At 33.8% G+C, this 72,089-nt stretch overlaps 1 long non-coding RNA gene across 1 annotated transcript; it reads right to left on the reverse strand.

The window, feature by feature from the left end:
* Nucleotides 1-4,007: 4,007 nt before the first annotated feature.
* LOC113500374 lies at nt 4,008-26,116 on the reverse strand. The gene is made up of 3 exons (XR_003401190.1): nt 25,734-26,116; nt 25,425-25,519; nt 4,008-4,356 (listed from the first exon to the last, which is right to left on the reverse strand). It is a non-coding gene; the product is annotated as an uncharacterized LOC113500374 (long non-coding RNA).
* Between the last annotated feature and the right edge of the window lie 45,973 nt (nt 26,117-72,089).

Raw genomic sequence — 72,089 nt, forward strand, 5'->3', positions numbered from 1 at the left:
TTTGTATTCCCCATATTATGATGAACAATGTAAATCCTGACATAACAACACCATTGCGTTATCCAATGCTGTTTTAATAACAATTACTTTATTGTAATGTAAATTAATAACGCAATGTAAATTAATATGAAATTTCAATGTTGATTGCAGCGTACGCGTTTTTATGTCATAACCTTGCATATACATTTCCTTTTACGCAATTATATGCCTTATTTCGTTTAATTATAGTGTAAAGTAGCTTGTAGTTTATTAAAGAAATACTTGCACATATACATATTAGAAATCTGATTCGTCTGGTGACAAACGATTCACGTGTCGCGATATTACACTGTCTTATCGTTATAATAATTTGATATTCAAAGAAACTTGCATGTCCGTAGTTATGTAATACCAAAATCCGTGACTTAGATCTAATCTTACGGTAATCGGGTTTAGACAGAAAAAGTTTTTAAGGAAATATATTAATGCTAGCGGAAAGAACATACTTCGACTTGCATGATATATCAAGGGTAAATTAGGATATTTAAAAGAAATTAAATAAAGACAAGGTATATACCTAACAGTTTGCTTATTCTTTATCTTGATTTTTTTTAAGGAATCTAAATTCATAATTCTGCCCAAAACTAGCACAAATCTAGCGTCCCTCCATCCAGTCAGAAAAGAACGATCAATTACATCCAGTTATTTAGAAGGACAGTTTTTTTTGGTCACACGTCGAATTATACAGAATACTGTATGATTGTCTTGTATGTACTGAATTACTAACGTGGTCTGAAAGATTTCGTGATTTTTTTTATTAGAACTTTAATTATATATCAAATTAATTGCAAAAAAGCATTAGTACACAACTCGTAGGTACCTGAAAGTACATTTATTATAGGCACTCGCGACAATAAAAGTCTAAGCTACGAATCACAATATAAAATACACACTCTTTCACCACTTCTAAAGTTCACTTCAATTAGTTATAAGTACATTTACATTCCCTATAAATACAGAAATAACTGTCATAGACTAAATCCTCATTCGCCAAACATAAATATAATAGCCCCACATCCCGTTCCTTTACCCAGAATATATCTACCAGCTGTTCTTATACCGGCGCTATATTCATTTACAAGAAAAATCACTTGAGCATTGACTAACACATGTTAACAATTACTAAGCCATCAATATTTACTAATAGGAGGAAAATGTATCATGGAGCAAAATAAGGAAGGCCATTTTAATGCCCCGGATTTTGTAAGGGATTTTCTCTCTCTTTGCCATCGTATTTTAATGTGAGAGATGGAAGATTATAAGATATTATTCTTCCGTGTCTAGCTTTTACCAAACCACGTGATGCCACATCCAGAACTGAAGAAACTGAATCCCATGTTTTATACGATGTGATTGTAACATGATCTTCAAGACCTAAATAAACCTTAAATTTAACTCTTGGTCTTCCTAGTCAGTAAGGGTCTGGCTCTAACCAGTTATTACAAGGAGGTTTATGTCAATAAAGACTTTTCCGACTTACCAAAAAATTACAACGTCTACTGTAGGGAAAATCATTGTTTTTTAATAATTCGTCATAAAATCAGACATCTTCAAAACATACCCGCGGTCTTCAAAACCCATTCTTAATATCCCTAAGCAACAATTATTTCCGCGATGACGTTCACAACGATTATGACAAACGGAACTGAACTGGTATTAGCTAAATGAGTCATGGCTATCGAGTTTTCCACTGATAAAGCAATATGTACGTATGGGGTGTCGACACGACGATTTATACAAAGAATTAAACGTGATAATTACTAACAGATGCCTAAGATTTTTATTCATGACCTAGTAGATGTACTAGCAATAGCTTCCTCGTGTGTGGAGTTATTATATTGGGTCAGCAAATTAAACTTATCCGAGTGGATCAAGACATTCTTATACCGTGGAGGTCTCAAGGGACTTTCCCCCTCCTGGCAAAAGTGGGAAGTAGGGATGTGGCATAGAGCATACAGAGAAAGGATGGCAAAATTGTATAATTTTTTGCTCCGGCCGAAATAGAGTAGTTCTATCATTGTAAATACGGAGTTATTAAGTTTCCATTAGATATTTCACCATAGCAATTGGAAAAAAGCGTAATAACGAAACAAATGAATCCAACTTAGATATAATCATCACCATTCACAATTCTAATTTAAAGTACAGCCTACAAAAGTGAAAGGAAGTTAACTTTGTTTGAATGGAAGGTAACATTTGAACCGGGATGCTTACTATGAACTCTGAGAGAACTGTTACTAATGTGGAAACGAGACGAAGCGATACGCTGGTTACTGCCTGCTCTCACTTCAACAACGACAGCTGTTTTACTTTTAATTCTCTTAGTGCCGGTACCGTTATTGCGTAGGTAATTGGCGATACTAGACCACCTTCATCTCCAGTAACCTTACACAGGATGTTAGGTGTTACCTAGATCCTAATATCCTGTATCTGGAATGTTCTCGAGATCCTAGCGTTGCTTCCTGTAATCTTATTAAGTGGATTTATGCCGTTGTAAAATAGGATCACGTCGGTAAAACAGATTTTGACTGCCCCTTATTTTAAAGAAGCTTAGTTTGAAAACACGACCATGCAATTTCCATGTAATCGCATTATAAGTCAGAATGCCTAGATGGCCTTTCTATCTCACTCATGCGAAAGAGTTATACAGGATTTAAATTTGGGTACACATGTTTTGTTAATTAAAAGTTAATTTAGTTTCTTTTTTACCCCGATTAAAGAGAGGTTGGCTACTTAGCAAAAGGGAAATCCATAGGGATAAAGTAGTAATAGAAGAGGATGGTTATATGAGGAACAACAACCACACTTATGCATGACTAAAAAGTGTAAAAAAGCCTATCCTTCTGCAATTTCTCCACCAAATACGCAGAGATATCAAAAGATCTTTAGTCAAATCATAACCAGCGAATTTCTCGCTAGATTTAGTTGAAAACATTAGATAATTTTACTTTTAGTTATAAAAGCTAGATAACGAACCTATTTGGCTACACCTGCCTGCAACAGGTTTACAAACGCCACCAGTGTTTCTATAACAAGGTTGTGCAACTGTGCACGTGACATAGGAAATGTACTACACAATGGTGCTGACATGTGCATGACGTCACCCGATATGACCGCTCGAAAGTAGGCTTCAAGTATTGATGTTTTTATAGTTTTAATCTTGTTTTAGTTGTGTAAAACTATTTTTATTACGCCATGTTAGCATATCGTTATGTTTTATTGCGCTGATGGCTGAGCGTCGTTTGTTTTAGTGTATTTTTTTTTATGAACTACATTGCTTTATTATTATTGAATTCTTAAAACGAAATACTGGCATGTTAATTATTTACTTCTCTGTAATAACTTAATCCAATCGAAGAAAGAGCATTAACCAGCAGTTGATTGCCGATTCCTATGTATTTAAAAAGTTTACTACTTACAGTTTCCTCAGAAACAAATGAACATAAAAAGCAGACTTCACTTATCTCAGAGAAGTACATTACAAACGTCCGAATAATCTTTCGATTGAACAGTTGGCGGTCTAAACAGCTGCAAAAGCAAAACATTAAGCAATAGACTTAAAGTTAAAGACTAAACAAGACCTAACTACATAGGAACTGTAACTAAAACGAGTAATTCTCATTTCATTCTCATGTTGATTGCGAAAATATAGGTAAATGTAGAGTAGGTCAACCGATTGTCATCGAGTTTGCGTAATTTGCAATATTCATTGTTACATTGCTTATATGGCTATAAGTAACGATGATCTAAAAATAACGTTTTAAGATTACATTGACACATATATTTTACTAAATTATTGTTTTAAACGACTGCTAAGAAAATAGGCTAATCAATTTTTTTAAAAATGGGTAAATAAAAAAACGTGTAGTTTTTGTTTAAGAAGGATGAAAATATACTATCTGTTTGACAATTATCTCTCGTACACCTATCTATCTACAAGTGTATGATTTGATAGCAATTTATTTTTATTAACTCAGTACAAGCATTCGTAGATCCAACAAACGCTTGTCATACGCGTCATAAAGATTCCATCACCACCTTACACAGGTGATTGAATGATTTAATTTACAACCAACATATAACAGGTTTCTCTAGTATGCCATTATACTTTAACTTAATAGATTATCGAACCACAAAACTGACTCTAAACAAAACAGGTTTTTAATATTTTTTTCTAACATTTTAGTCACCGGACGTCACATAATACGACGGATGCGGTTGAGATCCTTGAGAACACGGAAGTATTAGACATTACACATTGATAGACCATTTACCTTATTCGATGATAATATTGTATTGTTCGAAGCAGGATATTACCTGAAAACAAGTAAAGAAATCATTAGTCGAAGGTCTGTTAATAATTTTATTGTTGATTGATTTCTTATCATTCATTAAGATGGTTGGTATTGTGATAACGTTTGAAAACCTTTTTCCTTTGCAAAAGTGTAATTTAAGTTCCCAAAAGCAGCCACCACAATTGAAATAATATTCATTTCTAATGTTCCTCTGAAAGGAAGATTTCTACAATGATCTAGAAATTAGTTTCAAAGATTATAGATCGATCTAGCTTGCATCTTTTCTAGTAAGAAGAAAAAGATAGAAAGACAAAAGAAAAATACACGTAAGAAGCATTATAACACGCAAGATGACTGCGTAAGAAAAGCCAAAAACGATTAAATCAAACAATCAAGTCAAATCACTAAGAAAAGAAACACTTCGATTTTAATCTGGTCACAGTAGCCCACATAGCCAGACAAAAACAGAGCAAACACCAGGCAGACCTCACACAGGTCCCGCATTTCGTCACAAGAACAAAAACCGTGATCACTAAGATTAACAAGTCAGTGGAGGGCCTAAACACACAGCCCTTTACGAACCTACCGCCGAGATAGAGGCCCTTAAACCAGCGAGTTGTGTTACACAACTATGAAAAACAGACAAGCAGGGTAGGGAAATCTATTTGGTCACCCATGCAATTGATGATCGTAATAATCTTAATATTCGTAACTTAACCATAACATGTTGTTATTTTATGTAAAGAAATTAATTGGTGCAAACGAACAGACAGCGCGGCAGCGTAAAACTTCACTGTCCGTTTGTTTGCAATATGGTTATATCTATTGTAATAGGGTTCCGTTCTCGCACGGACGTAAACTCGAAGAGAACCCTAAAAAAATGTATAAGCAAAAACGAAGCCTTAACACATATTTCTTTTACAGAGACAAATGAGACAACAAATAGAGATACAATTGTACTAAGTAATTAATTATGAAGACCATAAATTATTTTCTTAGCATCTTAATAGCGCTTAGTCAGAAATACTCAAAACAAGGGTTATTCTCTAGCTATTCAATTGTAGTCTTGGCACAGGTCCCATATTCAGTTATGAACGTTTTCGGTGCAATATATTGTGAGATGGCTTCATTTAGATATGATATATTTTACTTGTTTGAATTTAAATGATAAGTAAATTTTGTGGTTAACTGGCGCATGTATGTTAAAGGTTTTTTTGTTATATTGTATAGCCGACTGCATGATACCCGAGTAGTATACCACGCCCAAACCCACTGTGGGCGACGTGTTGAGGTTTCAAACCCCGCGTAGCATAGTACAAGCATTATCTGTGTAAGATTGCGCATGTGGCTTGAAGGTTAGTGAATCAAAAGGCGACACTTTCTTTTTTAACAAAAAAAATATGTCAAAAGGCCACCGAATTCAACGTTATCACATATACAGCCTATACCTATCTATACCTGTGCACACAGCCCCTAGACATTTTATAATACCTTGTCAAAGTTACAGTTAACACCAACAAATCGGGACGGAACTTTTTCATAAAAAAATGAGAATTTAAGCGCATGTTTTATCTTTGCAGCAAACCCAAATGATTCCCTTCAACTGTCCGCTGGTTTCAAAGCCCGATCTCCGTAATCCTCTGCTCATACTGTAAGCACACTATGTTTATGTTTTAGTATAAGAAATTCGACCAAAGCGGTCGTACGGCGGCTTACGAGGAAGATATAACACGTCGCTATAGGATTATCGCACGGCACCTCCACCTTATTTTTATAAGGATTTATAGAGATTGTCAGGTCACTACATAAACTTAGGTACCTATTTTGGTTTCTATGTAGAGTTTTGAACGATTTCTGACATTATCCTTTGACGGCTTGCTGTCAAACAAAACTTGGCTGTGCGAGTGTCTTGGTTGGTAACTGTTCTACCGAGAGTAGGACTTAAAAAGCAGCGGGTAAAAAAAATGCTTAAAAAACTACTTTTATCATTACTGTATTGCTTGTATCACAAAGTGATATTCAAAGACAGACACATCTGATTGTGCAATGCGTGGATTTGAATTATAGAGGCTTTTTATTCTTCATTTAATTAAATAAAAATCTATAGGTCACACAATTTTTATCCAAAAATAATCATGCAACGTAAATGTTTACTAACTCCAAGTATAAGATGCCTCTTTGGTCATAATTCCTGAGCCCCTACACGGGATGTCAAGCCCCTGTTTAATGGAATCACATAGCCCAACGAAATTCGTTTACACGTTCATTGTCATGTACAGCGAATATCCAAGAAGGGAAATGATTAATTACTTTACAAGAATTCCATTATACATACACGACGGTAGTACGGAAATTGAGAAGCTTACATCGGTAATTTCGGAAGTCTTTGAACTAGAAATCGTTTATTTATAGCATTAAATTTGTCTTATTAATGAAGATATATTACAAATTTATGAAGATTTGTTGTAGTAAAAAAAATATTGTAAGACTATAGATGGCTATACCAATACCAGGCATATGCCTCCTCTCTTATAGAGCAAGATTATACCAAAATAATTCAAAAATTCAAAATACGCTCACTATACTAATAACACAAGGAATATAAAAAGGTTTTTACATGCTCTCTCTAGAAAAATGCTCTTATTATAACAACAAGAGTCGAGGATGTTAAAATGCAATGCACGCATGTAATCTGCCTTCGTTAAGTCATGGCATTTTAAGGCAAGTTAAACAGTACAGTGACTCTGTTCATATGAAACCACAAAAACAAGTAAACATCGGCCGTTTATTAGAATGTGTGACGCAGTTTGTAACTCAATACTCTTAACACCAACGAACCCTTTTAACTACACTAAATATACCCCGTAATTAATTAACGAGCGAGTCAAAATCATCGATACACGCCGTTTCCCATCCCTAATTTTACCATAACAAAGAACAGAGCTGGTTGTCATCCGCCATTGTTTGTAGCAGACGATATTTAAATATTCCGGCGCAGACTAAGCCGTCTGGCTCCAGAATTATTTTTTTCTGCTACTTTTTTTTCTTTTTGTTCGAAATCTGACACGGCATGTTTCTGAACAGGCATTATGTGAAAACTTTTATTGCTTGAATGTGTTAATTTTCAAGTTGAATTCCGTTTTATGAAATGCTATTTAATTAATTGTGTATTTGATAATTGCGATATCTATTCTGTTTATTAATTTAAACTGTTCTGTTTAACTTTCACAATGTTTTGTTTAGGTCGCTATGCATATTTAGTGGTAATGTTTAATAGCTCTTGCATAATTGGTGCTGTACATTCTAAAATGGGTTAAGGCTTAATTTAATTGTGATTACGATCAATGAAATAGAAATGGTGTTGATTAAAATAATTAATATGAGAACTGCTTTATACATTGTTTTGGGTAACTATAAACTACAAACGAACTGAAAATATCTAGTGAAATAGAAAATAAATTGAAGAAACGCTACCAAAATAAATGTAAGTATGTGAAACAGGAGTCGTTTAATCCAAGAAAATATAATTAACAGACTTATCGAGGCGACATTCCACATCACTAATTGCAATAAAAGCAAATAGTAATCGTCAACTCGACTGCATTTCACACAAACCTAAAAATCACAGATATTAAAGCCCTTTCACTCTTACTCCAAAGACATAGAGTTCACTTTCGATTTCTTAGAACGCAACAACAACTTGGCAGCCCCTACCATTGTTTCGAGATTGTGTATTTTGACAGAAGTTGACACGTGCAGTTTATTTTTTGCAGGAATTATTAATAACCCCGTTGTATAAACTTTTAATTAATAATTCTGTAAGCTGTGTTATCAAACACTTGTAAAGACAAAGGACTGGCGTAAAATATGTGTTTATACTGAAGCAGTGAATAATGAGAATACAGCGCGTTGAATTCACGATCTTAGAGCAAGACTTTCTGTAGTAGAAGCGAGATAGTGATACCTACATGGTAATACGCTGTCTTGCTTCCTCGACTGGAAGAGCACCGGAGCAGGTTAATAATACAAGCTCAATTTTCAGTTAACAAAATATATTATATAATGAATTTGGTAGTTTCCTGGTGCAATATTCGTGTCGGTGATAATTTAAGCTACAATGGCGATAACTGGCCCTCATATTAAGGTGAACCAGTTATTTTACAAAGTGTATTTTGTGCAGTCAAACTATGAATAATTATACGCTCGTATTCTAGGAACGCTGAACAACGAAGCATAGTTTGCTAATTTCTAAATAGAATTAATTAATAAAAATTTGGTAGCAGACTTAGCAAAATTTTTGTAGAAATAAACATCAACTTTTCCAGTAGGTACTTAAAATTATTGTTCACCCAGTTAATGCAAAATACACTTTATCATTAATCTTGTTAAGATTAAAAAGAACGAAAAATAATCCGAACTAAAAACCACAAACAGTTATTATTCCTAATTCTCATCGATAGAACTCATTTTCGAATGACACCAGTTCCAAATATATATCTCGAACACGACTTATATGTTTTCTTTTGAGTAAGATTGCCTACATTAATATTAAGACGGTATAACGAGACAAAAGGAGCATAAATAGAGTACCTATATTTACTATCTTACTTCGGAGAAAGTAATTTTCTTTCATCTTTTCAATGCTCAATAAAGTGATGTAATGAAGATATTTTTTTCCTTTACTTAGTATATAATAAGAATTATTGATTATCATTAGCGTCCTTTCAAAAGAAATAATGAGAGCTGATACTCAGCTCTGAGCTCTTAAAGTAGAAATCCAGTTCCTCCAATTCCTCGAGGAAACGGAACAGAGCTATACACTGCGAGTTGCGCCCTCTCGCTTTCATAACGGATTTAAGACATTTGAGAATCTAAAGAGGTATTTTCTCAAATAAATCTGTATAAAAAGAAGTAATCCTAAGTTTAACTTTAGCCACTTAGCAGCTTAGCTAAGTTCCATTAAAGTACTCTAAAGATTAAGAGCTGATAATACCAAACTAATAAAATAGCGTTGTAACGTGCGACGTTCAATGTCGAACAGACAAAAGGTCACAAATTCGACCCCAAATCGCAAAACAATTTTATAACAACTTGTCACTGTCTATTTGCAAGGTAAGGCTAAATTAATGTTTTACGTCTAATAATAATATCGTGTCTCTAAATCTTTGGCGATCTCCAGCATTGTTATGAACCTTGTACAAAGGTAAAACTTCATTCTTAGAGTCTTTGGACCTCTAGGGAGCAATAACAGATACGACAAGAGAGATAAACAAAAAGGGAAAAACGCATCAGAAAGGAAACTTGTGGAAAAAATAATTTAAGTAAATAAAATTTAAAAATGTAATTATTAAGTTTAGTATTGTAGTAAATAAAGTATATTCAGCATATTTTAAATTAAACTATTAATTTAAATTTTAATTCTAATGTCTTTTCAAGCCGGGTCTCAATCAATCTTTTTATTAAGTCTATGGAAACAATAAAACCACTAAAATGCTGCATCACAAAAGAACGCCTACAAAATCGATGCGACGGTTTTTTCATGCCGTTGCAGGTAAGAAACGGAGCATATTATGCCGCTAATGTATTTCAAAGATCGATGTCTTGCGACCGGTGTGTCGGCAACCAATCATAATCCATATTTAGCTCCCTAGTGTGTTTGCCGTGCTTTCGAAGAGGTTTCATGATATTCTGTTAGACTAAATGTATGATGTATCTTAATGTAGAAGAATTATGCGAGATATTATGTATTTATAAATCAGGACTTAGTACGTTAGCCTTTAATCAGAGTAGACAAAAAAGACGTAAGTATACTTGATTTACTATTGCGGTCACAAACAGACGACCTTGACATGCCTAGGATCATATGAAGTATGGATAGTCAAATTAAAAGATCAAGTACCGAAACACTTCATACCAAAATGTGACCGACACCATCTTATTAAACTTTATTTTCTGCAGTTAGAGTTGAAAACCCATTGGCAAAGTATCATGCGTACATCGGAGCAAAACTTATCTCGCAAATGCAGATCATGTATCATCACAAATATAATCCAATCTTTCTTTGTATTAATAAATATTCTGTTCCCGAGTTGTATCACAACATCCATCTATAGTAATTGGATATTTCCGTTCTAGAACCCGTAAAAGACGGCTGCATCAGAATGCTGGTAACGTGCAAAGGTTATTACCGATATTAAAATATTACCTGCATTTTATAATAAAAATATAGGTTCATTTTGTGCTTAATAGAGTTTCAGGAACTTTTTTCTTGACGTGAAAAGAATTCTGATGTTTCAACGCATTTACATACTAATAGGACTGCACGTCAAGGGAAAAAGAACCTTATTGCGTGAAAATTTTAACATTGTATTTTCTATAAATACTTACGCTGTAAACATAAGGAATAAGGTCTAATTTTCGAAAAATATCTAAAATGCATTCACATTTAGTTGTAAAAATCAATAAAATAACCTTTGTTATAACATGATCGTTGTAAACATGCTGCCCTTAACCCCAGACGAAGCTGGTTAACGGAAACTGTGGCTATTTTAGTAGTTAAAATAAATTGAACGCCCGTAGTTTACTCACCCACACATTTTATTACCCCTTCCGTTTTGGTGCGACGTTTTAGTCGCCCCTTTGATCGAAATTATAGGATTCAGAATCTTCGAGAAAGAAGACGATTAAATGAATTAGGTATGGAAAGAATACTTGCAATTGCCCTGCTATTGGAGACGCGATTAAAGTAACTTTTACTACCTTATATCTCTTATTTTATTCTTGATATACGGTAAGTAGTTAGAAGTTTAGGTAACCAGGTTGTCCTGGTAACCAGGAACTGCAATAAAAATGAATCCACTGAGACACTTATGCTGGTTGTGTCCTGGGGACACGATTGACTCCTTTAGAACCCACCACGAGATAAATCAGAAATATTAAAAAGAAAGAAGGAAAAAAGATTTTGCACTTCCCTCAAAAAGACAAAAGAAAAAGCTAGAATACCACACGCAACCGACCACCAATGGCAAAGCCAACTACAAACAACTTAAATCTAAACTCTAAATTACAAGAAAGCTATCGCAGCGAAACTTTAAAATACTTTCCGGACAAACTTAAGTGCATGCTGTTTGATTTAGAACCCGGGTAAAATGTACCGGGTATAATGTACGTATACCCGGGTATATTCGGACACCTGCTAAGCGAATAAATTGCCGGAACAACCCGATATTATGTTACGTTAAAATAATATTGCGAAATATGAGATAATTTTCAATTTAATTTTGGTAAACTGTTTTTGGTCTAGATAGATATATTGTTTGGTTGGCTGTACACGTGTTTTTGTTAATTTATTGAAAGATTGTTTACTGATTTCTATTACATAGGGTGGATAGGCAGTGTTTATCACTTGATAAGTGTTATGATGTTTTGCATTCACAATATTCGTATTTACCACTTAAGATACCAAAGTTTATACCTTCAAATTTGAACCGGAAAATTATCAGCATCTGTAACTCGAAAAAATGGAGGCTTCTTTGAATGTGTTTAAGTTTACTGGCTTTTAAGAACAATTAAAGGGCTTTACATGAACGTACCTGTTTCACCCTTTTCTAGCATTTTTTGTCGAATACATAACCACGATTAGCTTACGTAGGAATCGAATCCGCGAAAAATCTTGCAGTGGTTTTGGATTCAGATGTATGCCAATTGGCTATCCGTGCAGTCTCAAAGTACCGTCTTACATTTCACCGATTCCTTCACCGTCGTTTTATACCGGCAAGTTAACGACCTTCGCACACACAAACAATACAATCACGGAAAAATACCAGCTGATTAATACACGAACGGTCACACAAGCCTAATCGTTTCGGGGTAGGTATCGAGATTATTCCTCGGTCGATAACCCATGTACCTGGTCCTTATGTTTTTAGTTTTATTTTGTTTTTAGCGAACGTTTCGCATATGTATATCGATACCGCATAATTTATCCGTCCAACCACCGTGAGAGGTCAAAACACCCACATTTAGCATTACCTTAATAATGTACAATCGTGATCTAAAGTTTATTTATGTGAATAAGTTGTTTTTTTTTTAAAGAAAACACTGAACGACTAGCGTCACACAATATACGATCTATTTCTAAATTCATGTTAGGTTTTCATTATTTTAGTCCTATATACGAATTGTAACTTATCTCACTTCTCTAAACTAAAAAATAAACAAACGAACGGATTTTAAATAAAATTTTGCATAACAAAAAAAACAGTGTTATAACTAGCATTCTATAATATTAAATACAAAACAACATTACATTCCAACTTATGTATAATAAGGTACATAAAACTCTGTAACTACAAAATTTTATCAAAGTATCGCCGCAAAAGTCAATCGTACTTCAACGGTTTTTAGAATAAACTGAGTAAAATTTTGAATTAGGAAATTAGTTGGCAACAGAGGCCATTGACATTACAAAAAATAGTGTGAAGTGTCAAGCGACCAATAGCGATCGCAGAAAATGTGTCCTTAAACCAAGGTCGAAAGAAAATGGCTCGCGAAGGTCTACATTCGCCTATATTTACAAAGCTGTTGCTTATTACGAGTACGTTTTTACTGCCGTCACACTTCGTGTGTTATAATTTTTTCCGTAATTGTGACATTGAACTTGAAGTTACCAGCCAGTAAACATGACTTGGCACAAATCTTAGAGCCGATCTTCAAAGGAGTAAAACCCTTTGTCGAGCCAACAAAACATAGATTCCGACAATAACTTACCTGTTGAATATAATAAATTCGTAGCACTTGCGTTCTCGACTGTACCGTACAACCACACCACAATGACTCACCCCGACCACAGGGATGCTACGCAGGTAGGAAGACCATAAAAAAGAACAGGTAGTGACAGAGATAGAGGATGTTTGCTATCTCGCTTGCACCCTCCTTGTAAATTAGGATGTAACGTAACCAGCCGTAGTCTATGTATAAAATATAATAGGCCAAGTTTTTCTTTGTTTCAGTTCAGAAAATGCGTTGCAATAACATTGCGTACGTGATTGCTTCTGCGTTTATACAAAGTAATGAAACATATTTATATTTATGCACTGAATTCGCTATTGCGTCATGTTTAAGTTCGTTAAGAAATAGCAGCAAAAAACTAATATCACGAAGGAAAATCTTGTAAAGAGTTTGGTTTAATCAACGGTAGGTAGCAACGATTTTATTGACCTTGAATTAGAGGCATTTATAACCCTATGTTAAAAAAAACAGCCATAATAAGTCAGTTATAATTTTGAAAATAGATCGTTACAATAATACCCCTTCTAACAACGTTTATATTCGAAATTTAAATGAACAACACTTCAAAATAGATCATACCAAAGAGGATTGTCTATTATTTTAGTCGGAAGCTGACCCATACCGGCCTGATGACGTCATTTTTCACAACTCAATAATTTAGCAGAAGAATTACGTAACGAGTACTAGTATGATGGGTTTCCATAAACAATATCCGCGCTAAAACGGTGTGAACGACCTATGTAGCCCCCAACTGCGCCTCTTTGTACTACAAGACGCAGTTTATTGACCGTTTTCAACCTGACTGTTTACTTCAAGTGTGAATTATTGACACATGATGACCGACCGTGAAATTGTGCATTAGGCGTCGTTGCCAGTTCTTAACTTAATAAATTATGGAGTAACAACGATGAGTCGTGATGAATATAAATGTAGTTCGGCCTGTAAACATAAATGGAATAGTAATGTTCTATTTTTTTTTCGTAATGTTGCAGTGGTTGTGCGAAATTGGGTGACGTTATTTTTGACTAGTTTAGAACTTTTATATTGAGACATTTATTTATTTTTTATTGCTTCTTATTACATTAACATTATTTTTGTCAATTTTCTTTAAAACACAGTTATAACCACGTATACATACCGTATAGAGACAACCAAACAATATAAGAATCGTTAGAAAATAACGAATTTCGACAACCTAAGATCGGGGAAAGACTCCCGGGCGTCCAATCATGACTCTCATTCAATTTATCCGCAAAAAATGTATTTTTTTCTCCAAGTACCCACACACGCCTTTATCAAATTAAATAGAATTTCGGCTTTTTGTGTATTAGCATAAATTGCACAATAATTTGATAAAGTCCGGAGAAAATATTACTAAGATGTAGTGAGAGGGTATGGAAGTATTTCATAATGTTTATTATCTTGTGTAATACTAGTTTCGAATCAGATATCTTTAGTGTTTATATTTTTTTAATCTTTGTAAGTAAATACTGTCATCCAATTTCTCTAATCGTTCAAAAGTTCTCGTGATAGTTTTTGATTTATGACAACTGATATTGCCATGGGTTTTCTTTCGCCACAAAACAACAAATACTAAACTATGATAAAAAATATTTAGGAGGCTCATAGAACAGACATTATATTTTGTAGATACCGAACTCTTTACGCGCGAATCTAAGTCACACTTGTTGGGTTTTTTTCAGACTTTGCCTCATAGCCTAAATCAAGATAATTATGTCTGTGTTCATTTCACAAAAACGAACTACTGTTAATAGTTTTAAAACATCTTTTTAAAGATAACTACGGTTACTGGCAAGCGAGTCAAACTAAAAATGACCTTGCGATTAAATAATACCTATTTACCGTTAAACTTTTACCATAATTTGAGTGAATGAAACCTTGAAAATACCTTATAAAAGAACCTTGAGAAAACTTTTACTGCACCATAAATATTTTGTCGACTAATCTTAAATGCAGTCTAAATAGAAAAAAAAGTTAGACTCAAAGCGACGTCGGAATAACTAGATTTGAACGAGTTTACTACGACGACCTTTTAGAAAAATGTTTCATGATATTAAATAAAAAAAACAAAAGGCGACCTCTTTTCTCAGAACTACATCTCAATCTTGGCATTTTCTGGAATCGGTCTATTTACTTTTTGCTCATCATTTTTTACACGTACCGCATATAAGTCTAAGTAAGACATTAACATAAAATGCACCTTTATTCAAAAGAAGATAAGATAAAATTTTGCATGTAACTGTGTTGACAATCATTTATTAAACAGCACGTTTAGTGAATCACAACGGAACTGATTACTATTTTTTCCAATTGTGCAATATCGTTATTTTGATTAACAGGTAATCTGATATAAATACTTTATTAATATCGCCTGAACAAAGTTTTTATCAAAACATTACAGGTTAATTAATAATATACCAACAATACAAAACGCATAACACGTGTTTGTTTAAATAATATCTGAAAAAGCTGTACTAATTTAAATAACACTTTTCTCGGGAGGTAGGTGGGGTTATGATCACACATGACATATGCAGTAGTACGTGACACATTCCGGACCTATTTTAATAATAATAACAGCCTTAAAATATGGACTGCTGGCACACAGAGAAGGTTTGAATACCGAACACTACTAATACATATTTGGAATAATATTCTCATCACAGAATAAAAAATAAAAATCTCGGAAAGCATGAAAAATGACGTAAATGTAATACATACGGGTAACGTTGCGGGAGGCAGCTAGTACGTAATAAAAATCTGCGCATATTGCACAAACGATCACAATAACAAACCCACGCGGTTTCAAATGACCGACTTAAATTTAAATTTAAAAATGAAACATACTGTTCCGAATGTAAATATTACGATTGATAACCAATGATAAGAGCGGATAACTGGAATCGATTTATCAAAAAAAAAACCGGAAAAATGTGTCTGCGTGTAAAGAGAAGGTATTATTAGGTTCACACATAAATTTGTGACGCTAAAGCAAAAATATGAGACAAAAACACATATTTGTCTCGTAACAAAAACAATGTAGAATTATGTCAGCGAGGACAAGGGAACTAGAGGAAAATGTTAGAAATATTTCTCGCTTTTTTTTTGCGGAAATCTTGCAAAAGGTCACGATTTTATCATTGTATGCAACACGCGATTAGGGTCACGTACCCACTTAGTAGTGCGTGATGTTTTCTAATGGTTCCTTGTAATTATTTACATTACTATTGCCCTTTGTAAATTGCAGCGTTTATCAGCTGTTTTAAAATATGTTATCAACTATTTAGGTAATAGATTACTATTAACTGGTAATATAGAAATTATTACTTATTTTATTTCACATCTATTTCGGTCATATCTATCCACGATAATAGCTTTTTTCCTTAATATTGAGTAAGTGTGAGATTGTGAAGAAATCTTAACTAATCAAATTTAATGGTCGATAAGACTCTTGAAATTAAGTCTGAAAGTTTAGTTTAATTATTTTGTCCATAATGATAAGTTTGATTCTCGCTAACGTCCTCGTCTTAAAGGCCCTTTGCATCCGAACCTACGGAGAAATTCAGATATATCGTAACTCGTGAGATCTATGAAGGTCTTTTATCAAGGACGTGACCTTTGTTGGTAATGATCAACACCATGTAAACGTAAGAATAAGAAGCATTTCTTTGTGTTGTATTAAGACTAGCTTTTACCGCGACTGCCTTTGCATGGATGTCGGTTATAGCCGCTAAACAAAGTCTTTGTTAATTTACGCATTCGGAAAAAATATCTTTGTTAATTAGCTAATTCCACATCAAAATTGGTGAAGCCTTTTCGCGTGAAGCGGTAGCAAATATACATACTAGCACACTTTTGCCTCGCTTTTCATAAGATTAGATCAGATCGTAATTTGTGTGCGAATAGAAATCGACAAATTAAAATTGTAAAAATATGAATACATAACAACATTCGGAATACGGTTTTTCTTGTTCAGCCTGAACACTATCTACCCGTTAAATTCCGAGTAAATTAAAACTAAACTACGTTTTCCGTTAATTGTCACTGGCATATATTAAAATAAATACAGGTAAAGTATAAAACACTTTATTCAATAAATATTTAACACCTATTAGGAAAATTTCAACTTTAAAGGTAAGCAAGATCAATAAATGTGCTTTAAAAGGATTTCCCTATATTAATAAGTCGTTACTATGCGTATAACAAAGATTTCTCAACTAGTATTGTAACGAGGTTTTGCCTGATAAGCGTTTGCGTTACATTGTTATTGTGATGTTAACAATTAATTGTTATCTTTATTACGGAGCAATACGATTTAATTTGTTTTTTTACTGTTGATATATATTTTTAATTTACTTTTGTCATGGGGTCCTGACCGATCAATCCAAAGAAATTTAACGTAAATAATTTATGGAACAGAATACAGAACCTCCCTTTCCGACGTCGGTAAATAATATTTGAATCATAGTCGACTTATCTATAACTAAAGCGTAAATTATTTTCAAAGTTATCAACGGACGTACATGCCGATTGCTTTAATCTTCCATAGCAGTAATTAAATTAAAACAATAACTCGTGTTATTAAATAAAACAGTGTAATACCTAGACAAGGAGACATTATTGAATAAATTACAATTGTTTATACTACCACACGGTGGGTAAACGCGTTGCGTCGTGAACAAAATAAACAATTGCTTTATATGCGCATAAAAACTAACATACTAACATCCCGCGCCTCCCGCTTAGAAAGAATGAATTATTATTAAATGCCCACGTTTCTAAGTAAAACGCTGGATACATAAAAAAAAACTTTTTCTAAGAGCCCGCAATCAAGACACCCCATCTTACAACGATACACGAAAAAAACATAAAAAGGAGAAACATTTAATACCACCTCTTTATATCCGTGATAAAACATTGGCCTCTCTAAATTGAGACATTTTATTATTAGAAATACGATTTTGACAGTCGTAAAGCAACGTCGATCCAAAATTATTATATCAGTTTACGAGTCGAAATATCACAATACGGGCCAGGAATAAAGGGAAAATTTAAAATTATGACCCAACTGAAACTCGATTCTGAAATATTTAAAATTTTATGCCCTCAAAGAGAGTGATTTGTGCCACTGGGCGCCTTCCGTTTTCCGCGTTGACTGCGAGCCAATGTCATTGCCATTCTCTTCGCAAGGTTATCGCTGCGGCGCGTATTCTAAATCCGTCAATTGCGAAAACGTCTAATTACATTATACGGAGTGGCGACCGTCGTTGTCCGCTCGCGAGATGGCAGCACATGTTAATTAGGTACTAAGTGTTGTGAGTCACATTTTTTGTGTGTGACGCAGTTTTTCCTGTCGCTCGAGTACGACCGTGACATTTGGTTGTCTGACCGATTGCACGGCCTTCGCTCGCGGTCATCAACTCCGCGTGGACTCGGTACCTTACCTTACGCTGCGTTTTCACTAGGCAAGCATCTTGCCTCTCGCTCGCACTCATGTGTACGGCCATCGAGATAAAGAACGATTCGTTTGTTCGTGTGTATGGAACGTGGCTCGTAGCATGTAAAATAGTTTTAAAATATTAATGTTAGTTGCCATGTGCTTTAATGTAAGTTATACTTAAGAATCGTTTGTGAATAATTCGGTTGGTTTGTCAGCTGGAATGGAATTTTAAGACAGGAAACGCCAGTACTTGGTCAGATCTACGATAACAAAAAAACCTTTTAGTTTTTGAAACAATGGGTGTAATTAGTTTAACAAAAAAATGGTACATAATGTAATGTACGTATAAATTTTTAATATTAAAATGCGTAACGCCAACGAAACTAAGACATACATGAATGAAAAAAAATAAGTGATTGTATGTAGGTATAAGATTATGATTGTGACCTCAAAGAAGTCGGCAAATTTACTGTTTTACTCCCACATCTTACCGATGACCATAATTATAAAGCCCATATAAAGAAAAGTTACTCCTAATTGTACACATAAAAACTTTAATGATTAAGCAAAGAAAAGATTAACTTAAAATGGAGTTTTAATACACGACTCTTATAATATCATTTCTCTTATTGAAGAGAATCAAGTTTATGACGTAACACACGCTTTGAGGGATTATATTTTGGATAGTGCTCATATTTGTTTATCTTAAGACCCCAGTGAGGTACAAGGTTTGAATAGAATATAAAGAATGTGGGTATACATCTGTGTCATAAAATCTTTACGGTCCCTAAAAGATTGCCAGAGAATAAGGGGCATTACTTCAATTTCTTTTTAACTTCACTACGTAGTAAAAGAGTGGTGAAATAGGAATCTTCCTAAGTGCGCAATTTTACTTAAAATTTAAATTCATTACGTAAAAACTTTGTATAAAAGACTCGCAATTTCCATTTTCCAACATTTATATTTCAGCACATAAAAAGCACTTTCCCGATACCGAACTTTCGTCAACAAAATTTAAATTAATCACACATAGTTGATCTATGTTCGTTACATTATTATTAATGACTCCAGTAAACTTCGACCACACACAAATAACATTAACTGCTGGTTCGAATAGACCATTAGCAACGGAATTAACTACAAAGTGTACAGCAGTTGCAAATCGTCTGAGACCAACAATATGGGTTATAGATACCAAGAAAGGCTACAAAATGTTTGCGGAACTATTTACAAGGAAACGTAAAGTGCTATACATACTAGTATATCAACAAGGCTGGCAGTGAAGGTGGTTTAGATAGTTGAGAAATATTTCTCGGCGCCAAGACCCGTTTACAATGTTTAAAAGATAAAGTACAGTCTTAGTGTTTAGTCGCTTGAATAACGTGTGATTTATAAGACGTGACGTGACATTATGAGTCGACGAAAATCCGTCACGCTAGGCCCAAAAACAATTGTTTCGTGCGGTCACAAACGGAGTCAACGCTCTTTAAGATTGTATCTCATGGAAGATTCTAGAAAGAAATGCGTACGTGGCTGGAATTTGTATATAAAATGATCATCACGTCAGCGGAGAAGTGTATCGCGTTTAAACTAAAAAGTACATATACACTGTTTACGCACTTGGCCGGCCAAAAAATTGGCATCGTTATCTGAATAAAATACTTCATACGAATAACACGATATTTCATTCACGTTTCCAAGCAAACTTATTTATGGATACAAATTAATTTTGGAAACAATCTCACCGACCGCTGTACCTTTGTTTATCTACAACACACAAGTCATGTGTTCCTGGTAACATTATCAATTTTACCCAAATATGAAACGGACAGGCGGCAGAAATGTAATCATTTAAAATTGAACTTTAAGGTAAGACCGTAAATTACAAAACAATTTACAGGAAACATGGTATACAAGAGACCAACGGAATCAACAAAGAGACGTATGACTAATTTTACTCACTACATATGACTCAACGGGTTAGTACTAAATCAGCACGAACGAGGCTCGGGCCTGAGAACTAACTTGCGTGGCGTTACGCTTCTTGAACAAAGAAAAAGGGGATGTTAAAACACGGCCAATAAGTATACTATCAACTCTGAGAATTCGTGTCTGCCCAGTATAATCTGACACGCCCTTCCTCCTTTGTGACACTAATAGGTAGCTGGAGGATAGGTAACGAGACGGCTTCCCGCAGGTCTTCCTTCTTTGGATGGTGTTAACAAATCAAAAGGGTAAGGTGTGTTAGAAAAAGAGCTGCGTCGGTGACTGATGACTTCGATTCCCATGTCTGTTAAAAGCGATTAGTTCGTAATTGCCAGCCGGTTGAACCGGAGTGATCGCACTGTTTTTATCCACTTTTTTCGGGAGCGGAGGAAATAAATCGTTGAGAACCAAGTACTTTTTCAAGTAGCCAATTTTAAGGACTGTTGGTTTCTATCAGTAAAAAGGTGAGATTTCCACAGAAGTCAACGATGTTTTTAATCATGTATAATGGAAATCAGACTTCTGTAGATCGTCACTTGTTTTTGTGATGTTTATTGCGACTTTGGTCGCGGTGTAAGGTGAGATTTTAATATTAAATGGAAACGTCATTGAGAGTCAGCTAGTCGCACGTCACGATTTTTTTAACGTCTCAAAGTTTAAAGCGTGCGTCATATCTTCATTGATTTGCTAAAAATTGTTAGGTAAGTTTTATAGCAATCGCTACACGCGGTTGTTATGTGACGAATTGAAACAAAAGAAATGAAAAAAAATACGTAAATTACCAATGCATTTTCTAACATTCGCATACGTCAATAATTACACAACCTAATAAAGTACGTACTAAAGAAAACCGATAAGATAACCACTTTTAAAATAAAATAAAAAATTAAATTACGTTACTCCTTTCCTTCGGCCATCGTAACAAGCATTGCATATTGCATAGCGACTTTACACCAAGTTAGTAAAAAAGGCCAGTTGCCATGAAAACAACAATAAAGTCGCCCTAACGTAATGGCTAATTGAATGATTGCCTTTAATTATCCGTCCAAGCCCTTTTGTTAAATTACCGACACTGCGGTCTAACGGTCACATGGGTTATTCAAAGAAAATAATGTAACTGAAGCGTTGGGATTCGTTGGAAGTACTTGAAAGAGTGGCGGGGAGCGTTGTGTCGTCTGAGAGAAACATTGGGATAGGTCAGTAACATTAGAGGTTGCAGGCAATGTCGTAGTTTTTACCGATGCGTCATCCAATATGTCTGGACGATGATGGGATAAATGGAGTAATTTGTTGTTTTGGCAGTAGATGGCCAGACGGCCATAGATTACACGATTATATAGACAGACTTTGATACCATTTCTCCCAACTTTAATATAACCCAAGATGAATTCTTTTCAGCAATAAAAATAATTTGTAAAGAATGTTATAACGCAATAAATTGACCCTTAACAAAACAATAACCAACGCAGTTTAATTTTATCGCCAATAATATAAATAAGAGCTCAACGATAATTATTAGATGACTGACATTTAATGGCTAAATAAAACTTAGACAGATATAAATTTAATTACTAGTTGCGTTCCACTTGGTCGACAAACATTTAATATAAACCAAGTACTTTTCCGCTTAATTGTTTATTACCTTTTGCCCGCAACTATGCTTGGCGTGGAAGTAGGTTATAGAAGGCAAATTTACCTTATATCCTTTCTTAGGATCAAAGTTGCTGCATTATGTTTTATCGAATTCGGTTAAGCAATTTAGTATTAAAAGTGTAATAGAAATACAAAATTAGTTTTATATTATGTTAGGGTGAATTGATACCTACAAATATAATTGTGTTTGTTACAGGATTATCGTAGAAAAGCAATCTATATTATTTATAGCTCATCTCATATCAATTGTTCTACTGACAGCTGTATCCAAAGTTTCGTGTTCAGAATATGCGGGCGAAGCCACGTGTAAAACTAGAGAAACCCGGAACCCTCATAATTTTAATTTTCAAGGTAAACACTGAACGATTTCTTGTGTTGGACTTAAAACATGCGTTTCTTTGTTTCACAGACAAAGGATTTCCATATACGAATAGAAAAACCTTTTTATTTGTACTATGACTACTGAGTTATTTACTTGTATGCATTTTATACGGTTCATTTAAATTCCAACTCTATTTTGAAGAAAGTAAGGTGTTATTTACTTGCTTTAAATGAAAACTAATGAGTATTATGCTACTTTTAGAGCACATAATAACCAGCATTTTATACTAGTACCATACGAAGTATGTAAGTATTTTTAAATCTTCGCATATTTTTGATATTTTTTTTTTCCTTATTTATATTTTAGGTTAGGTTTACGCAGGAAAATATTATTATTGAATAAGACAGATTATTATTTACTAATACTAGTTTCTACCTTCAACATAATTTATAAATCCAAAATTATTCAAAACCTTTAAAGTATTGAATTATTAATCCGTTAACATGACAAATAGGATGAAAGTTATTTGAGTTATGGAAGTAAAGGAGTCCCCTTTGAACTTTGGATATAAGAGATCCCCTTTTATGAAGTAAGAGACAATCAATCAACGTTACTGGCAGAGGTTTGCATTTCATTAAGAGAGCCATGAATACCAAACGAGGCGTCTATACTATTTGGTAGTCTGTGGTGTTGAGGCGGTAGGTACTAGGCAGTCAGTAGTCGATATACGGGTCTTATACTACGCACGACTTCTGAAATTTTGTGTAAAACTTAACGTATGTTTTATGTTCTCTACTTCTTTTTTGGTTTTTAACAGAAGTAAGTATTGTTTTACTGATTTTTTTTGAATAATTTTTGTTGGTTACTTTCTGACTTTAATTCAATACTGATTCCCTTTAATAATTAAATGGGTCGAAAATCTTTGAGTGTGCTTTGAGTAAAACGGAATTCCAATACTAAGACTGTTTTTTTTTAAATGGTAGACGTTGTTACGATTATAAATTGGATCGGTGACCTTTTTTCAATTTCCCATTAGATACATGACCTTACGTACGATTTCCCCTATGTTAGGTGACGACTCACGCTTGACAGACGACTTTTTTTTAGTATTTCTTAAGTGGGAGATATTCTTTAAATAGGTATAATATTGTCGTATGTCGTTCAAGGTTAGGACTGGATGTCGGACGATCGAAACTTTCGCTTTTCTTTTATTTGCTCTGATACTGGTTTTTGGTTGTCTTTTGAGTTTCGTATTATGATTTGAGGTTCTAAATAGGAAGATGAGTTACTAAACAAGCATGTTTAATATAAATATATTATATTCATAAAAAAAACTCATTCCGAGTAATATTTTTTAGTTTTTTCAGCCTTTCCTTTTTCTTTGAGTGTACATACTTTTTTAATTAATACCAATTCATTTACAATAATAGTCATCTTCATTAAAATTGCTGCACATTCTGGTTTAATCGTGAGTTACCAGTTTTGGTATGAAAATGATAATGAAAGTCAAGTGCATCAGCTGCTTTCTTTGTGTCAAGGGAATCTGGTTATACAGCCAATGGCTGAATGGCATTACGGTGAGTGAAAAATTTTGAACGTAACGTTTCATAATAAGAACGTGTACGACGAAAAAACTGAATTAAAAAAAAGACTGTTTACGTTTTCTAGTCTTGAATTAAAACAATATGTTTCTATATTGTGTATTTATCTATGAAATTTCGTTTTCACTGGTTGCCTGAAGTGAGTTTTGTATACTTATAACTTACTTAATCAATAAATTATACAGAAATAGATTGGATATGTACATTTATCGAGATTTTATGTATTTTCGTATCCGATAAAACATGATTTGACATTTTATAAAATCTATACTATGCCATAATTGCCTTTGTCGGTTAAATTGTCGTTAGGCATAAAACATCGACATGTCACGCGTGGGTGACACTTACGTGGGCCGAACCATGGTCTAAAGGAACCATGGCTTATGACCACAAAAAGTTACAGACAAATAAAAAAATAATCTCCTCCAGAAGGGACTCAAATTATATGTTATAGTCATTTAATTAGTAACTCTCGCCTTTTAAAACGTTACAATTTCAAAAGGACAAAATAATTAACACAACATTACAATAAATCATTTTAGTGCGGAGATAAAAAAACAGTGGATTATCAACGTCGTGATATAACCTTGAACGGTCGACCACTGGGCCATTCACCCTAATTTATCAACAAACAACCTACTGGAACGTCTGACGGATTATTTCTGATCTATGAACTACAGCGTACCTAAAATAGTTTGTTTGAAAACAGACCGACGAAAATATACTATAACAACACAAGCCACGAAAAGGAGCAACAAGTAACCGATTTATTCAGCAGATTTGAAAGGCGACATCAAATGTCATACAAAAGGTTATACATTATATAAGGTGAGCAAAGCCTCCGTTCCAAGCTCAGACATGCAACACAATAGTTTAATTACATACGAGAACACGAATTGTTACGTAAGGTACACGCAATTTGCGCAAAAAATAGCTTCTTACCTACTTAAGCATAGACAATGAGGTCAATGACACAAAAACGGATTACGCTTCGTTTCCGTGCGACAGATACCTACGTTGTAGGCATTTCAAATTGTAATTAGTCATGCGGACGCCGGTGTAGTCTATGGCTAGGACGACGTCCGACCATTATACAACATTATAAAACCTGACTCGTACTCACGCTGGCCGACAGTGCCCGAGCACCGATCACGACGGAACATTTCAAATTTTGAACGTTTGTAGCAACACGTGTATTCTAATGAATTCGAAAATTTCAAAAAGTATGACCCGTAGGCGTGAGAGTACCTATGAATGAATTTCTTGTTCAAACATACCTGTAGCGAGTCGAATGAAGATCGTTCACCTTCCGACAATGTAAACCTTTGTTTCAACACAAGTCAACGGCTCCCAATCAATCCCAACAGTTTATCTGGAAATAGAAACGACTTATTCAATGTGGGTACTCCGCTTTATGATTCATCCAACGCGTTGAACCACCCGTTTATTAATAAAATCCTTACATTACGAGGGATAGTAGAAAAAAACGAAACACATGCCTATAACTACAGATGTAAACAATGAACATGTGTAGACAAGACGGGCGGCTACAATAAAAAATCCCAACTTGAATAAGGGATACCAACCGTTCACGTTAGATAAAAAATCACGATCACAGAATGTCCACAAACACGTAAAATTTAACAGCGCACAGGAGGCGGTATGTCGTACCGGAACAAAACTAGTTTATTTTTCCGATCGCATCACACAGAGCGACAGACGTCCGACCGTAGCGGTGGCCGGCGCGAGACTGGGCGACGGTAGCGCCCCCGCAGTCGCCCTGCGTCGCGCTCGTGTGAGTGCGTGCCGCTGTGGGGGTGCCGCCCTCTGCGCCCCGTGTCGCTCCGACCGTTTATTTATTTTCGAGTGTGGGGTGTACAAAAATGGTGCATTCATCATACAAGTACTAACGCACCGAAGATCCAGCTCGGCCAATTACAAGCGTACAAGGATAAAAGAGTTTTTAAAACATAAACGTCTTTTTTTAAACGGCCGTGAACCGAGCATCAGCCGCGGTCATTGCCACAGGCGTCAATATAAAAATGTTCACGTCACAATAACGCCGTGTTTTTATTGTTTTATAATTCTTTATACCTAGCTTTGTACCTGATTGTCATAAATATGTTGCACGTGATGTAAATCCTTTAGTCTGAAGGTGTTGGGTTCTAGGTAAACCAAATGCCGAACAAATATAATAATTAATATTACAATTATCCTCTAAGTAAAATAAAGCGCTTGTCACAATATTGACATCTTTATTGCCCTGTATATTTATTACATCGCACTTTAATGCTAAATTGGTTTGTTTAAATCACTTTTATTTTTAACGCTACCTCTAAAATTGTAAAAGGACAAAGAGTTGTTTTTTGACCTCTCCGATGTTAATATTATTTAGATAAATAGAATTAGAGTACGTACGCATGGGACTGAAATGACGAAATGTTTGTCAAATGGCGCCTAATTAAATATTTTGAGAAGCAATTGTTTTGTAAATTAAAGGTGTTGAATATTTAAAAGGTTATTTAACTGTTTTGTTTTTGACAATTATTAGATATTCGGTCATTCTCGTAGATATTGCGAATATCATACAATCTTAAAGGTAGTGTTCTTAGTTTGTAAAGCTCCCTTTGCCAACACAATATTATGTTTCAATTGCATATATCTGGAATCTAGGTAGACTTAAATATACCTGAGGAATATATTCTTTTGAGATTATTTACGTTATATTTATTTTGATTCACAGCATTACAATGTTTTTTTCTATACATCCCTTTATTAAGAACAAATACACCTACAGGCCAAGGAAACAAAATCATTCAGCCAACAAAATATTTCCTTGTTTATCTATTTTCAATCTACTTGAGTACTTTTTTATGAACATTATTTTTACAAAATTCAAGTTTTAGCGTAAGCATGACTTAGTATAATTTAAAAACAATGAAATTGATTTGAAGATTATATTGATGACTGAAACTTATCGATTATGAAAACATATCGATAGGTAGTTGAAAGTTATCGATTATCTGATGTCTTGTTGAAAATGTTATTTATTTATTTATCACATCTTATAAAGAACGACAAGTTAAATACGCAACGTAGTACCTTAGATACTTTTTCAAGATGGAAGTTTAACTTCTGTAAAGAGTGTTACAATAACTTAAATAAAATATTTTATAGTATTTTGACAATTTCCATTTAAAATCGAAAGGTTTTATTTCAAATACGCCGTAAAATAAAAAGAACCGAAACTAAAAATGCAAAATTATAGAATAATTTTGCATGTTTATAATATAAAAATATTTCTTCTCCGTATTAAACATTTCACGACAAATTTCAACGAATTATTTTCATACAAAAATATTGGTTTCCAATCAATCAGAATGAAACGCTCATACTACTGGTTTCGTTTGTAAACTTTGATTAGTTGAAGGGGAACTCAAATAAACATCGAAATACACTCAGCTTTTAAACCTAGTACCACTACTACCGAGAAACGAAGTCTTGAAGTTTTTAAAGCGAGATGGCGTGATGGGCGTATAGCTTCATCTCTCTTCCACAACGGCGATGGCTTTCCTTTGAGTGATGGTGGTTTTTTCGTTGAGAAATTTTACTCTTAAAGGGCATCCCGTTCGAATGAGTTTTTGTTATGTGTTTTAATTCACGTTTGAGGTTTGTTTTGGTTGTGTATTATTTATGTAACGGCTGAATGAGTTTCTTATACTTTTGTTTCTTAATAGACCCATTTTTCGTGTTTATTTTGATATATTATATGTGGGCGTAGATAGGGAAAAATTCTGTAATTTTACAAATATTTTTAGAAATAAATTAACTGCACCAAATTCAACAATAGACAGTCCAAGACGAGTAACTTAATATCTATTAATTACTTTACTAAAAGACTATATACACAGATTATTTATATACAAATATACCAAATTCCATAACGGAGGGGAAAGCATTATGAATAAATCCCAATCCCATTAGTGACAAATTAAAAGTGCAACATTCCCTATCCCTACATTAAACAGTCATATACAAACATACAAATTACCTCATACACAGCCCAAGTAAAGTCATTACGAATCCTTACATATTTGCTTTCATAAACATTCATTGTCTAAAAGGTACTAACTCTAATGGAATTATCATGTTTAATCGGGCCGTAGCAAAAGTTACTTTTTAAAATTGTCTGTAATAAGTTTTAATCACCTCTTTGCTGGCTGATATAAAAATATTAAAGCGTCATCTATGGAAACGATATTTTATGATTAATGACTTTAAGTTTTAAGAAGAAAAAATCGCATTGAGGATTCTTATTTTGAACACAGGTATTCGATACCTATGTTCGTTTTAGAAATAGAATGTGCATTCTTTTTTTTTGCAACTTTTCCTTGCAGAGACGGTTAGTCTACTAACGTTAAATCGATTGTTTTACGAAATCCAAATATTAGAATTAGCAGCATTAGCAACAATTAAAATTATTCCTAGGGACAAGAACAATTACAATGAAATTATTCGTCATTTCGTCATCGTATACGTCATTTTCATGAACTCATTTGTGTAATACTCTTCTATTATGAGAAGATACAAAACTAATTCAAAAGTCATGGACTCCATGTAGCAGACAAACGCAGTGTATTTTCTGGATGTGCATAATACTAAATCCTATGTCACCTTAAAATTGAATTATTCCATTTTATATTAAACTTAAAATAAATATTTAATAAGCAGGTTTTTAAGGTCAAATAAAACTTATTGAAAACAAGAGGGCTGTTGAATAAAAAATGGCGCCTTCAATCAATACCCCGTGGAAAGTAATTAGATTTGCCGAATTCTTAATTAAATTTCTTGGTTAAATTAATTAAAGTTAGAACGTATCTCTTTTAGATTTTTTACGGGTAAAAGGCTGATTTCGATTCGACTTCGAAATTAAGGATTGGCAAAGACTAAAGACACATGTAAAGTTCTTGGATATTCTAATTTAAAAAATAATAGTTTTGTTTTTTTCATTTTACTCGTAGTCTGACAAACGAATTTTGATTTTTTTTTGTGCATTATTTAAGATCAAAATATGTTAGCACGAAAGCGTTAAAGAGTAATCTAGGCACATTTATATATGTACTACTAAAAGGTTTTTTTATTTATCTCACAACTGGGCAAGGCCACATAAATATAGAAAGAAAAAGACAATAACATAAAACTTCCTACAAAATAATGGTAAACAAAACAATGCCGAAAATCTTTGATAAAAGCAAATATACAATAAGACGTAATATAATAACAAATGTATATTTATTTACAACATTCGGGTTTCGTTTATAAGGAAAATCATCAAACCGTGACTTGGTTTCACAGAAAAATCAAATCAATACAAGGTAAAGTATATTTCGGGAAAATATTGTTCAAATTACGTAATTATTCTAAATGTGTATCCTAAATCTATACTTATGTTAGTATGTGCTACTATGTCTTTCCGTTTGTTAAAGTACTGAGCCAATTTTGAAGAAATCAAATGGTACGATTATTTTGTATCATTCGTTTTGAAACCACTATGAAATTAAGAACTAATATGTATATTTTATGATCTTTTGATGTGATTTTATGGTCTTTAATGAGTATAAAATAAAATTGGCTACAAATGCTTTCACGGCAGCATTTTAATCTACATATCTGCCAATTAATCCTAAAACAGTCACAAACATTTTTAAACGACTTCCAGAAAAAAACAAAACACCACACGATTGTACGGAATTCAAAATTTGGCTGTACAATCATGTTTCCGAAGCCCAATCATAGCCATAACAATTGCAACGTGAGTGAACATGTATAACTACAGTATCCATGCCTCCATTTGTACACCCCATCAAAACAGGTATCTAACAATCCATATATCATAAAATCGAATCGATGTTCAAGTGTGGCCACCATTTTGTTTTACTGCAGACTGTGTCTGACAAGCGTAATTACTTTATGATTTTTCCAAAGAGGTTTCGTATTAAAAACCTTATTGATGAATATTTTTTTAAGGATTTTTTAGTGCTAGTATGTGATTACGAATTTGAATTGAGAATGAACGATGTGTGTGACATTTTAATGACAATAAAATATTTTTTTTTTTCGATGAACATTAACTTTCGGAAAAAATTGCAGACTTTAACGGAATAATTACTTTCTTTTTTGAATGGACCCTCCATTATTCCAGTGCAGCTGCTTCATTGTAATGACTGGTTCATTCGATCGTTCATTTGATAATGCCAATACGGCAATCGCACACTGATTGTTTCTTTCCCGAAGTAACATTTAAAACAAAGAGCATTCAAAAGATTTAAATTATCATCTGGTATTTTAACTTTCTGGATTGTTAACTTTATTGCTTTTAGAGAATATTGATGGATTCCATCAAAATATTTGGTCACACGAGGAACAACACACAACGCTTTTTATTATATTATTTGTCCCACAAAAACATTTGGTACATCAGCAAACAGAGGACACACGTACTAAACTCACTAAGTCGATACAAACTTCCAAATTCGTCTAACGAGAATATCCTTCCACAAAAATCGACTAAACTGGAATTTCCTCGACGCGGCTCAAAAATGGCGCCCGAAATTCATTGTCACTATAGTTAGTAGGTACAGTGGTGATTTCATTAAGCGGTTGCACCCCCTGTCTCGACGTCTAGCCGTCTGGCAACATACAGGGGAGGCTAGTTGCTAGGCAATGTACAGATGTATATTGATGTTCGGTGGTCTGTGCACCCCTGCCGATATATAATTTCAATTTCACGTAGTAAATAATTTTGGTACTGTCTGCTAATGAAGTACCTTTGCTCGATGCGTTGCGGTGATTTCGATGACGTAATTCGATTTTGACGATTCGCACAACATGGCGTAGACAACATTTTGTCGTTTAAATGCGTTTGTAACGTCATTTTGGATAACATTTATCTACATTAAATTTGTTAACCTTGTGTTTTAAATCATAGAATAGATAGATTTACAGTCTGCAAAACTTATTTTCAGTGGTGTAAATACATTTTTCAAAAAGTTTTCCTCTGGCTTCTGTCTGACAAATTCTTTAAGTTTTAAACTCAAAGGCCGAGGTCAAAGTCTTTCGAATTTATCTTTTGAAAAGTTTTCATACAAAATATATTTCTATTACTTTCCATAATATCTTGCCAGACGCATAGATCACATGCAATGTGCAAATGTCTGACAAGAAATTTACTGCCTGCACTTGAATGTAGTCTAAGAGCAAAGGTGGGGAGGTCAATATTTCTGTGTTAGGTACTCCTAGACTTAAAGGAAATATACATTTTGTGTAGCATTTTTTTTTGCTTTCTTGAACCCCGACGCAAAGGAGGGGTGCTATAAGTTGGCAACTTGGCATCATAGCATCCGAAAGGATTAAACGATTTTTTTTTAATCATTTAATTTGTTTTTTATGTGTGCGTCCTTAGACACGTTTAATAAAAATACGTCTAATTAAGCTTTGTGGCGGGTGAAAGGTTTTTAAAAGGTTTTTCTGTCGGGGTTTTTATTGTTGTGTTGTTACTCATGAGTTATATAATAATATATCGAATCTCTTATCCAAGTACAAATTATTTTAGACAGTGACTTCATAACCATGTTTGAGCATAGATGTTATTTTTTTATATTTCTATTAATAAAAATATCACATTTATGATGATAATAACAGCCTCAATAACTTGTCTTAATTTGGTTTATCATGCATACCCTGGAAGGGTATCAGGTAGACCAGGTGTGTTCTTGACCATATTGTTTTACTAATGCCACTCATTTACATGTAGACACGCAAGAAATCTGCGATAGATAATGTGACAGGTAGTTGCAGATTTTTTTTGTTAAATTCATCCCACCAAAAACATTAAATGTAAAAAAATGCCAAGTCTCTCGATGCAGTCTTTCCATCGTAAAAAGTTTTGAGATCTCATAGAAGCCAAGTCCTATTCAAAATATTTTGTAGTTATAAATCAACATTTAGTAATTGTATCAATAGTTTTCTTTATATTATAATTATAGTGACTTGGCAATGAGCACAAATTAAAAGCTGCTTGATGCCTGGAATTATGTGCAAATGTTACTGACGAGACCAGTGATCAGATTATTTGTTATGTGTGAATCATGATGGTCACTACCGACTACATGCTCCAATACAATAATTAAGAATACCTTACGGGCCATCGCTTTATGAAAGTAAATGAATCGAGAGTACACTAAGACTGACTGCCGTTGCCGAAATTCGGTTGGGACGACACGGATAAACCAAAAGAAAATTAATTTTGTGATATTAATGTTTACGCATGCGGTGTGTGTAACTTTCAACTCCTACAAATATGCCGTTTTATTTGTTTCTTCTTGTGCTCATTGCCAAGTCACTATAATTATAATATAAAGAAAACTATTGATACAATTACTAAATGTTGATTTATAACTACAAAATATTTTGAATAGGACTTGGCTTCTATGAGATCTCAAAACTTTTTACGATGGAAAGACTGCATCGAGAGACTTGGCATTTTTTTACATTTAATGTTTTTGGTGGGATCTCATTTATTTTTTGTAAGTGTATTTCTTTCTTTTTTTTTAGGTGTCATAATTTCTAGGACTTCAGCTACTGCTTTGCTTAGAACCCATTCTCTATCTCTATCTCTTTTGTTTCTTCTCTGAGACTTCGTTACTTCTAATGTAAACAAGCTTAAACTTATATATATATGCATATATATATCTACTAACTTACAAACTATAGCTAAACTAAACTAAATAACACGTAAAGTTCTCCGAATATCAATTATCACTACAATATTTTTTAGTTTCGAAATGGTTTTTCATAGACAGGTGGCGCTATCAAATGAAAATTATCGAATTATTCTGAAGTACTACTTAGACTGCGCTTTGTAACGAAACCATAGCGCGATTCAGACACGTACAACGCCATCTATCGAGCGCGCATACAATATTTATCGCAATACAATGGAGTTTTAGCTTTATTAATTTAATGAATTATGAATTTTATGTATTAATTTGTATTAATGATAGTCTGTGTATTACATTTATATTATTCTTTTCTATTCTATGTATGTATTCATCCAATTGAATAGGTACTTAAACAACGAACAAAGTTAACAATGCAGTCAAAATCCATACATAATGTTCTTGCCAAACCGCAAATATAAAATTGTTTTCTATGGCATATTATTTTTTAATGTTTTTATAATTTTTCCTTTATATGTGGCTAAGGACCTATCTTGGTGCAAAATTTGAAGTTTCTAAGTCTGCTAGAAGTACCTTAGATTTTTGATGATCTGTCAGTGAGTCAGTGAGTGACAAAATGGTGTAACTTTGATCGACCGTAACTCCTAAACCATTAATTCAATTGGCATGTAATTTCGAACTTAAGCTTGTTCTAATGCCTACTATTATTCCCCGAAAAGCTAAACTCCTAGCTTTGTCCACGTCGAAGATACAGGGGGGGCGAAACAGCCGCGAATCGCTTCGAGAAAAGATGGTACGGCCGTGCCCGTTTTGCTCGAGACTTGGCAGGGGCACTGCCGTGCCCTCAGATGTTTGTTTTTGGCTTTAAAAAGTGTAGAAGGAGCCAGCTACAATAAAAGTGACGATAAAATGCAAAATACACTAACTAACGCGGTCGCATTTTTTTCTGCATGTTAGTAAGTATATTTATGAATTTATACTTTTCATGAAAATAAAATATTTACTCGCATAAAATAACAATTCAAACTTCGACGCTTCTCCTAGACATAAAAGGTGTCTTACAGGAGTCAGTTAGTCCATCAGTTTGTATATTAAGGCAATAATTTTCTCAATGATATTTACGTTGTTACTACGTTTTTTTAAAGCTACTAAGTCAGATATTTTTAACGTAGCTAATCACTGGGGGCAACAAAGGATCATCGAAATAAAAAAGACAAACAGTTTCAGTGACTTCCCATTAATATTTCGATTTGAAACTCTGAGTGTCTTTGTGTGTTTTAAAGTCTTCGCATTTTGAATAATATTGTCTGCAAATTGTACCTGAGGCTAAAGATATACTTTCAAGGAGGTTTATAGCCTCAGGTGTATTTGATACAAAAATTATAAATTGCTTCCAATCTACTAACCTCTACAGGTCACATGATATATTAATATTAAGAAAAACAAAAAAGCAATCAAAATGCAGTTGCTATGAAATCGAAACTCTACTATGAGATCATAAAGTTTTAGTTCCTTTGTGGAAGCGAGACGCCGCTTCGCTCTATTAGATCGCCATCTCGCTCCCACAAAGCAAGAGTCCAGTTTTAAGATTGATAAGAGCTCAGGTAGAAACCGTTAACTAGTCCTTATAGTTAATCTTCTAAGGAATAAATTACAAGTTCAAAGGCTTTAGTCACGGATGCCTGACAAATTCCCGAACGTGTTATTTTAAATAATTTGATTTCTCTGTGTTAAATGTATTCAAGGAATGCATGTGACGGGCTCACACGATCCCTTGTTGTGATTCGAAGATTCTGGAATGCTTATTTGTCAAATCTCGGGATGGAGGGTTGCTGGGTAAGAAATTAATCTATTTGGTTTGTCGATAAATAAAACGGTATAACATGTTTCTTATCGAAGTATTGTGAATTGAAAAATTACATTTAAACACTGGACATCATATTAAGACGTCTTAAATTTTCTCCACAATATGTTCATATTCATATTTTGTATTTTGTTTTTTTTTTCTTGACGTCAAACTGTGACAGCTCCGTCAGTTATCTAGTTTTTGTATTTTTTTCGTTTATCGTCGATATTCTGACAGTTAGGTTAGTATATAAAATGTATAGTAGTCGATACTCACAGTAGCCAACTTAGCATAAAATATTTCATTATGGTTACTTAAATTGTCTTAATTTGCTTTCCTAATTAACCATGAAGTGTTATTTTATGTTAAGATTTAAATATCGGTTATATCTTGAGAATAATCATCTCATGTGCGCTGTTAAGCTCGTGCACGTGCGAGGTTGTGTTGGGTTCCGGTAAGTCCAACATCTTATTAGTGAATAGTGGGTAGTTCTCGGGATTGGGTATTAGTGGTAGTTGTAATTTGAAGTTGTGTGGTGGTTAGTTAATAGGAATCAATTTTAAGATGATTAAAGATGATTTTGTATACTATAATATCGTTATATTATTTAAGGATACGACATTTGGAATAGCAAAAGCGATATGAATTTCTATGGCAGTCTTAAAAAAAGATTCACAGGCTCAAATTAAGCGTTGGATCGATCGGGATCGAACCCTCGACAAGTCTGCTGGGGGTTTTGCGTGCTGACATCAACCTACGTTAGCAATACTACAAACAAATGTTCCACAAAACAAATAGCCAAAATTCGTAAAAAAGCAATCACACAATAAAAAATCCTCTCTCCATTTACAACAACAGAAAGATCATAATTCGTATAACCAACATTAATTCCTAGCACGTTACCATTTATCTCCGCAGCCTAGTTCAGATAATTAACTGTACCTATTTGCCTGCGTTTACCCAATATCGGTGTGTCGGCTCCAGAGTTCGCCACGTCATATTTCAAAGGCCTGTTCCATGCAAACTGGATAGGTTAGTCTGCCACGTCAGTAGGCCTCAGAATGGTGCAATTGGTCTAGTATTTCGAGCTTAATGTACCGTGTTAAGCACGTGAAAGCAGTTTGATGGGAACAAAAGCGATATTTTACATGAATTTCGCTGGATTTTGTACGGTTTGGTTGCTTAAATGGCGCTTATTTTGGGGCTGCCATGTATGAGGGTGATCAATTAAGGATAATTGTGTAAGGTTTGTTTTAATTCAACTTTTTGATTTAATTTAATTTTAAGGTATTACGGCCGATATTGTTTTACTGATGTCTCAGAAATAAATATTACAGTTTGACGTATTTTCTGTCAAAGGGTCAAACATTTTCAAGGATCAAATATTACTTAAAAATGCGGTCGTCCCTAATTTACTGCGTGTCTATTATTTGTCAAATATATTTTGACAAAGAAAAAATGAATTACTCCTCTAACACTAAGTATTAACTTAAACATTCTAATTATTATCCGACAGAATTCCCAAAAAAGTATTTTTTGTTAACAAAAATAATTATAAATGAAGTTAAAATCTCGAGTGACGTCACTTATCAGTAGCTACATCGGTGACAATACTAACTCGGATTACCACACGTTTCACCATTTTTTATACGTTTTCCCTAACATGCCATTGATATTTTTGCCATTTATCCGAGTAATAAGTTTTTTAATGCAATTATTTTTTGTAATCACACAATTATATCTGTACATACTATATATCCACTTCTATAATCCTAAGTAGGTGTCATTGTGAAATGGGACTCTTCAGCAGAACTCCAATTAAATGAGGTAGTTAATTGAAGGGAGGACAGTTTAACTTAATCAATAGGGCCCATTGTCTGTCCAAGTCATTGTGTAGCGTCTTGTAGCCCCCAGTGGTCTACAAGTGGATTAGAACAATATAGTCATTTACTATTTAGTATTATATTATGTAATAGAAACCTATTTATAGCTTTACTGCATATTGTATAAGAGGTTGGCCTGTAAGTTGGTCTAGTGGTTCAAGGCCCTGACTTGTGTACAGGAGGTTGTCGGTTCGATCCTCGCCCAGTGCAAATGTTTGTGTAATGGGTATGATAGTTTGTTCATTGTTTGGGTGTAGTTTATCCAAATTTAATTATGTATGTTTTTAGAAATACAATATAAGTATTTATAAGTGGTTGCTTAGTTTGAGAATGATGTAGTGTGAAAGTTGTACAAAACAAATATTTTGTATGTTGTTCTTAATTCGCACTTTTATTTATTACTAGCCTTTATTACTACTGGTTATAAGAAAACCTTTACCTTCCTTTTACCTACCCCCTGCCTTTTAACAATAAAACATGAACTTATATATTTTAATATCTAGTTACACCGGCAAAATGAATTTATTATTAAACCACTTCTGCACAAAAAAAAATACAAAGTAAATGTAAAGCATGCCAGACAGAATCGTTTCACTAATTAAACCTCAAAGTGCTACTTAATTAATTGCGACTCAACGCACACTATGACAGACTAATTAGAAATAGAGGGTGCACATGTCAATATCAATACAGCCAAGTGAGTTTGTAAACAGGACATCTGTCAAATATCCCAACCCTAATTTACGTCCGCTAAGTGATACCCGTAGTGAGGGGACACTGATAATATCGATACATCAGATTGTATCGATATGCTAACTCATTACAGTAATGGGGAAAGGTATCACGTATAATGCTTTAACAAAAGCTATTAAATTCCTTATTGGTGAGTACCATGGTATCGTTAATATTTTCTCGAATAAATCCTTTATTTGTTTAAATGTGTAAAGTCGTGAGTTTTGTAATAGAACTAAAGATTACAAGTAAACACTCGTTCAGAACGTTTAGGCTCTGATCCTAAAATACTCAGTGAGAACGGTTATTCTTTAGTCCTAACTGCGACTTAGGATAGTGTTAATTATGACATCAAAGAAAAAAAAAGAAAAGTTATTCCAAATTTGTGCCTACACAGCTAATTTTAAGTAGCAAGTAACTGTTCATTTCATTCTTGAAAGGTCTATTACTTTGCATATAAAGAGGTATTCATTAAAGGGCAAGAAAATGGATTGAGGGGAATTAATACTGAGTGGATCGTGTTACGTGAGGGCAAGAAATTTATTACGCTTAAAATGGGATATAATGACTTATTTTATGATTTGTTTTGATGATATTCTTATCTATAACTCGTATACTTTGCACAGATAATAAGCTACCTGTGTTTCATTCTTCGTGTTAAATTTCAAACTAAAATATTATTTTAGATCCTATACGTACATTGATTAACCAAGTAGCAAAAACAAAAATGAGTAATCACGAATTTGTGAATGGGATAGTTTTGTGATCATAGTATGTTGTTTCTTGTTGATCTTTGTTTCTGATCTACCTTAGCTTCTCATTTGGAAAATTACAGGCAAACTCTTACTACACGGATTGACGATTCCATCACTTTTGAGACACTCTGCCTGTACATTGTTAAATAATCCGGGAGATAAAAGAAAAAAAAGCCGGAAGTGAAGCTGAAGCTGAAGCTGAATGCTGAATGAGAAAAAGTGCTAGATGGATGGACAGACAGCGGGACCTCAGTAATAGGCCCCATTTTAAACCGGTAATAATAATAACCTTTTTTAGGTTAAAAAAGTTCAAACTGACATATGTAACAAACGTTTCAAACAAGGTATAAAAAAACCTTTCCTGAATTCTGAATAAGGAACGTCTATTAAAATCATAACAGCCTTTGGGAAGCCCGTAAAAGAATCCATCAGGTGGGTTTTACGTTATGGGCTATAACCTATAATATAAAAGAGTTCAATTGTACCAAACCCGGGTCATTAGGACTAAAAGTTTATGTTGAATGTCGGAATAAAATGTAAGTTAAGTTGGAGATGTTCAATTTGATGTAATCACCAGTTTTGTTCCTTTCCTATTTTTGGTACCAAACTTTTTGGTACGAATTGGCTATCTTTTTCACGTGTATGACTAAGAACACTGGCTTATTGTAGCTTATTCATGAGGATAGCAATAAACGGAATGCAATATTATATGGGAACTTTTGCTGCGCTGAGTTATGTCCACAATTATTACCTATTTCATTTTTAACACCACTGCACTAATTCAAATTCTTGAAAAAAATGAAATTTTAATCCTTTTTGATGTGAAAAAAGGTTATTCCTTTCTTCAAATATGTATATGTTCAAGTAAAAAATATTTTTTAATGCGTTAATATAAGCAGAAAAAACGTCCTTAATGAGAATTTATTATGTGCCGTTAATTGCTCTATGAACGAGCAATGAGGCAACTAACATTTTAAATTGATTAATGACCGAAGATAAGAATTCTTCAATACTTTGAACTGATGTTTTATTTATGTCTTAACTTTAAAGATGTATCGTAAGAGGTTCAAGTTTCAAATTTAGATATCAGTTTTCCAAATCAAATGAAAGGGTATCAACCTTTATGTAATAAATGATTATATAAAGTTTGTGTTAATTGATTTAAAATAAGCTGTAATATAAAGAAGGTCGTTAATAAGTTTTAAGTTGTTAGTGATAGACTCATGAAGTCAAAAGCTCTTTAGACTATTTTTTTTAAATATGTAAAAGTACATGTTTTACTATTACACGTATATGTTAAAATAGTTGATCTAACAATATGTGATAGCCAATGTCATGTCCAAAATGTTAAAATACAGAAATTTATAAACACTTATAAGAAAAACATCGTTTCTTTCACCTGACAGGTAATAAAACAGACACGAAAATGACAAAAACACGAAAAAGATATGAATTCACATTAAAACATGTAAAATACATTCTAAAAGTTTGTGTAAAATGTAAAAAAAATGTGTATTGTATCATGCATTATCTAAATATAACTTAATATTATGGTGATTAAAAAGCAATAACTTTGTTACTACGTAAGTAAGTAATTGGCTGAAAATATCTAAAACAAACATGACCACAAAATGTTTATAACCACAAAATATCAACAAAACCAAATTATCAGATTGAAAATATCAATTCACCCCAAAATGAACCGATATCGGTTTTAATTAAAACAACATGCAGTCTAATTTAAACTTAGGTTAATAGAAAATTATCGATATAATCCCATCACTAGCCTATTAAGAGCCATCGACTCCGGGCGAAATAAAGTAAACCAAAATACCGTATCCAATATAAGTTGACCCATATGAAGTGTGTAACGATATATCACTGTCTTTTTCTAACTCATTACGAGCGTGTAATTGCATCTCGCGCATTTTGTCGAGCACGTCCCTCGGTGAGGTAAAATTAAGGTGGATGCGGTGCATGACGGGGCCCCCATAAAAATAATAACTTATAGCTACAAATGTTTGTTGGTTTGTGGAAACTTCGAGAAAGTTCCGAAGCAAAAAATGTCTCCAGTTTATTTCTTGAATGTTACAAATGGAGAATGATTTTTTTATGCACTCTTTTCAGTATCTCATAACCACAGAAGAGTAAGAAGAATATTATGTCATAACTGAGAAACAACAAAAACTAAACTAAACTAACAAACATTTACAACAATAAATTTTAAAGCTTCCTATAGAACGATTCACTCTCCAAATCGGAACACAAAACTTTACTCCAAACTAATGTATTCAACAAATATTGTAGCCAAGTGTTACCAGTACATGCAACCCCGTTCTCCCCTCCGAAACTAAACAATACCGTATTATAAGACCCGCATAAAATAGAGTATTTACTACCCCTATACGGGAAGTCCTTAAACAAAACCAATTACTTGGTTACCGTAAAAACTGTGATGAAGAAAATGTCAGCTGTTGAGTCTTATGGGATTTTTTTCGTGGCAACACAACTGTCTAAAAATAATGTCTTCCTGATTGGATTTTGGTCAACTGAGACTGGCCAGTTCATGAGGCTTTTACGAGATAAATATATTTTTCTTATTCTTTTTGTTGTGGAAATATAACTAGAGTAGAATAAGTAACGTTTTTCATATTAGTTCAAATATAATGGAGAGCTATTATAAGCTAAGCTAAGCTAAGAGTTGCTTCGGAAAAATATAAAACATTTATAAAAGGCTTATAAAAGCGCCAGTCTATTTATATTCCAAATGCACAACTATTTAAAAATAAACGTCGATTTAAAAAAAAAACAAAACAAAAGAGACTGATGTTTTTTCGTTTCGCTAATTCTCACTATTCATCGGTTTACAATGATATCTATTTTTAAAATTTCGTCTATCGAATTCGAACGAAATTTAAATTAAATAAAAAAAACAATGGCGGCCAGCTGGGCCGGACGGCGCGTTCCACCCCGCCGAGCGTCGATGCGAGTGCATCGAGCTATGATCGTGTACGAGCCAACGAGTTCCGTACATGTTTGGACTGCATAAACGAAATTTTATGAGGGATTTTGAGCATAAAATACAAAAAAATCTATTCCCTCCTTTCTGTGTGTCTAGTTGTAATAATTTATCGATACACTTTTAATTGCGATACTATTTTCGTTTTAGGTATTCTCAGTATTTTCATTCCCATTCACATTTCAGGTAATTGCATACTTTTATTTCAAACTTGAGACACAAGGGTATAAGTAGTTTTTTTAATAACCTGTATGATTACCATCAAACTCTATTAGTAGAACTGTTGCAGTTTTAAGAGGACCTTTCAAAATAAGTAGATAATATTTATTGCAGTTGTGGTGACGTGACAGGGCATTACATAGCGTAGAACAGCATCTCTCTTTCAAAACTCCAATAATATTAGAGAATAGTACTTTTAGAGGTCACGATAGACCCTCCGGACGCCATTCGCGCGGTGAAGTGCGTCATCTCCCGTCCAACAGCAACGGCCTTCTTTTAAAAGCTTTTAAAAGCCCCCGATATTACACCAACTATATGAAAATTAATTACGAATACGATAGCATCGTAAATATTCATCACGGGAAAACATTTCCTTTAAAAAGCGTTCGCGTTAATCGAAACAAAACTTTACATACAACCAAAAGCAAACGTTCGCAACGACCTATATTCAAATTTATGGCGGGAAAATTTAAATATCGAACACCTAATGTGGTTGTGCCTGACCTATCGCAATTTGTAGCATGATTTATTCTACAACCGCGTTTTTTCGTAACCTAATGGCGATAGTACCTAATATTTATAAAAAAAGTAGGAAAGAGCATTTCGTTCTTTAATCTCTGAAAAGGCTGGTCCTATTTGAATAAGACTTTTACAGGATCAGCATACGTGACATTTTCTGATGTTGAAAATAACACGCACCTTGTTATCTTATTAAGAAAACTATTACTAGAAATGAAACTAAAATATTGAATAAATGCGAACAGTTTTTGCCTTCAATAAAAACAGTAAATAAATAAAATAAAAAGACATTACCTAATCAACCTTTTTGTTGTGTCGGAAACTTGCACCATTAGGCGTAAAAAGAAAATCGTTTTAGTCCATACCAGGTTCCATAGATAATTAAGTGTAACATAATGACGCGTTACGTTCATTTTTAGGGTTCCTTGTTAAACTAAAACTAACCTTTATTTTTTTAAAGCCTTTTGGCCTTTTCACATTAAACTCCTCCTGGACTTCCTTTGCCCTGGGGAAGGCGAAGGGATATGCTGATTGACTGAAATTACATTAAAAATTTGCAATGCTTCCCTTGATTAATTAATTTTGTTTTTCCTTAAGATTAATACTGAGATTGGTTCACTACAAGGCACTAAAAAGACACAGCGGTTAGCTAGCTAGCATCCGAAATAATTGCAGGCATGGTATTGCGTGTTGATCAATGCATAGCCGCTCATCGACTAAACGCGGGAGTCGTTGCACGGCAGCTTAGGATTATCCATTAAGAGATACTCACCTCGCCATAGGGATTCCCCTGTCCAGCACAGACAGCATGTGTATTATCTGAGATGCAGGCATAATATGCAAGTTGCAATGTGTATGTTATACACATGCGGGGTCAGAGTCAATTTACCTCAATCATAAGCCATTATAGGCAGACATTTAAAGCTCAAAAGTACTACTGTCACTAGTTATTTTACTGGTGTAAAAACTAATAATATACTTTATAATACGGAACTATGGTAGTCGAGTCCAACTATTATAAAGGTGCGTTCCATGCGAGTGCATGTGAACAAGAAATATGGGCGTTTGTCTATGGTATGGGAGACATTACAAAAGAGGTTGTGTATTGTTTATTTTGTCTTGATGTCACTGGATGATTGTTGTATGGTCAATTAGATGTGATGGAAGGATAATGATTATTACATGTGTTATAGAAAAACGAACGTTTGTCTCTCTAAGATTTTCTATCGGGTAGGAGGGACTTTATTTTCCGTATGGCTTTTAACATTGTTTGAGATGTTTTGAAGTGTATAAAAGTGAATGGACTATTTAAAAGATTAGTACATATTGGGGACGGCAAAAGGAAAAGAGACCTCGCAAAAACCAAGTAAAAATATAGGTAATATAAGAAAAAAACTGTATTGCATAAATCTATCACCTTAAGGTTGAAATGTTTTCGTATGTCATAGAACATCGGGTTGATAATTAACATAATATAAAATCAACTTAACTGAGATCTTCTTATGTTAACTTTTTTTCTATTTTACTCACGCATGTAATTTTGTAAACACTGGCCGATCACTTTGTTATCCATTTATTACACTGTCTATTGACTATTACTTCAAAAACAGCTGTATTCGTTCAATGGAAGAACAAAATCGTTCTTTAATAACTCATCCCTACTAATATTATAAATGCGAAAGTCACCCTGTCTGTCTGTCTGTTATGCTTTCTCGTCTAAACCACTGAACTGAATTTAATGAAATTTGCTACAGAGATAAAGTTGACCTTGAGAAAGAACATAGGATAGTTTTTATCCCGGACTTTTGAAGATTTCTCTTGGAAACGCGATATAACCGACCTCGACGCGTGCGAAGCCGCGGGCGAAAAGCTAGTTGAGAATAAAGTTTACAACCAACGTATGATGCGCGATTAAGGACTTCAGTAGTATCAACCAGTCTGACGGTCTTGATTAATACGTAAGTAAACTGCTAAACCAAACAGTTATGTATTCTCACGAAAGTTGTTATCAAAATTCAGTATGGTCATCGTAAAAGTGCTTCGTGTATCCTAATAAATGCACGATGCGTCGATTTAAGGGCAGTCGTTCCGTGCGAGTGCGTGTGAAGTTAATAGTGGGTGGGGTGACGCGCTCGGGTTGCCCAGTGACGAGGGACTGTTGGACATAATAAGGATGAGACTATGTTTTAAAAAAAATAATTTTAATTTTTGCTTTTTTGTACAAGAGCTTATGTTAATGTGAAACTATTCGATGTTTTTCTGAAAAAAAAAGGTTTTTTTTCGATGTTTCGCAACGTTTTTACTAGAGGGTCATCTTTGAATGTTGTAAAAAGAATTTATGATCTTTTACAAGAAAAAAATAGCTTTTTCAATCATTACACTATTGACACTTCTCTGGTTGAGTACTTTATTATTTTATTCCAGTACCTTATGGTGAAGCCCACAATTAGCTTAAGTCAAAAGCGACGTTGCTACTACAGACTGAAACCCACTTTTTTAATATATGCAAACACTTACTGGCTATAAATGTTAATTTATATTGCCATGAAACAAAGTACCATATTTTGTGGTTAGGTGTAAGTCCGTTACAAGTGAGTGCGTGTCATGATGACAGTAGCTACGCCATGACGAGGAATGTCAAACAATGCGTAATAACGACTTATAACATATGGAGTTACTTAACATTGTAAAGTAATCATTTTGTTTAACAAAACGTAGTAAAAATATGTACCTTTGAGCGTGTATAATAACATTCTTGTGATGACACAAAGAATTAAAGTCTGACACGTTTGTGTGACACATATGTTGGTATTTTTAAAAGTTGACGTTTTTGAAGCACGTGTATGAAATTATTAAATAATAGGCCTGGTAAAACTCCACTTGAATAGAAAACTACTAATAGCTACTCACACTCAAAGGGCGTGTGTAAAACTTCTTTACAAAAAATTAGACCGTTTTAAGAAAATGATTATAAAATTAAATTAAAAATTACAATTGCATTATCCACAAATTATTAATAAAAAACTCTTTTTTTTTCTACTTTTAACCCCTCGTCTTATCCCTACAAATCCACCGTACGCACCAGATAGAATGTTCTCGGTTCAAGTTCAATGTTCATTAGCGTTTGAAGGACCACTCGCGCCAGTGACTCGACTTGACCGTCGCACGCATTTTTTATAGGATAGTATATTTTTAACTAGTAACGCTTCCTGCTTTTGTATTTATATGTGGTGGAATTTGGATGATTTTTGTTATTCTTTAAAAATAGGGAAAATTATTTGAAAAAATTGTTATTGTTTTTTTTAAGTCGTGGCACTGAAAAATTGTAGTAACCACTAAAATGTCTGAAGTATGCTTGTTTGAAGTTAAAATTACTTTCATTTTATTTTACTTTTGTTGTGCAGATCAAAACTAAGGTGATGGTGACTCCTTGCATGCATTCCAGACTATGCCTAATCTATTTCTGTTCCAATTAGTGATAATAATATTAGTGGTAGTTATAATATTGGGGATTCCAGCTGATAAATGGCAAACTAGTTTTCATCACTATTCATCAGACAATTAGCCCACAGATGTTTCACATACGTAAGTACATACAATGTATATTTTTATGGCCGTGCTAAATAAAAAGTTGGGTGACGAGTAACTATGACATATAGTTATAAATTAATTGGTCAGATCAAACTGTGCGAAATATTTTTTTAGGGCTGCGTAAAAAAAACTAAAGACGGAATACTATTAGTGTGTGTGCAACTCGCAATAATTAATTGACGAAACAGTTTAAATTATTATACAATGACTTGTCTTATTTGATTGTCGTCAAAATATTTTGAATTAAAGTTTTAAAATTTGGTTGACTTTTACTAGTATTGAATTTCCAGACCTCAATTATTAGAAAAAATAATATTACATTTACATACTTCATTATACTCAATCAGAAAAAATGATAAAAGGAGATAAATAGACCATAAAAAAACAAAAGCGAAACACATCAAACAGAACACTGAAAAAAAACAAAAGGAAATTCACATCCGAACATCTCATTAATTGTCCCTTTGAAAACGCACGCGAAAGCGTAAAAAAATATCGAAAATAAAAAGGGAGTAACGACTTCACAAATACCATTCTCGAAATTATACAAAGGTTTCGAAATGCGACACAGTCAACTATTTTAAACACTGTGCTAGAACGAGCCTTTGTTAATTTCAAGATTAAGTGAACACAGAAAATCTGTGTTCGCAATTGGAAAACGAGTGAATCCGAGCGAGTCGAAAAGTAATTTATTTATGAACTTACAAAAGCTTTAATAGAATGAGTATTTTTTTATTGAGATGGCTAAGTTGACACTCTTCTTTGTTAAAATAAAGCTGTGTATTAAAGTATTTAGCTATTGATACTGGACTATTAAATAACGAACTATTTAATTAGTTTTAAACTATTCAAAGAGCAACAGGATATCGCTGATAGTCTGAACAAAACCGGTCTAGTGCGAGTCAGAATTGCACAGGAAGGGTTCCGCGCAAAGATATCATGTTTATTTTATTGAAGCCCCTTTATAAACTTATTTAATTATGCATTATATTAAAGTACATGAAATTTTTGTGGCACAAATAGTCCTGAAATCGTCGAAATTGAGTTGGTGATTTTGCAGCAGAAAATAAACCCAGCCACTATTTTTTTTAATATAATTGTCAAAACTACCTGCTTTTCTGATGAGTAGGTTCTTAGATTACTTGAGGCACCTGTACGATTTCAAAACCGTTCTAATAATCTTTACTTGGCGTGACAGTATCGCCCACAACAGAATCATTATCCCAAAATAATGAGGTAATTACACCCAAAAACTTTAGACAAAACATTACAGAACTCGCTCAATTATGAACCAGTTTTGTTCCATCTACATTCATTAACTTACTTCACACTCATCAGCTATAAATCCAGTAATCATCAATATCTATCCAAAGGGAACGCTGTTCAAAGAAACAAAAACCTAATCTCAGAGTATTAAGGTGGATAATCGCGTACTTATTGATACAAAGGCGAGTTCAATTACTTAACAGATTCTAACTTGGACGTACAACCTCTTTGTACCGAACTGGAGGATGTCCATTTGGGAAGTTGCACAAAGCAATTCCGTTCTATTTACGTTATAAGCCATAATACGTATAATACGTGAATTGTGATTTCTTTCTTGTCAAATGATGCAGAAATTGTATTTGTGAATTTTCTAATACATATTGAAGGTACGGAATTAATTTGGATATTAAACCCGGAAGCTACCCAAGTAATGGTAGTATTAAACATTTATTTTTTATTGGTTTTGTTGTTTCAGTCCTTTATGATCCAAAATGAACATCTAGGCATGTACAGAGACTTCCGTATTTATCATCTTGACGGCATGTTATGATGTCTTCAAGTAACATTATGAAAACTATTGAAGAGAAACACCGTTGTAAGTCCTGCCGTAAGTAAAGCCCTATCCCGTTTCAAAGCTGCAATAATATTGGCGACTTTAAACGTAGGCAGATCCAGACCAAAATGGTTAAAGACTGTATTTTATAACTTTTAATTACAGTTTAATGCCTCACCAAGGACATATTTACTACCAAAAATATTGACATTAAAAATAACAAAAGATCTCCAATTTACTTTGGGAAAACGTTACTACGAATCCTTTGTTCAGATTTGTTCTTCAAAAGTTGTTCAGTCGAGATTTCCGAGCGATGGTCGTTAAGCCATTCTATCCCGGGAACAAAGACACGTGTAAGTTTAGGATACTCATCCACTGTAATTTGGAATCCCGGGATCAGATAGCAACTATTCCCGGTAATGATTTTGCTATTGATCTTATTGTTGTGGTTGTCTGTATCGTGTGTAGCTGTCTGCGAATGTTGTACTTCAAAGCTGTTTATTAATAAGTGAAATTTTAGGGGTATGGTGTTTTAGTGAAACTGACTAGTACTTGTTACATTAAGACTGTTTACTCCTCACGTTAGTGAAATATCTTTAGATGCAGATAATAAATCCAATGCAACCGGAGTTGATAGCCACGAAAAAATGAGTTAGATTCTCTATGGTATTCTCTTCTCTTACTCAATTATGAACACGCAAGGAAATTCTGTTTTAATTGTGTTAATAATATATTTTCAAGGGGTGCTTATTCTTTTGCAGGTTGTACATGAAACAACAGGATATTATGAAGAAGTAATTAGTACAAGTGCCTTAGAAGCCATCAAATAGACTATCCGTAGGTACCATTCTACTGTTTATTAGGTCTTATGCACAAGGTGGTTTGTATACAATTGTTGGTGAAGCGTTTTTCTGTCCTCTTACTGTAAATAATAATAAAATCTTAACAGGACCAAATCTGGTTCCACGACTAAATTCTCGAGAATAATATTATTACATCGTAATTAAGATCAGGCAGTTAGACGGCAGTTTGTTAGTTATGGCTTGTGCAGCATTACAAAGCGAACTAAAGCTGTTTTCAAAAGTTAAATCTTACAGCAGGGGAATATGAGCCTAACCGACCAAAGAGATTGCAGACAGTAAGGTATGGTCATGGGTTGAGCGATCTCAAACGAGCAAAGCTTGTATTATTAGTATTAGAAGTTAATAAAAAAAACTTATTTAATTAGATAGATAAATTACACAAAGTCGTAGAGCAAATCATCGTGCTGATCAAACAAATATTGTCGTGGGTCGAAATCGAACCTACGACTTTCGGTATAGCATTCAGAGTCACTAAAAACTAGGCCAAGAGACCAGGCAATTAGAAAACAGTTAAAACTGCGAACAAGATACAGTTTCAAAGTGTAAACGAATACGATTGCGCCCCATACACTGAACTGACCAGTTACAGTGCATGTGCTCATATTTTTATGACATGAAATAAATATTTTATTATAATTATTATATTATTACAGTCACGTCACTTGTCAAACGGAAATGTTATGCCCGTACATTTCTAGTGTTTTATCCTTATCAATTCAAATGCGATGTAAAATTGTTTTTGCCCTCTGACAACCAACAATTTCAAAACTAATCACGATTACCGCTGCAACTGAGACCCCACCCATCGTCTGCACGCAAAGCATTCGCCACAAAGGTACCTCTACCTATTTCAGTGTATTTGATGAGAGCGACGTAAAACGGGTGAAATTTGTTTTGGCCTAGGAAATGCGGCAGACTGCGTCTAGATTGAGATTTGCTTTGTGGCTACTGGATGGAATCTGAGGGGAGATTAACTCTTACCTTCAGATTAATTTTAAATAGCAGGAGATGGGATATGACGTCGTCTGGTTAAGGATTAATGTTTGAGAGCGTTTTCTTTGTGTCGCGTCTAATGTGTTCTTGTTCTTACTGTATATTATGGTATCACATGTTTTAAAAATAGTATTTTGTTCCTTTTATTCTAGCTTTTTTAAGTAAAGTACTTGGCAGATGCATCTTTAAAACCTTAGGGTTTAAATTCGCAGTATTCATTACAGAAAATTAAGTCTATTTTAAGAAGTAATTTTATAAACTTCTACACGATGCTGTTGGGAATAAATTAAATATTCTGCTAATTTGTCTAAGACGGGCAAGACGATTTCAATCGGAGTCCTAGCAATTGAAGAAAGAATGAATCTTCACGTAATCCGCACCCTAAAATAACCTCATTTTATTACAAAAGTTAAATGAGATTCTATAAATACACCAAACTTGACAAGTTACGTGACAATATACACTTTAAAATTAAAGCACGAAAGTCGAAAACTACTTTAAAAAGTCAAATGACACGTCTTGTACCAACATTAATTTGGGGAGGAATATTTCAAATAACGTGGCGAAAACATTGTGCGGAAACTTTGGATGTGAACAAAACTGATACCTGAAATGGGAATAATGAATTCATGCAAGTTCCCTGTTCCCGAAAGTTTCTTTGTACGAATTAACTAGTTCCATCCATTTGATTAAATACGTATGTATTTTGGGCTAAAACACAATACTATTGTTGATGAAATTCTAATGTAGGTAATGGTTTTCTCAAAGCGTGATTTCACTTGTAGTTTTGAATTTAATAGTTGTGAGCAGTCGTTCTACGAATTAGATAATTTTTGTTCATTACGTTCGTTCAGAAATTAATATTCGCATGAAAATCGTGCTGTAGCCCTATTTCTCCATCTTTTACTTCTGATTGTAGACTCTACTAAAAAACTGCCTAAGATTTTACTATCCATTACTTCAAAAAGTATTGCAAGATAAGTTCCGATATTCTGTTCTTTCTTTTTAAGCATCCAAATTCAAATGCAGTTCACGGATGCAGGTTGTATTCCAGTCATATACATAATAGTCTGGGGCAGCTTACGGTCTAGCCTGGATAAAGGGTTCTCTGCAAGGCGTTTAGAATGATAATCATGCATTGTTTTAAATAAGTGCACTTTAGAAAAGTGCTTGAACCGTATGCTGAAGTTTGCAGAATGGTTGAAGTTGAAAAGTATTTCGGGGGTTAATGTTTGCAATGTTGCATTTTCGGTCGTTGCAGAACTGAATAACTGAATCCCTTTAGAAAAATATGGATAGTAGACGGAATATGTAAAATGGAATCAGATGTTATGTGGAACTTTTTCTCAGGCTATGTGGTTTGAAGAATATCTTACCGTACAAGTGCTATCAGAAATGGTGGGTTTATAGTTAACACGTACCTGAAACAAATAAATACAATTGTTAATATTCAAGAGCTGCTGTCGTATTTCATTTTAAAACAGCATTGAGAAATAAACTGAAGTCAAAACATTGGCTTACCAAAACTACGGAAATGCAATACAGAATAATCGAAGCAGAAAATACATAAAAACAAACGAAGTCAAAGAAATCGCATCGAGTGCACGATCAGTATTTTCTGTACAAAATGAAGGCATGAAATATAAAAGTCTGACGTCACCGATCCAGCATTCCCAACTGTAATCCAGTTTAAAGCCAACACAAAGATGGGATGCTGAACCAAACTTCATTACACAAAATAGATGTTCATCATCCCTAATATCAAGTCCGGCGGTGTATTTAATATTTCAAAGCGAAATCTACTACACAAAATTACTCCCAAATTGTTCTCCTCATGGCATATCTAGTTTTATTCACGAAACAAGTCGCCAGGGTTGTCATGTTACCGGGTAAGAGCATTTTGCTCTGAAAGCTTCGTTCTCGGGGATTAGATGTGTTCCGTGCACAATAGAATTGTATAAAATACAATAAACAAGAGGTGTGAAGTAAATGAAGCGGTTGTTGAAGTGGGTGGGGGGGGGGAGGGGGGGGGTCTTTAAAGTACGTGTTGTCTTTAGAATTAGGAGCTTTTCGTCTTTCAAATGTTTTCGGTGCGGTGTTCAAGTATTGTTAAGTTTTTATTTTATTTTAAATTTATTTTGTTTATTTGCCTTTAAGTATGAGGTATGCTTGTTTTAAACAGAAAATACTTACTTATAAAGTGGTTGTGAAATGACAGACGTATGATCTTGAGTGTGTCAATTTCAAATTGATGTTGTACGAATTTCGGAATGAGGTAAATATTCGGTATTTGGAGTGGTTTACATAAGAATCAATACTGTGTTGGGCAGATATAATTTAGGAAAATTTATTTTAACTCTATTGGCAAAATAAATTTCGGTACAATAAGTAAAGTAAGTTAGACTGAGTGCAGACTTTAACTCTTTTAATTTGGTGTATGCCTAAATATTAAAGTTACTTCAAAAATCTCCAAAACAAGTTAAATATGCATTTTGAAACATACCCCTAATTAAATAAATATTACATTTAAAATATTTTTTTTACAACTTTATTTCCAGATGTTTCAACTCATCACTACGAAGCTTGAAAATACATCTGGTAATCAGATTTTTAGTTTTCTAGTTACTTTAAAATGTTGTCATCCCGGATATGTCTTGTACGACCAGCCCTGCTCTAGGGCAGAGGTCGGGGTGTGAGGAACCGACCTCATTTAGTTCCCGGCAACTCATTAAGTCGCCTCACCGCTTAATTTTTAACTTAAGTGAAAAAAAATAGTAAATTTTCCAGCTCTTGCCTTCGACTTTGAAGTTAGTTCAAACATTAGCGGGGTTTTTTTAAGTGGCTTAAATTTTTGTGTATTGGATTGGTATGTAAGTTTAACTCTTTTTTTTGTATTTGATATTCATCCTTTTTAAGGTCAGATGTAAGATAAGGTTTTGTTTTGTCTTTGTTATTAGTTATTTTTGGAAAGTAACAGAAAAAACAGAAAGTAATTTAATTACATTTCACGATATTTTTTATTAATTTATGTATCTGTACCTATTTTGCTCTTTTTTAGAATATTTACTTTTGGACCCAACTATGTTTTTCCCCTTTTTTAAGTTCTATATTTAAAATGTTCACTCGTAAGATGATAACTACATTAGTAGATTTATATACTTCAAAGAATAAACTATACTTCGAATTCGAATAAACAGTTTTTTTTTGTTACGAAGTAAAATTAATACCTACATTTGGGTAACACCCACATGCATTAACACCATCATGACTCAACTGATTGAACCGGTCACCAATCCAGTTCCATACCTTGCCATCTATTATTTAATATTCAAACAAGTTCACAAGTTACCGATAAATATCTTGTTTAAGTTTGTTCAAGGTCAAGTTGGGGTCACTTGTAGTAAACGTTATGTATTATGACGTAGAATAAAACGGTTTGGTGTATTAAAAAGTTCTAGCAAATTAATTATGATTAATTGTACAATTATGAGTAAGTTTTTTTATGTTTTAGGAATTAAACTAATTATAGCCTACATTTCCCAAAGTATTTTGTTTTTTGCCAAAACCCGAAAGAAACTCGTTTTATTTTTTCTTTCTAATGATATAACCTTTTCTTGAGGAATAATTAATTCTATGTCTCTCTACATCTGAATGAAAAACGGTACCTAAAAGAGATTTTTTTTCGCCGAAACACATTTAAAGTTATCATTAGTAAAGAAAGATTAATTGAACAATATTGAAATAAACTATTTACATTAACTGTGTTTCACGTCCCATTAATTTAATCTTTATTGCATTATAAAACCATGAATCCTGAGGTTGTCAACGCTTTCGCGGTCGCTTAAACAATAAAATCGTATAAATGTCGCGTTTCGTAATAAACTAAATGAATTGAATAAATATTCATAGTTGTAGCATATATTTATCGAAAGTTATAATCAATGTATCGTAATTACATCTGAAAACACAAATATTCCAATCTTCAGACTTATTTTCACAGAACTTTCGTAAGACTGATTTACACTTAAGCGGCAAAAAAAGGTTAGTTCACGTGTAAATTGTTCATTTATTGGGATCGTCCGACAAGTTTTGGAGGCAAACGAAAGCTTACTCGGCGGCGCGGTCATCGATCAATCAAAAAGATTTTTTATGTTTTTGGCTTCAAGAAATTATACAAACATTCTTACAAACATTACTCTAAGATAAGTCGCCATTAAGTCTGATATTAATATCACATAACTGAAAATAGATGTCGCACTCCTCGACCCCTGGCCTCTCTCACTGATGTTGCCCTCTCCTGTCAAAGGAACAGTTAACAACACTGGAATATCTCATACAAATAAATTCAAACGGAATAGTCTAAGTAAAGCGAGCAAACAACATTGAAACTCAATAATTTAATATTCCAAAGTGCCGTTCTCGAGTTCCGTTCATCAAAGAGGAATAATATGTAAAGTTGGCGTCCAAACAAAAAACACGAAATACATTTGAACCCGAAATTAATTGGTTATATGTTACACACGATTTTTGCATGACAAACGACAAAAAAGGCTTCAAAAATCCCTCGAAAAATGCTGTAACAACAGGGCGTAGAACGGGCAGTTTTTTGTTCAAAATATAGTACTCTGATTAAAGAGTGAAAAGGCATGGCAAATAAATAACTAACAAAAATAACGTGTATTGTAAATTGAGCGTACGGAACTCGCGTTGCTTTTGTTTTTTCGGCAACTGTGTTTTGCCAGTGTTTTGTTCTTGTTTTGAGTTCGGGAAACCCTAGCATAGCCGGGTGTGTAGAGTTCTATGGAATTTGTGTATAAAACAAAAGTGTTATTTTACCAACGTCATAATTGTAGGTGAAAACTAGAAAAACGATACGTGGAAAGCTGTGTTTCAAATGACGTGGGGTTGGGGCTACTGACGGACCGTGAGCCAGCAAATATAGAATCATATTTTTACATCAGAGGAATTGATTATAGAATATTTTTCAATAGACATTGAGATGCCTTATCCTAATTAACTTGAAGAATTATCTCCGAAAGTTCGATACTTTAAAAAAAACGACAGCCTGTACGAATTTATCAATTCATTTTGCAAAAATATTGAGTTATTTAAATAGATCACAATTCGATTTAAATGTCCATACTTTTTATATCAATACTTGAAACGTAATCAAGAGAATTTATTTACGTTTTTATTTGATCAATAATCTTATTTAAATGGTTGTTCGATGGTTCAAATATTCGATCTTGCAATCAATCACTCGTTAACAAGTATCAATCTACTAGACAAATATGTGTAGGGTTGTCAACTTTTACAAAATGTTCTGAAAATATTTTTACTTTGTGTGCCCGATACGGCTGGCTAGTTGTACTTTTTGAATTCCTAATTACTTTTTGTACACATTGATTACGCTGTTTGCTGCTCAAATTAAACCAAGATGATGCTTTAAAAAGAAAGAACAATCAACTGTGTCAAATAAAAGCATTTTCTTTGTTCATGCAAACATGAAGTCGACACATTATTTAATAAAAACACCAATTTTAATTTATCTACAATTTGTCGAATGAAAACTATCTCTATTTTTCTGTATCCGTATCCGATGTTCAAACCGTTAACTAATCAATCCGTTAACCTCAACTCTTGTCTTCATTTTAAGACGCTTCGATCAAGTTTGTAATCAGTTGGAAAACCCCGTTAATACACAAATAAACCGTTCTAATGTTTAAAGCTAAAACGAAAAAATAAAAATTATAATCAGTTAAAAAAGTTTACCAGCAAGGGGCAGCCCTAGGCAACATCCAATCAAAAACGATAAGTGGTTTCTGAAGATGGTTTCAGACGTTCCGTTTAACATTGAAAGTAGCGGCAAGTGTTTTTCAGTGTTATATTAAATCTGAGAGGTTATAGAAGGCTGTTATACCTTATTGATCTTATGGTTTGTGATGCTATTTAGAATGATATTAATCTGTGGTTATTCATTTGGTCGTCTTAATTTTATATAAGTAAATGGTGTAGTAAGCCATTGCTTATTTTGATCTTAAATACTATATTGGTAAGTGTTTTGGTTTTCAAAACGATTGTTAATTTTTTTAACCCCAACATCTAATACTAATATTATTGCTGTTATTGAAGCGCAACAGAACACTGGACGGCACAGAGGGGCGCCTTTATTTCACGTATATCAAAAATAGCTGTTGCCCGCGACTTCGTCCCCGTTGGCAGAAGATATAAGTTATGATTTATACCTGCCCTGTTTTTTCACATTTTCCATTGTATCTTCGCTCCTATTAGTCACAGCGTGATGGTTAATAGGGTAAAGCCTTCCTCGCTGAATGGTCTATTCAACACGAAAATATTTTTTCATTTTGGACCACTTGTTTCTGAGATTAGCTCGTTCAAACAAACAAACAAACTCTTCAGCTTTATATATTAGTAAAGTATAGAGTATAGATTTTACTTTAAGAGGTCCTCTGTAAGTTATAATTTTCTTTTATGAATGGTTTCTTATTGTAAGTCAATTTTCATTTTTTATGAAATCTTTAATCAGTCTTTTACCAGCCTGTACTACTTTCAACATTTAAGGTACTTTCGAAAGTAAAATTTTACGCCATACTCAACTAATGTTAGAGCAAATCTAAGCAGAAGTAGACTTAGTAGAAGGTAGTCTTCAATCTTTGTATAAAACATTCTACATCAATGTACGAAAGCCTAAACCGAAGCAAGCAATTTTTTCGAGATTACTCTGAAAAACATACATGAAATTCAATTTACCTACAGTATTTTGAAGGGCTCTTAGCGTCTGGATATAGGAGTATCCCAACGAATGTTTTACTGAAAACATATTCGGGAATAAAGCTGTGTCTCCACTATAGATTTGATGTGTCGTGATTTTCGATAGAAATTGAATCCGCGCTTTTTTGGTTATAATGTTTTAGTTTACTTTTTTCTACTGGAAACTCAATAACTTCGCTAAATAGTAAATTGGAGGTATCATATTTTGTAAGAAATTTCGAAATACCCCATTGCTACTTTACTTGGTATTAGTAAAGTGTAAGTGAAAGCCTCTACTTTTGCTTTTATGGGTAAAAATAAAATAGTAGCATAGGTTAGGCCATTTGCGAAGTGCGCCTAAAATATCTACACGATTACCACATCTCATGAAGAATAAAGGCTAGCAAAGTTTGTTGCTTACACCCTCGTTAATTGGTCACGTCGTTATATTACTCTCGCGTTGTTAATTTAAGATTCCTTTACTGGTGATTGTATGAATAAAACCTACGTTAAGCTCCAGTGTTTCACAAAATGACCTATTGATCATGCATAATTGTTACACGAATATCCTTTGAAATTATTGTGATGAGAAAATAGATAAATTATTATTATTACTTTACGATCTTCAACAGCATCCTTTTAAAAAAGCGTTTAGATTTTGATCTCTACATCTATAGTGATAGAGTTCCAATTTAATTAAGTGACGTCATTAAGTAGCAATTACTATATCAGCTTAAAAGAGTCCGTTACATTCTTGTATCGTCCAATTTCCGCATTTCAAGCCCCGGCCTAAAGGTTCAAGGTTGAAGATGTTATGTCGGCGAGTCAATTTGTTTTTATCGAAAAATATGTTTATAACATTCATATTATTAGTACTAAAGAAATGTAGAGCTTTGTATTTTAAGAGGGTTCTCCTTTTTAATATTGAAGTTATATATGAGGAAATCTTTTTAGTTTGTCGTGGTATTCTATTTTATTTTGAGAGGTAAATAAAGGTTATTGCGTTTAATGGTTGGTAATTTTTATTCAGATTTCGATTTTTAGTGTACTCATTTCAGAATACATTCTTAGGTACGAGCCGAAATTATTTTTCTGTCTGTGTAATTATATTCACTGTCTCTTACTTTGTTACGATCAATCACAAGAAAAACATGTCATATAGTAATATAACACAACTTTGACAACATCTGTTCAAAAATCTTTTTACAAAAACGCACACACAGCCTTCACGAACGACAGGAATAAATCATTTTCATCATAAAAGATAACTGAAACAGTGTCTACGCAGCGCGTAGCGACGCTACGGCACGCTACGCCGTAGACGCGTAGGCGTCGTTACGAAAAACTCACTGCCAATAAGAATTATGGCTCTATTTGATGATATGCTTACGTTTATAGAGCTTTTGCTTCAGATGTTGGTTTTATGCGTATTTAGGTGAAATATAAGGCTAGTCATACTATAAGACACTGCTTTATGAAGTTATATGGGTTATGGGGTTCAGAAAGGCGCTTTTAATTTGGAATTCATACAAATCTGGTAAGAATTGTAATCATTCCAATACTTGGATAAAAAACTTAGTACCTTATCATAATTTCAAAATACATTTACATACATTCTGCTACTGAAGTGTTTTTCGCAAAAAGAGTTAAAAACGTATTGAAGTTCTAATCTATTTTCCAGTAAATTTATAAACCAGACAACAATAAGTTAAAGCGAACGAGCCACTCATTCAATTTGCATCGCCAAGAGAATTAATTAATACCTTAACGATGGAAACGGTTTTATTAAATATGATAAATGCCCTTTACTATATTTACATTAAGAGTTACGTTTTTAATGCATTCAATACAAAACTAGTCTGTTATTAATGTAATACTTCCTCTTTTTTCGAAGGTTTCGAAATTGTGTGAGTGTTAATGTTAAAGAGGTTTTTTTTGCTCTTAGAAGCGTCTTTAAACATCCTCCGATTATGTAATGAAAAACAAAACAATCTTAAGTATAATTCTTTTGGACTATTTAGAAGCATTGAATATTATTTACGTATTTATTATTCACATTTTTATTCATTTCTGTATCTTGAGCTCTAAGCTCTGCCTTTTTTCAGCCTGTAAGGATACACATCAAATATTGTATTTCAAATAAAGGCAAACAAAGATACAAATATAGCTAGTATTAAAATAAATACAAAAACTGTAACCCGGTTTGCATAGCTCCTATCAATAGTCAAACTTTTGCCGCTGAAACCGATTAAAGCGAGACAGCGCACGACAATGCTCGTAGCGCCATCTCACTTCCACAAATACAGTTCTGTTTTAAGTTCGTAATACGGGACTGAAAACCAGCGAGTCGTGACGCTTCAAGCAAGTTCTGGGAATCAATTAAGTTCATGTTATGCTTCACACACGTTATATCAAGCTGCATGCTAATTACAGGGATGTAAAGCTATTGCTAGAATTTATGGATTAACAAATAAGTTTTTGTAGAGTTTCAGAGTAGAGAGTCAAAATGATTTGGTATTTGGCAGTTTACTCAACCGTGTTGCCGAAGCAAATGCTAGAACACGAGTAAGCAATACTTACAGCTAACGAAGTAGGTTGCAGAATTGTACCATCTCTAAAAACGCGTAAGGGTTTTAGATTCTATCATACTTCAATATTTAACTAATTTCAAAATCAAAATTCGCTTATGCAAATTAGGCTACTAAGTAGCACTTTTTGAAGGTCAGATTACATTGGACAGCACCCAGTTTCGCCCACCATCACCGCTTCCTAAGTGCTTTTGCTGTGACAGAAGAAATTTCAACGATGGCCTCATAAATATTCTTTTAGATCTCAATTACAAAAAAATATGCATACGTCTACCATCTAAGCACACAACCTCATTAACAAAATCGTAGTATTTTTCGTACCAAAAATGTATTGCACAATTTGCAACTTTGCAACAAGCCAATAGGCTATATTTTACCTCGATAAACACCATCAGTCTCTTCCAGACACCTAGATCTTTCCTTACATAACAGGTAGCTCGAAGGCTATACTTTTAATATTACGTACCGTAGATACGGGTAATGTACGTGGTGAACTGCACCGCGATATGTGCTACGTGATGCTGAAGAATGCTTGTATTTCATGCGAATATATCAGAGTAGGTAGAGTTTTTACCGGGTGGTAAAGGAGGTATGGAGAATAGGTTGGTTCTCACTTTGTAGATCGGAAGATATTGAAAATGTTATTTCTTAGTAAGATTGGTAGAAATCTCTTAAGCATGGGTTTTTCGGCAATTTTGTTGTTGTGTTGGTGTACTGCCATCTATTGTAATAATTTGATTGGCGTTTGTGAATGCAAAAGGAATAACATTTTCTACAGGCGTTTATGATTCTAGAATGTAAAAGATTTTTTTTAAATTTAAAAAAAGTACACTAATCTTATTTAAGGTTAGGTCTAAGTTTAATATTTTATGAAAAAAAACCAGGTCCAGTTCGAGTGGGCCTTGCAACACTGAGGTTTTCGTACAAAATTTTAACTTTCCAGTGATTCCAGGTTATGAGATACAGCCTTTTTATAGACGGACGAACAAATGGGCAGACAGCGGATCCTGCTAATAGGCTTTTTACCCGTAGGGCAAGGGGACCTAAAAAACGCGTCAATACAATATTAATACCATCCATTTCATTTATTACAAAATGAAATTAGCACAAATAAATATCACAATACAATTTTGAGTACTAACAAAAATAGCCTCGGTGCGGGCCTGTTAAAGCCAATATTATTCTGCAATTTACCATAACTAGTTAGCGACAAATTAATATAAATTAAACTCTACCATCTAGTATCTACATTTTGCTCACATATAATATTAATATCAAATAACGTATGAATATATTCACAAAACAACCGCATGTTTGTTTTATTTAATGCTTCCCTGTAAATGTCAAATTATTTCATCTAGTTTAATGCGTCATTTTATGCGTATGGTTATTTTTTGAGCCAGTTCTATTTCAGCACTAAAAAGTTAAATCGAAATGTTTACACATATTTTCTGGGTCTGATGAAATGATTTTAGAAGTGTAAAGCATTAGTTCCACTTATTTTTAATTTGGAAGTCGTTTAAAAATCGATCAACTTTCATAATTTGATTTGCTAACAAAACTTCAAAAAAATGTCGGTTGTATTAAAACAAAATCCATTGAAATTAGAACGCAAGATTAATGCCATAATGCACGCTTTCTTTATCCACCAAAAGGGCTTCTCTTTCTGCAAACACCTCAAAAACACCTTGAAAATTCCCTACAAAAAGCGAATTATTTGCGTAACGGTTTACGTAACTAAATCAACCTTAACAAGTAAACAAACGTTCAGATTAAACTAACATTTACATTTGTTATATTTTTCTTTGTCTTGCAAAAGGAAAGAATTAACTTTCAAGCCCTTTTTGTTAGTAAGTTAGACGCCCTTTGCGATATACGTAAGAGAAAAGGCAAAAAAGGTAAAATCTTTTGATGGATAATAAAAGGTAAAGAAAGTTTTGTCTTGAGAAATGTGTTATGTCATTTGGGATTTTGGGCAGTTCAGATGCATTTGGCTTAACTTTGAAGTTACGTGGTCTTGAAATGACTTTGACTGATGGCTGAAAGATAAAAATAACATTATCATATCCCTCTGGAGTACATTCCTTCAAATTTTATTTTGCAGTCAAATATTTATTTTACTTTTTTTCTACTTTTTTTGTTCTCTTTCAATTTTTTTAACACTAAGCTGTTAAAATCAATTTGTTTTTAGTTAGTCTTTATTTATTCACATCTTCGGTTTGCTTAAGTCAGAAAACTTATTTACTTTTAGAATTCCAACCCTTTACCACATGTATATGCCATCGTCTCTATGTATTTTTGTATACAAGAAATTTTCGTCTGAAACAAATATAGGTTTAACACTTTATAATGTCAATATATCCACACCTGCAAATGATAGTGACACATTTTCGTCTACAATCTGTCCGTTGACCAAGAACATAAATAATAAAACACAAAAATAATAAAGTGTAGATAGATAGATAGGTAGAGTACTCTTTATTGCACACCATAAGGAAAAACAAATTAGGACAATACAAACAACTATGATGAGTACAAAAGGCGGTTTTATCGACAAAAAGCAATCTCTTCCAGACAACCTTTGGATAGAATTGAATTATGGAAAATATTGAAACAGGGCAGTTAATGGCGTACATTAAGATAAATACATACAGCAGACTTTTTCTAAAACCATAATAATCTCAACTTACATCTTTCATACAACAACAAACTATATTGAACTTTCATCCATTTTAAGTAATTTGAAACATCGACATAGTAACTAAAACGGTTCTGTTAAGCTGTTAACTTAGCAGTCACTTAACTGACTCGGCTCCGGTTAAGCTAGGGATTTCCACACGTCCGCTCCACTTGCATATAACTTTACATTTTCAGGTTTTTCAGTCTGGATTATTTCGACTGAGTAATTTTAATTAGGTCAAGTTAGTTCAATGTTTCTGAAAGTTTCAGGTTTGTTATTAAGCTGTATACGTTGAGAAAAGTACACGTTAAGGACTTGTTTAGTTTTTGGAAGTATGTATTTAAAGTAACGTAAAACATTTTTCTTCTAAAATCTGAAAAGTGTTTTCTTATTTTTTGTAGATTGTGTAAGAAAATATTCCATCAATGAATTTTTTTTACAAATTTAACTCCTGCCTACCCTGTTAAGTATATAAATACTTTCATAAGATAAAATAGAGGAGCAACTAAGTTAAAACGAAAAGTAATATTATCCTTAAATAATTTATCAAGTTTTATTAAATCACTGATGTTCAGTACTACTAGATCCAAAAACAATTTTCTTGAATCCACAAACAGGATTCAAAACTTATTACTCAGTATTTAGAGTTAAATTGTACAGTTAGCAACAGAATTCAACACACTATCGGTTTAACAAGGCTTCTAATGTCAATTGAATACAATAAATCAGTGCTAATGGTTAAGAAAGTAGCTTAAACACTTGCATTCTGCTAATCACTGGCTTCTTCTTATCGTATGGTTGATGTGAAAGCTGGTGCCAAAGTTTCAACCGCGACGTGGTGGTTCAACTCATAATAAAGACTTGCCAATTTTGTAATTGTTTGAGAACGGGTAACACACACATTAATTTGAGCTGAAGCATGAGCAGAAGCGAAGGCTGGATCGCGGATTAAACTGCCGCCTAAATTATATAACAGGATCTCAAACATCTCTCCCCGTTTGTTAATAGATTTTAGTTGCTGATTGTACATACTTCAAATACTAGGCAAACTTACGAAACGAGTTTCTTCGAAAAAGTTCCGATTGAATCTTGCTTTCTATTCACCAGACTTCAGTTTTCCTTACTATGGAATGGAAAATAAGGGGGAAGTGCCCCCATACAGCTGTACCAAAATCAGGTGTTCAAAAGCACTTCTTTGAAGACGATTTTGTATGAGGGTCATTACATGTGTGCCATCTCGCTTCCAAATATGCAACAGTCTTATGATAAGAGGCAATTTCGTCAAACTTACTTATTCTTTTTTTTATTATATTACGAATCATTGTAATAAATATGTGTAGGAGTTCGGTTTTGACATACAAAAACAATGCGTCACAGAAATATCTTACCTTCTACTTCCTTCGAATTCATATTTCTTACTAAATATCCATCGACTCTATTTACTCATTTCAAAGAGCTTAATGTTTCTGACAGCAAATAATTATACTCAGTCAAAAACGAACGAGAAACGTATCTGGAACCCTTTCAATCAAGTCTATTGGTCACCCGACGCAATAGGCAGTCCACTGCAATCATATATGACAAATAAGACCCGGTTCAAGCCGAAAACCGGGTCGCAATCGGTCAAAACGTCCATTTCTGTACGTTATAACATCCATCATACGAAGACCTTGCCTGCCAAGCAATTTACGAACAAAGTTAGGCTACAAGAGAGGTCGAGACTTAATGGTCGACTGAAAAATGACATTTAGTATCGTGTTACGTAATACAGGACGTTGTACGATAACACGGAGTAATGTGACGTCATTTTACACGTCTAGGGAATCGATGAAAGCTTCTCACGCCGATAAACACCTAATGACTTTTGTTTTAAGGTAGAAAATAGCTTAGTCGTTCTCTAGCCAATATTGCTATCTAGATAAATTGTAGCGTCAAAATGAGTAAAAAATAAGGTCATGTTTGCGTTCAAATAAGCGGAAAAATCCGGTTAGAAGCGGTTGCAACTGGCGTACACCAGTAAGCACCGGATTATTAGGTGCACGCCGGATTAAACGGATTTTGCTTATTCCAACTGAAGTTGAAAACGCTTCTTAAAATTTTATATTTACATATTTTACAAAACCGGTCCGTGTTTAGATGCAAGTATCTCAGCTTTTTTTTATGTATACGTACTAGTACTCACTATAATTGAAACTTTTAATTAACAAACATTACATTATAATGTTCTCTGGGGGTTGATAAAAAAAAAACACTTAAATCCTCGTTCGCACTTTCATTGTAAAATCACATTTTCCAATATTTCTCATTAAATATTAACAGACCTTTTTGCCTGTTTCAGGTGCCTGCTAACGAGCTATACGTCTTCATTAGCTGCGGTTTAGCTTTGTTAACACGTTTAACTGTTTTGTTAAAAACCCTCACTAATATTATAAATGTGAATGTAAGTTTCTTTATTACACTTACAGGACTCATTTGTGGCTCCCGGCTGTTATTCCTACATCTTTGACAGTCGTTACAGGTAGTCAGAAGCTTGATATGTCTGACAACCAGTCTAGCCAAGGGTTTTGAGTTGCCCAGGTAACTGGTTTGAGGAGGTTAGATAGGCAGTCGCTCCATGTAAAACACTTAGCTGTATCTGGTTAGACTGGTAGCCGACCCTCACATAGTTGGGAAAAGGCTAAGCCAATGATGACAGGACTTATTTAATTACATTAAAATTAAGAGTACTGGAACTCCACATTGTGAAATTACGTTCAAATATGGAAACGCAAGTTAGCTATGTTCACCCGATTGTCCATCCCCATCTATTTAACATTTTCTGAACGGTATTATTTTATATATTTTGTTCAAATATTAGTTGAAACACAATCGAAACTTAAGCTATTGTGCATACTATAAACGTGTTCTAAAAACATAGGCTTTATTTATGTTATCAAATTATATCTGTTAGCACATTTGTACTACCATTTTCATACGTTTACGATAAGTAAAAAATACCTTTAACAAAAACAATATGTATGTAGTTTCACTTTGTCAAATATGAAATACTTTAAAACAATTCTTATACTGAAATCAAAATCTGAATAATAAAAATCATCTTACATAAATTCCGTAGCAAGCGATTTTCTTCACCAAATCTGATTTGCATTTGAAATTCAAAAATGCAAAATGGCAGCCGTGTTTCTGTAAAATCTTTGATCTTATATATAGGACCCTCTGTAGAGCTTAGGTACCATAATTATTAGCTAGTATTCTGACCATAAATTGGTTATGTATTTATATAGCTAAAATTATACTATGACAAAATGATTTAGCCATTATAGTGTTCCATAATCTGAAGGTAAAATTGAAACAATATTACTAAGAATTTGTTATCTCTTTGTCTTTCACAAGACTGATCTGACGAACTATTGACATAGTTGTAGTTTTCGCAAATGATGTTTACTTACCGTTTTTTGATCTATTTATTTTCGTTTCATCATAATTACGTTTTCACAACTAAAATATGTATCAATTCTCAGCATATATGTATATTTTTAACTATACTTTTAGAGATAATCTGTCTGAACTTATGTTTTAGACAAAATAATGTTAACGGTATTCTCAAAACTTAATGATCATTTTTCTCTCAACTTCAAAAAGCGTATTCAATTTGAATCTCCTTGGTGCAATAAATCAATTTTAATATAATGCCTGGTAATGTGGCGCACCCCTATATCTCGGCTAGAGGTGCACCACGTTTGGATTTCCGTTGGCAGTTAGTTTGAATTGTGCAAGCTTTTAATCCCCTTCCATTACACACTTTTTGGGCCACGGACTAACAAAATACTGGAGTTTTTTTTTTAACTTTTAAGGGCTGAAATTTGAGATAGTTTGTAATAGTGAAGTGTGGAAATATTGGGGAAATGCAAGTGGAATTAAAAGTTAGCGGGTTTTCCATTTTTTCATAGAGTGGTTTTCATTACATTTTGTTCCGTGCGTAGTATTCATTTTTTGTGGATGAATTTTTCTGCTCTTTTTCCAGAAATTCTCGGTTATATGAGTATTTATTTCGAAAAATATTGATTGCTATTTTTCTAACGTTTTATTCGCACACATTTATAACAACCAACAAAACTTCAACCAATTTAGTACCATACGTTTGTAATTGTAGTGCCTTGTGCATTTTACTGGGACGTATGTATATTATTATATGCTTGTATTATATTTTTTGAAAACATACAGAGGAATAGCAATATTTTGATCTATCTATCTCTAAAAAAATCAACTTAATAATTTCATAAAACTGTGGTATAATATTCTTCCTTATGCATATTTCTTCAAATTATACAGAGGATTATCAATATCGTTTTCTTCCTCTTAAACAACTCCATCAATTTGTAACATCTTTTTCTTCGTGCCGAATAAAAAAGCAACTCCATACTTTCATTAATCTGTGGTATAAAGTTAGCGTTCCGTAAAGTTTGCATGTATAACGCTTGTTTTAGCTTTACCTGTTACTGTTGGTTCACGACTAATGAAGTAAAGGGATGCTTACCTAATGGCCGTTCCGAGGAAATCATATATATTTTTTAACATTAACATGTAAATGGGTTGGAAAAAACTATCATGTAAAATTGTACTGTAGTTTGGATTTACTGTTACATAGTCAAAGTAGGAATTGTTTTCGATTTCAAATATCCAGATACGGACGTCAAGTTGCAAGTTAAAACTATTGAGACATGTTTATAGGCTAAAGCAAAATAATTTAGGTAGCAGTTGTTTTAACGTAAAACTTATTTATAACAATTTTGCTATGTTTATCGAAAATAATAATACGTCAAAAACTAATAAAGAACGAATCTGAGAGCGAAACATGCTTTTGCAATATTTTTTTCCGCGCGTTTACAAAAAGCTAAAGAAGTTAGTGTCTTCTCTGTCAGACAGGGATATCCTGCAGAATATCACGCTTCTCCCTTAGTCTTTTCGCCAAAAAAAAACAGGTGTCCATGTCGAGTAAACCGTTATATTAAGTAATCATGCCTTGTATGCTAACATTCCCGTTAAATGTATTTAGGCTTAGGGATCAAATTAAAACACTGTCCAAATATTGTTAGCAAAATCTAAATATAGCCTTATTCACCTAAATAAATAAGGTGTCTATTGAAAAACCCCCGTTGGAATAAAACGGTACCGGTTGGTGTTGCCCTCAATCATAATCAATCATAACTGAATGTTGCCAGCGTCGGACAGCCATTGTTTTGCTTTTTTCTCCCGGCACGAGTGCATTTTGGTGAAAAATGGAGGGAGGTGTTGAGTTAGGTTGTCTCTAGTTTTTATTAATAGCTTGCTTGCTTGTTTATTTAGTTTTGTATCGAAGTAACATTATTTTTGAATGAATTGTAATTTCTTTATAGACGACAATGATATATTTGTTTTGATCGCATTTGCAGAGATTAAAGCCATGGATTAGGTTTTGCAGACCTACGGAAAGACCGACATTCGGTCAGACAAACAGACAGTTATGCCTCAATAATTTCTTTTTAACCCTTCTTGTACGGAATCTTAAAAATAATATCACTACTCAATCTCAACTCCCGAAACCATCTTAAGAAGTCCTTAAAAAACTTTAATCAAGTCTTAAGGTAAACATAAAAGTGAGTATCAGCAACATTGTATCAACTTAGTTTTTCAGAGTAATTTCTAAAGTTTGAAACTAACGAATAAACCCTGGTTTACAGTTACTAAGTACTGAGATGGTAACAGTGTATGTTCGCAACTAATATGCGCTTGAAACTGTTAATTACTTAAATATTAAGTATGGGTTTTATGAAAACTTAAGGGTGGAGACGTCTGGTGTTAAGTGACATAGAATCAACGTCATTGTATACTTGTGATGCTATTTCATGTGTAATGTTTCCTTAAAAAAAAACTATTTTCTTTCTAAGGAGTTTAGCCCTTTTCATACTAATAATTTTGATATCTGTCCGGCCCGAAGCGAGTTTCATTGCACGGATTCAATGGTGTTGATTCTATGTCATTAATTTTGATATGCTGCTTTTTCTTGGAGGACCAAATTCGATTACCTTGTCAGAGATTGCAGGTTCGAATCTCGAGGTGAGGTTTTTTTTTATGACTGTCAGTTATTATTCAGCAGACTGGGTCAAATGGGGATTGCACAATCCCCTACAAAGTAGTAAGTCAACATTTTTTTTTACAATAGTTAATAATCATTAAAAATGAGTAAAATTAGCTTTACTATAGGTTGATGCAAAGGTCAGTCAACACGGCCTTAATTTCTCACCAGTTGGAGTACAACCAAGGTCAAAAGTTTTACTATCAGGCAGTATTTTTAATGAGTCCGTCCTTTATTATCCACGGCATGTAATTAGTAAATGAACCTGGTTTTATGACGTCGGCCGTGATTCCAGCGTTTGTTTCTTCCAGGTGGTCTTAATTAGTTCTTTTTGTAACCAATTTTGTTGGTGACCGTACCGAGGGAGAAGAAATTGTTTATATTTTGTTGTTTACATAATTATAAAGTAAAATAGTTATAATTGTAACTAAACGGTCTCGCGAGACAATTACTAAAACAACTGGTTGTCCACCAAATATATGACCTTACCATACCATCCGTTACCCCGATTTTGTTACTATTATTTCTTATAGAAGAAATAATTCGTGCTTCCTAATGTCGGATGTAATTTAAAAGACAAAAACGGTTTAATTAAAGATGTATAAAACATCAAAAACCGTCTCGGATGGTCCTTACATAATAACGGTACATTTGTGTATGGGTTACGGGGTACCTGTCACACCGAATAATAAGTATAGTTTAAAACTGTAAATTATAATTTAGAAAACAAAAACTAAACATTTAATAATGGAATAGTTTGAAAAAATATATAATTTACAATAGCGCTAGCAGCATTTTTAGTTCTACCTGTAAAAACAGACCTAATCATGGGTTCAGTTGTCGTAGCGCTTCGCCAGTTTTTTGTAGATAACTCTATAGAGAGAAGTCCCCATCAGCCCGAATATTACAATAAAAAGAATTTAAAAATTATAATTATTGGCTTCCAACTCCAACGATTTTTTTTCAAATATACCACGAGATTTAAAAACTGCATTATTATAATTGATTAGATGCTTTGAAAATAATGTTACACGTCGGTGTAAGTGCAACACGATGGCAACGTTAATCGGACCTCGGCCACTTTAATTACAATTACAGACCTTTTATTGTGTCTCCATTTGTAACGTTAACGAACTGTGAAAATTGAGTTCCGCACCTAGAGCGAGTTTTCAAACATTTCATTATTTACTTAGAATTGTTAGAATCGAATCGAGTTAGTGCAAATTATATTTTATTACACTGTAGTAAGGTTTACTTTTGTACATTGTTATTTTATTTATTTATTTCATTTCATTTCATCTTACAAGCTAACAGATGACACATCCAAAACGCTTATAAGATTAATAGTTCGGTGTTACACATCCTCGTCATTATATTTAACAATGCAAAATTATTTAACAATGTCAGGAATGAGCAGAATAATCATAATTAAAAATTGATCAATAATATCATAGGAAAAAAAAAATACAATCTGAGTCCATAAATAACATTAATATTAAAATAAAATAGCAATAATAATAAAAAAAAAAAAAAAAAAAAAAATAAGAAAAACAAAACGCAGCTAGCAATTAAAATAATAATTAATTACAGTTAATTATGATAACTAACAATATTATGTCAATTTGATGGCTACAATTTATTTAAAATTATTTGAAATTCTTTACACAAATGTCCTAATCCATCGGCAAATAAGTCTAGCTCGTGGTGCTGTGCAAGTATGTCCCCAATAAATCGGAGTGCGCGGTTGGTGGGCGCTTGACGAGCGCGCTCGGTACGTGCGCGGGGGGGCTCCAGCAGTCGCGGGCGGCGCCGAGGCGCCACCTGTCCCTGTGAGTTTGCCGACACGTTCCCAGGGACTAAGATGCGGACACGCTCTAGTATTTGGGGACTATCAATCCTATTGTGAATTATGGACAGATATTGCATGACTTGAGACATTGCCCTTTCTAAATTTCAACGTTTCAATGTCCACCATACCAGACACGAATAAGGAAGGGTATAAGTAGGGATAGTATCCGTACTGTTTCTTATAAATCCATCGAGCAAATTTACGTTGTATTTTTTCAATCATTAGAACGTATTTCTCTTCATAAGGATTCCAGATAACTGCACCGTACTCGAGTTTACTGCGCACATAGGCATTGTACAATACTTTTGCGACCCGTGTATTATCAAACTGTGACGCAGTCCTTATGACAAACCCTAACATTTTGTGCGCTGACTTACAAATTTTGTTGATGTGCGTGTGAAAGTCTAATTTGCAATCTAATAGTAATCCTAAGTCCCTAATCTCTTTAACTCTTTCCAAAGGAGCGTCAGTCAACTTATAATTAACAATAATGGGCTGTGATTTTCGCGTGAACGTTATTATTTTACATTTGAGATTATTGAACGGAAGGTGGTTTTCTTGACTCCATATAGACACAGCATCAATATCTCTCTGTAATGTCACGGCATCAGCCTCAGTTTCAATACCCAGAGTTAGTTTTAGGTCATCCGCAAATAGGAGACACTCTGAAGTCAAAACAACATCTGGTAAATCGTTGATAAATATCACGAATAGCAAAGGTCCTAACGTACTACCTTGACTCACTCCTGACCTAGTAAAGTAGTCTCCAGAGTTATATCCATTGAGCCGCACATATTGACGTCGATTATTAAGGTAACAAGAAAAAAAAATTGAGGAGCTTTGGTACGAATCCAACAATCGCCAACTTTTTCAATAGCATATCGTTATCCACTAGGTCGAAGGCTTTCTGGAAGTCAAAGTAAGCCGCATCAACTTGCCTTCGCTTATCCATTTGTGAGCAGATATAGTCTACATGCACGACCAAGTTGGTGGTGGTGGAGCGAGCTGTACGAAACCCATGTTGATCATTATGCAGCTGGTGACCGATTTGGCGCTTGATGGAATCACTTAGAATTGCTTCAAAGATCTTACCAAAAACGGATAGGACAGCTATAGGTCTGAAAGAAGTAACATGTGTGCCTCCGTCTCCTTTAGGAACAGGAGAGACTCGAGATAGCTTCCAGATCTCAGGATATCTTGACTGGGTCAATGAAAGATTATACAAATACAGAAGTGGCCGCCCAAGAACTGATATACAGTCCTTAACTAAGAAGACAGGAATGCCATCCGGCCCCCAGCCGATCTTGGCTTAAGGCGTCTCACTGCCTTCTTCAGATCATTTTCATCTACTGTCGTGATGGAAACGGAGGCCACATCTCGATGTATATGTGCATATGCAGCTTTTGCAGCAGTATCCGGGTTTAGCTCGGGTTTCTCTGCATGGAAAACGGACGCAAAATATTTAGCAAAGGCATCGGCTGCGGCTTGATCTGTCACTTCAGTATTTTCATATATATATGTATCTATGTACCTTCTATCGTTTTTCTTCTCCTTTACATATTTCCAGAATTGCACTGGATCGTCAATGATATTTTTTTGTAATACAGTCATATATTTCCGGTATTCGCAGTCAATCAATTTCTTAACCTTCTCTCTATAATATATAAACATAGCCTTGTTAAATTCTTTGCCCTCTTTTTTGAATCGCTTATGATGAAAGTGTTTGTTTTGTATATTTTTATTATTTCTACGTTGTACCATTTTGGATATATGTATCGCTGATTGTCTGACAATTGTTTTTTAATAGGCACAAACAGATTTATAATTTCGTATAGCTTATCGTAGAACAGCTGTACAGCACAGTTAATATCGCTTATTCTTAACAAGTCCGACCAGTCTATTTCAATCAAAGTCCTATATAGACCTTGAAAATCCGCCTTACGCCAGTTCCAATCTGTATTGGTATTCGAGCGAGGTGTCACTTGTTGCGGAGATGACACCCTCGATGATATCCAAAAGCCCGGAAATGTAATAATTATATCGAGCATAGGATGGTACTGATCGATATTTACCAGAGGATCTTCACTGAGAGATACCACTATCTGTTTAGGTTCAAAATTGCCCAGCACCAGATCTAGCATACCACCGCGATAATTCAAGACTGTGTTATATTGCTTAAGCGAGCAGAATTCACAAAAAAAGTCAAAAGTAGTCTTTATATTGGTACTGCAAGAGTTTAAATTAAAGTCACCTAGGATTAGAACATTCAGGTCGGGATAAGTACAAATCACATTTTCTATACATGTCAAAACATTCAAATATTGCTCATCCTTATAATTTGGTGGCAGATATACGACACAACATAAAAATTTTATATTTTTAAATGTCACAATTGCAAATATTAATTCTTTGTCACCAGTCATACTAACAATATCCGTAACTATTTTAACATTATAACGATCACGAATCGCGAGTAGAACTCCTCCCCATCCACAATCACCTGGTCTGTCTTTACGAACCACATGAAAACCCGGAGGAAAAAGTTCACCATTAGACACTGAACTCGTAAGGAAGGTCTCAGTTAATGCTATAATATCATATTCACTTTCCATAACATTATTAAGAAACATATTAGTTTTTGTTCTTAGGCCACGAACATTTTGGTAGCATATTTGCATTTCATGGAATCGCGGTTGACGCTTGATCGTTATTGTCTTTGGCGCGAAAGTTCTGCCGCCAGGGTTTAATGCAGATGTCTTCAGCCCAGTTTTCAGATGACATTATATTTTCGGCCTGCTTCAATGGAACTCCGAGTTTGAACGACGCATAATGCCCACGTGATTTCAGTTTTTCAACCGTGCATTTGTCGTTCCCACATATTGAGTTAAGATGTTCGCGTACTTGCTCTACTGTGGTGCCTTCTAGTACGTAGTATAGGTGCAGGTATCTTCGCCTTTCAGCA

Source organism: Trichoplusia ni, chromosome 13 (assembly GCF_003590095.1).
Source record: "Trichoplusia ni isolate ovarian cell line Hi5 chromosome 13, tn1, whole genome shotgun sequence".
NCBI lineage: Eukaryota > Metazoa > Arthropoda > Insecta > Lepidoptera > Noctuidae > Trichoplusia > Trichoplusia ni.